The sequence below is a fragment of the Globicephala melas genome, chromosome 15 (assembly GCF_963455315.2).
Source record: "Globicephala melas chromosome 15, mGloMel1.2, whole genome shotgun sequence".
Classification (NCBI taxonomy): domain Eukaryota; kingdom Metazoa; phylum Chordata; class Mammalia; order Artiodactyla; family Delphinidae; genus Globicephala; species Globicephala melas.
Genome location: NC_083328.1, coordinates 176,084 through 237,031, shown reverse-complemented (window position 1 = coordinate 237,031; position 60,948 = coordinate 176,084). Strand labels below are relative to the sequence as shown.

General features: G+C 61.3%; 1 protein-coding gene and 1 long non-coding RNA gene across 3 annotated transcripts; one reads left to right on the top strand and one right to left on the bottom strand.

Annotated features, from left to right (window-relative positions):
• Positions 1-4,813: 4,813 nt before the first annotated feature.
• Positions 4,814-10,827, bottom strand: LOC115849605 (uncharacterized). Its single transcript, XR_009559099.1, has 4 exons — positions 9,050-10,827; positions 8,718-8,902; positions 5,843-5,999; positions 4,814-5,515 (listed from the first exon to the last, which is right to left on the bottom strand). It is a non-coding gene; the product is annotated as an uncharacterized lncRNA (long non-coding RNA).
• A 2,237-nt stretch (positions 10,828-13,064) lies between these two features.
• Positions 13,065-34,157, top strand: PDGFA (platelet derived growth factor subunit A). 2 transcript variants are annotated; one of them, XM_060285163.2, is made up of 7 exons: positions 13,065-13,403; positions 14,793-14,922; positions 16,340-16,436; positions 21,114-21,218; positions 23,974-24,161; positions 29,657-29,783; positions 32,188-34,157. In XM_060285163.2, exons 2-7 carry the CDS (start codon positions 14,860-14,862, stop codon positions 32,196-32,198), a joined length of 591 nt encoding a protein of 196 aa, XP_060141146.1. In that variant the 5' UTR covers positions 13,065-13,403; positions 14,793-14,859; the 3' UTR covers positions 32,199-34,157. The 2 variants fall into 2 exon arrangements, with proteins under 2 accessions (XP_060141146.1, XP_030706915.1); XM_030851055.3 differs by lacking the exon at positions 13,065-13,403 and adding an exon at positions 13,578-13,706.
• The last annotated feature ends 26,791 nt before the right edge of the window (positions 34,158-60,948 follow it).

Here is a 60,948-nt window from a genome sequence, read left to right as displayed (position 1 = left end):
CACCTCCTCCTTGAAGCCTTCTTGGATTCATCCCTGGCTCCCAGGATCAAGAGGAGCCACTGGGGAGCCTGGCTGCTTCTCCTCCTGACAGACCTGGGCTGGCCGGGAGCTGCAGGCCGTGCCCAGGCTGGTCCTCACACCGGCTGAGCGCCTAAGGGAGGGCCTGCCTGGGAGGGCCTGCCTGGGGTGTCCACTCTCGCCCACTGGCCTCCGTGGTTTCCTCGGGGCTGGGCGTTGCTGTCTGGAGCTTGACGAGCACTGGCTATTTTAGGGCCTCCCGTGACCCAGCTCATTTCTGCCACACCCTTTGGTGTCGGTGCTGACACCCTGTCTCCTCCTGCAGGTGGGTTAGCCCTCTACCCACGGGCCGGGCGGCAGGTAGGACAGGTGTGTGGGCTGCTCCTGCCTCAAACCCAGAGGTGGCAACGGGCGACCAGGGGATCAGAGCTGAGTGGGCGGGGGTCTTGGGGGGAAGCTTCTGAAAAGCCATCCTGGCTGCCTTGGCCAGGCCCCTGGTCACTCCTTCCCCTGGGTGTGGAAGAGGCAGGGCGCCCACTTCTCAGGCCGTGTGGTTTGTAGGCCCCTGAACTGCTTCTGAGAGGCCAAGGGGGTGCCCGGTGCTGGAGTCCCCCCACGTGCCGGTGCCAGTGGGCACCTCTGAGTCAAGGGGGGCCCTGGTGATCCCTGATTCCAGGTGGAGTAGGGCTGGTCGGAGTCACCAGTGGATGTTGTAGAAACGACGGTGGGGATTTCCCAGGACAGGCCGTCGGGGCGCCGCTCGCTCTGGAGGAAGAAGAACTGAGGCCTCCGGCCCACAGCCACGGAGGAGCCCCCACTTCCCGTCAGGCCGACAGACAGAACCACCAGCCGAGCCGCTCTGAGACCCAGACCTACGGGAGGGCGAGCTCCCCTCCCTGGGCCGTGCTTTCACTCTCTCGGTCTTGGGGTCCCTTGCTCCGTGGGAATAGGGAGCTACAGCAGATGTTATCCTCCCGGGAAACTGAGGCCCGGGGGTGACCTGACTTACACACCGAACACACTCAGAAGAATCGGGGCCCGGATTCGGGCTGGGTCCCTCGGTGCTGAGCTGCCCTCACACAGGACCCTGCAGCCGTGCTGGAGTTCCGGGGTCCTTGTCAGACACTCGGTGACATCTGGAGGCCTCTCCTTGGCCACGTCGGGCCCAGCGGCCTGGTCTCGTATCCGAAGGCCATGCGGCTCCCCGAGGTGTGTGGAAGAGCTGTGCGGGATCAGGAGGCCAGGCTGCCTTTGGAAAGCGGGTGGTCCTGAGTCCAGGGATCTCTCAGGAGACAGAGCAGGGCCGGGCCGGGACAGACCCCCAGGTCTGCTGATGGAAAGCGTTTCTGGGCTCCAAAGGCTGCCTCTCTCCATGGCGTGCACCTCCCTCTGCCCACATCAGCTTTGCCAGAGGGAACCTGGCGGGGAGGACAGACTTATTTATAAGCTGTTGTCTGTGGCAGAGCTGTGTCCTCATCACCAGGGGCTGGGCTCACCCCGGAGCCCGACCAGCACTTAATTCTACATGAGGATGGGCACTGTTTAAGCATCTCCTGGTGGGCTTCTCCGTCCTGGAGCGTATTAGGGTAACTTTGGAGCAGAAATGACCTGGGCGATTCACGTCTGAAAGGATCACTAATTAGCTGTGCAGACTGGGGGCGCTGGAGGAGGTGGGAGGGTGCACAGGATAAAGGGCAGGGGTGGGGCTGGGGCCAGCTCAGTGGCATGGACTGGGGACTGGTCAGGTTTCAGAGACATTTTGAGGGCTGAGTCGACGAGGTTTCCAACCAGCTCAGACGATCCGTGCAAGAGAGAGCTCCCGGTCGGCTCTGAGACGCCTGGTCCCCGCAGCGGGGGGCATGGTATCCCCGGGAACCCAGAGGTGGGTCTGGGGGTTTGTCTTGGTTGGGTCAAGGTTGACTCATCTGTGGGGCTCCCAAGAGGAGGAGGTGCTGGACTGAAGGGCCCTGAGGTTCAGGAGGGGGCTCTGGGCTGGAGATCCCACTGTGGAAGGGTCAGCGTGGAGGCAGCGTGGCAGCCCGTGAGGCTGGGGGGTGCTGCCCAAGCCGGGGGCGACAGGAAAGGCCCTGGACCCGCCAGTGTGCAGAGGTCGAGACTGGGCCTCTAGGGAGGACACTGCCCCCAGGACCGGCCTGGGGAAGTGGGTGCTGGTGTCCCGGGTGCAGAGGGATCCTTCGGGGCTACCGCTGTCCCCAAACCCAACAGGTGTGGCCCTGCTGCCCGTGGCTGCCCCGCCCAGGGCTCCTGTTGCAGGGCTGTCGGGGCAGTGCTGCTCGCCGAGCATCTGCTGTATACCAAGCATGGCGTCTCTGCAAACAGCACCCTGTGCAGCCCTTTCCGTCACCGGCGGTGGGACACCGGCTGCGTTCGGCCACACGCCCAGCTCTGTGCTCAACACGTCTCCGGCATCACTCTTAACATCTCGAATCTACTTCTGCTGTATTACCCACTCTGCCTTTGAGGCCAACAAGGCTCAGAGGGGGCAAGCACTTGCCACACGTCGCACAGCCGACAGGGGTGGAGCTGTCCTCGAACCCAGGACTCGCTCCCCGGGCCCTGGGCCTGGGCTCTGTCCTGCCTAGGATGTAACTGCCCCCGAGGTCCCACGGCGGGGGGCGCATGGAGGTGTCGAGAGGCTACAGGGCCTCCTCCACACCCCAGGGGTGCCCTCAGGTCACAGCAGGACGAGGATCAGACCACGTGGCGTACTTTGCTCTCTCTTGTTGAGAAAAACAGCTACAGACAAAGAGGCCTCCTCCAGCCGCCACAGGCCAGGCCCCAGCCACCTCCCCTCAAAAGGGCAGCCACGTGTCCAAAGGTGGAAGGAGGTGGTCCGCATCACTCCGAGCAGAGGTGTGAGCCCCAAATGCCAGCACCCCTCCCAGGGTGCTCCAGGGGGCCGGGTTCAGAGGTCGCCCAGCCGGGGCAGGGCAACGCCTCCCAGGGAGGCTGGGGGCAGGCGGGGGGTGTGTGGTCTCATCTACCTGGGGGCTAAGGGCGACCCAAGGAGTCCTGGGTACTTGGTCCAGCCTGGCCAGTGGGAGCATGTGTCCACACCCCTGGCTACAGTCAGCGTCCCAGACGGGGCCAGTGAGATGAAGCCCTGAGAATTGTGGGGCTGGGAGGTTTCAGTGGGTGCTGCCTTCCACTGCGGAGAAAGTGGGAGATGAGCCTCTTGATCCAGCCACACCTGAAGCTGCTCGCTCCTGGCCCAGCAGTCACCTTCTATCTCCTTGGGCATTTTGCGTTGGGTTCTTGTCATAAGAGTTCTGATCTACAGAATTGGAAGCGGGGGGCTGGCTGTGACTTCTCTTCCTGTCTGGAAACTCACATTCCGGGAAATGACAGGGAGTGGGGGGGGCCTCCTGTTGGGCCCCTGACCCAGGACTTCCCTGACAAGGACAAAGGGGGTCTCCTCGCCCACCCCCTCCCTTCTGAGTCGCCGGGCCAGGGTCTGATCGCCCTGTTTTTGCACGAGGCCGTTTACGGGCCTCGTCTGTGATCCGGAGCCCTACGTGTGCAGGGGAAGCTGTGTGCGGCTGGGTCCCGGTGTGGCAGCTGAGAGGGGTGGTATCTTCACGTCCCACACACCACGCACGTGTCCCCTGAGTGGAGGGGTCACAGTCGTGACATCGACTGGCCATGTCTGTCCTGTTCAGGCTGACGGAGGAGCGTCTTCTCGCAGCCACAAATAGTGCACAAGACTTGGGGGGGGCTTCCTCCGTTCTCACTGCCTCCTTCCTTGCTACCCTATTTCCCCCTCCCCCTCTCCCTCCTTCTCTCCTGCTGCCCTCCCTGTGCCCTCTCTCCCCGTCCCCTCCTCCCCTCCCCCCACGTCTTGGCCTCCCCTCTCCTCCCCAGGCCTCCCGGCCTCAGGGAAGCCGCCTTCCACTCCCCCAGTTGCTTCCCCTGGGGCGTGCCCAGTGGGCCAGGCCTGCGTGTGGAAGCCTCTTTTATAGGAAAGTCCTTTGCCCCAGACCTCACTTGGCCCCGGAGGGCAGGGGTGGGGATATCCCGGCTGCCCCAGCCAGAGGACACCTGCCCCCAGGAGCACTCGTTGAGCCACCCCGGCCCAGACCATCCCCGTCCCTCCCCCAGAGGCCAGCCCACCAGGCCAAGGGCGCTGCCGCAAGGCAGCCCTTCCCTCCCGCGCCAGGCCGGTGGGAATGTGGCCAGGCTGACGGCACGGCCACAGGAGAAGAGGCCACGATGCTCTCGGGGGTCTTTACATCACTTCTGCATTTTCTTTCCACAACAGCTCTAGAACCGAAGTATCATCGTCCTGTTTTCCCCGATGGGGAAACTGAGGCTTGGAGCTGTGATATGATTTGCCCCGTCACAGGGTCAGCAAGAGGCTGAAGCCAGGCTCAGCTGGCCCTTGGATGGCTGTCCAGGGCTGGCAGTTTGGATGAGGGGAGGGCTTCCTGGAGGAGGAGGGCCACCTGGCAATGCTGTCAGTTCAGAGGCAACTTGAGGCCCAGGTAGGGTGGGGACTTGCCAGCCCCCAGCCCAGAGCCATGGCTTCTGATTCCCACATGTCTCTTTTCAAATAGAAGCCACTGAGTTTCTTAGACAGAATATTAGTCATCGCAGGCCTGGACGCTGGATTAAAAAGAGCCAGACAAGCAGCCCCGCCCCCCACCAACCTCATGGACCATGCTGCATCTCTGCTAACGCTTAGAAAATCAGGGCTCCAGGAATCCCACTACTGGGCATATACCCTGAGAAAACCATAATTCCAAAAGAGTCATGTACCACAATGTTCATTGCAGCTCTATTTACAATAGCCAAGACATGGAAGCAACCTAAGTGTCCATCAACAGATGAATGGATAAAGAAGATGTGGCACATATATACAATGGAATATTACTCACCCATAAAAAGAAACGAAATTGAGTTATTTTTAGTGAGGTGGATGGACCTAGAGACTGTTGTACAGAATGAAGTAAGTCAGAAAGAGAAAAACAAATACGGTATGCTAACACATATATATGGAATCTAAAAAAACAAAAAAAGTTCTGAAGGACCTAGGGGTAAGACAGGAATAAAGATGCAGACGTAGAGAATGGACTTGAGGACACGGGGAGGGGGAAGGGTAAGCTGGGATGAAATGAGAGAGTGGCATGGACATCCATACACTACCAAATGTAAAATAGATAGCTAGCGGGAAGCAGCCGCAGAGCACAGGGAGATCAGCTCGGTGCTTTGTGACCACCTAGAGGGGTGGGATAGGGAGGGTGGGAGGGAGGGAGACGCAAGAGGGAGGGGATATATGTATACATATGGCTGATTCACTTTGTTATACAGCAGAAACACACCATTGTAAAGCAGTTATACTCCAATAAAGATGTTAAAAAGAAGAAAGAAAGAAAGAAAATCAGGGCGCTCAAAACCCGGCAGGAGAAAACAGGGGTGAGAGTACAGGACACATCATCGGAGCTTCCACGTGGCAGGAAACCATCCTCACAGCCGCCACCTGAAGGAAGGATGCCATTTCTAATCAGAGGGGAAGGGTTAAGAAAACACAGTCTGTTCACACCTGGGGTTTTAGGTTGTTTCCAACTTTTGCTTTTTCAAGTTGCACTGCCCTGAACCCTTTAGTCTGTGGCCGTTCTGTATGTGGGTCATTTTCTTAGGCTAGGTGCCCAGACGTGGGATTATGGGGTCAGGGACCATGGCCACTTTCACGGCTCCTGATCCAAGTGGCCGCCAGCTCTGACCGCGGCCAGCAGCCGCTGGGAAAGCAGCTCCCACGGCCCCTCCCCTCCCGCTCGGTGTCCCCCCGCCATGGGAAACAGCGGACCCTGGGCTGCGTTTTCATTGTTGGCCGGCAGTAGAGTGTCTCCATGAATTTGTCCCCATGTGTTGCTTTTGTGCATCTTCCCCGGTCTTCTGACGAGAGAACATGAGCAAAGACCCCGGCAGATGATGTGATTTAAAGATTTCCTGATACACTTGTTCTGTGCAGATGAAAATACACAGGGACAGTGGAAACATGATTATAACACGCAACTGAAGGATTCCCTTTGTTCAGGTTTTTAAATTTTTTACCTGTTTTCAACTTCTGTGCTGTCAAATCTGACAGTCATTTTTGAACTTTAAAAATGTGACACATAGGGCTTCCCTGGTGGCGCAGTGGTTAAGAGTCCGCCTGCAGATGCAGGGGACACGCGTTCGTGCCCCGGTCTGGGAAGATCCCACGTGCCCCGGAGCGGCTGGGCCCGTGAGCCATGGCCGCTGAGCCTGCGCGTCCGGAGCCTGTGCTTCGCAACGGGAGAGGCCACAACAGTGAGAGGCCCGCGTACCGCGCAAAAAAAAAAAAAAAAGTGACCCATAGCAAATGTGATTTGTTCTATGTCTTCTAGAGCTCTGAAAGTTCCCTGCCTTCTAGAAGTCTGATCAACTATGGGAAAACTAGAAAATACGAATTAGCAGTTTTTCATAACTTTCATTTTGAAAAATTTCAATCTTATAGAAAAGTGGTAACAATAGTACAATGAGTGTACAAGTGTACAATAGTACAACTTCACCTGAGTTAAGCACCCACTTGCTCTCCCCACCTGGGCTCTGCCATCCATCCACCTGCCATCTATCTGCCATCTACCACCCATCTCCCCACTAGGTATCTATGTATCTTCCATGTATGTATGTATACACATATGCATCTATCCATCCATCCACCCATCCATCCATCCATCCATCCATCCACCCACCCATCCATCCATCCATCCATCATCTGTCACTTCCACTCCCCACTCCCTGAACCATGTGAAAACAAGCTGCAACATCCTGGCTCTTCACTCCAGGTACCACAGGTCTCCCAAGGACAAGGAAGTCCTCCTGCATTACTGTGACACCATCACCACACCTAGTAGTTTGACTTGGATACAATAACGTATATTTCTCTGGTGGACCCAGTTATGTCCTGAGAGCTGCTTGCTGGTCTGGAAGGAGGAGCCAGTCCAGGACCGGGAGCCGAGCTGACCGTCCTGCCTTTTCAACCCCCGTCGGCCCCAACAACTCACTCCCCGTGTTCTCTTCCTGACAGTGATATTTCTGAAGCGTCAGGAGCAGGTGTCTGCTGGACCCTCTCTGAACCTGGGTGTGTCTCCCCCTCCTCAAGGCAACGGTGTTGGTGAGAACGCTGCAGGGGAGGGCGTGGACCTCCACCAAGACACACGTGGTTGAGTTTGTTCCAAAGCGTTTGTTTAACAACTTATCTTCTCAATCCATTGCAATGTATTTAGTGGCGAGGGGAAGTGAGGGTTTAGTCAGGCAGTTTCTCTAAACTGCCCCAGTGGCATTTAATAAATAACCCTTTCGATTCCTCTAGAACAGCCTTTTCTGGGCCCTTTGGTCTGAGAGCCACGCTGCTCTGATTATCCCAGCTCTATAGTATTGCACCTTCCTTCTCACACTCACAGCCCCTGGTCTTCTTCACTCTGGAAGTTTCTCTGCTCACCCCTCAGCCCCGCCTCTACAGGCCACTTTGATTCCTTGCTCCCTGTGAGCCGAGGTCACCTGTGTGCGGATCCACCAGCCCTGGTCTGACCCGTGCCTTCTGCTCCAGGGAGGTGCTGGCTGCCCCGACGTAGGAAGCCTTTGCCACCCAGTGAGCCCGTCTCTCTGGAGAACACCGTCTCACCGTCTTTCCTCCAGGAGGCCTGGAAAGCCAGTGAGGCGTGTCCCCCGACTTGCCGTGAGCCCCAGGCTCCGACCTCTGCCTGCGGGGCTGGGGGGGGCCGGGGGGGCGAGCCCTGTCAAATCTGAAGGCCAAGGGGGAATGTATGCCCCTCCCACCCCATCCACAGTCAGGACAGAGGGACAGGGCCTGCAGGTGGCCCCCAGGGAAGGAGATGTGGGTTAGCTATGGGTTCAAGCCAGGTGATCAGCCAGACGTGAACCCTTGGAATTGGTCATGAGTCCTAAAGACCCTGAGAGTTGGTGGTGGTGGGGGGAGCGGTTAGCTGCTTTGGCCTGGCAGGCTGGCAGGTGGCCGGTGGTCAGTAGAGCTTCTGTTTATGTCCCTACATGTTGTGTCCCCGCCCACAGCCTTCCAGTGGCCTCTGTCCCCCTAGAACAAATCCACATCCCTAACTTGGTCTTAAGGCCTGTGTGACCTGCTCACTGCCCACCTGTCTGTCCCAGCCCATGCCCTCCTACCACCCCCTCTTGTTGGTCCTCGACAAACCAAGCCGGTTCCTGCCTCAGGGCCTTTGCACGGGATGCTGTGACCTCTGCTTAGAATGCTCCATCCTGATCTTCTCATCACTGGCTCCTTTTCTTTCTTTCTTTTTTTTTTAAATGAAATAGCTCTTTTTATTTATTTATTTTTAATTAAATAAAGCCCATTGAGGTGTGTGGGCTTCTCATTGCAGTGGCTTCTCTTGTTGCAGAGCATGGGCTCTAGGTGTGTGGGCTTCAGTAGTTGCGGTGTGTGGCCTCAGTAGTTGTGGCACGCAAGCTCTAGGGTGCGTGGGCTTCAGTAGTTGTGGCGCGCGGGCTTAGCTGCTCTGGGGCATGTGGGATCTTCCCGGACCAGGGCTTGAACCCACGTCCCCTGCATTGGCAGGTGGATTCTTAACCACTGCGCCACCAGGGAAGCCCCGCACTGGCTCCTTTTCAAACAGGCCTTCCTGACAACCCCAGATTCCTGACCTGGAAGAGTGTACACTTACTTGTCACTTGTTTATTGCTCCCTGAAGAGACTGTGTGTTCCATGAGGGCATCGTGTTAGCGCTGCATCCCTGTGCCGCGCCCAGTGCCTGGCACAGAACATCTGTTGCGTGAGCGAGTGAGTATTTCCTCAAGTGGCCCTGTGAGTTGGCTGCTACCCAGAGGAGGCAGCTGAGGCTCCGAGGTGCTAAAGAGTTTGCTCAAGGTCATACGGCAGATGAGGCAACGGGGGTGGGCAGAGCAGACCCCCAGCTCTGCTGCTCTCCAGGTCCTTCAGGATTTTCAGGGCAGGACATGCGCCCCCGCCCCCGCCGCCCCCTACACTCACACTCACCTGCTTAGCTCCACCAAGTAGATATGAGCTCCGGGTGTCTAGACCAGCCTTGTCCAGTAGAAACGTCATTAAAGCCACAAACGGAATTTAAAATTTTCTAGTAGACACATTAAACAAAGGAAAAACAAACGGGTGAAATTAATTGCAATCATACAGTTTACTGAACTCAATATGTCAAAATCTTATCATTTTAACAGGTAATTAATGTCGAAATTATTGACGAGAGATTTTACGCTCTTCACTTTCACACCAAGTCCTGGACGCTGGGTGTGTTTTACACTAACAACAGCACATCACAGCTCAGACCGGCCATGTTTCAAATGCCCGATGGCCTTGCGTGGCTAGTGGCTCCTGTCCTGGACAGTCCAGATCTGGCGTCGGTTCCTGAAGCCCCCCCAGTGCTCCTTCCCTTAGGTCTTTATTCACAAAACAGCCACAAAACGACTGCGGGCTCATGTGCTATTTGAAACTCCATTGCTGTCTGTGTATTGAAAAAGGAAAATAAAAATGTCTAATAGAGAGTTAAAATCAGCATTGAGAGTGCCCTCCTGGGCTGCTGGCTGCCTCATCTCCCTTTCTGGGGAGGCTGGACTGGAAAGGCCTGATCCCGAGCCTGGGCCTGGGGCGGCCTGAGATGATGACTTAGTTAACACCCGCCCGGCACTTTTGATCTTCAAGGAGCGGTGCCCACTCAGCTGAGGCTGCTCCTGGATGAATTGCCCTGAACCAAGAAATCCTTGCCCAGAGATAAAGGGAAATGCGCTGTTTCGTCATTACAGATTGCTCTGAGATCTGCTCCGGCTCCCGGCAGAGGCCTGGGTCTGAACGCCCCGCGGGCCCCGCCTGCACCACCCAGACGAAAGCAGCTGGGCGGCTGTGCCCTTGCCTCAGGGCACCGGGCCCTGCGCGTGTGCGCAGGAGGCTCAATGGCGGGGGGCAGCCGGGCATGGTAAGGTTAGCGGCCCCCACTTTTCAGATGAGAGAACAGACTCAAGGCAGTGCGGGGACAAACCACCCCAAGGCCAAGGTCAAGGGGCAGAGGGCAGCTAGAGCACCTTGGGACTGGGGATCAGGTGGACGTGGGCTCCAGTCCTGATGCCTTCACTGTCAGGTGGCCACATCATCCGGCATGCCTGTCTGAGAAGTGCAGGACAAGCCGGCCCGAGGGTCCCCTCTGGAGCACAGGAAGAGCCCGTCCAGAGCTGCCACGGCCCAGGAGCGACCGCCTCAGACAGCGTTCTGCGGCTGTGGGCAAATGCCTGACTTCCTGGTATCTGTCAAATGGGAGGTGGGGCAGCTCTCCACTCCCAGGGGTCACTCAGGGACCGAGGTGCCCAGTAGATATTAGTCATGACTCCCACTGTGAAAAAAATGATGAGAGCAATAATGGAGCGCCGACTGGTGCCAGGTCCCAGGCAGGCACTGCACAGGGCAGAGCGGGAGTGGGGTGAGGGGGGCTTGTAGGGTGAAATGCTGGCTGCGTACCACCAAGTGCTGGGCTGGCTGACAGTTCCTTACTGAAGCCCCCCGCCCACCACCTCTGAGGAACGGCCAAGGCCCTTCCCTCTCCTCCCAGGGTGCGGGGGCCATGGGCGGTGCCGGAGGGAACCCAGCGAGGGGCAGACGGCCAGACAGTTACCCCAGCTGCGCCGGGAGCCCCCCTTTGCGCCTATTCGGAGCACCTGACTCACCTTAAATATAGGTCCGCGGCACGTCGGGGCGCGCCGGGGACGCCCGAGATAGTCCGGAAGCACCGGCTCCGGGGGCGACCGGACATCCCGGGCAGCCAGGTGCGCCTTCACCGCCCACCGGCACCTCCCCACCCCGACCCGAGGAGCTCCCCGCAGCGCCCCCTTCTTCCGCCAGGGGCCCTCTGGCTGGCCTGGGGGCGCCCGCAGCCTGCCCGGGTCACGTGTCCCGGGTGTGGGGTCCAAATTTTGCGTGTGTGTGTGTGTGTGTGTGTGTGTGTGTGTGTGTGGTGTGTGTGTGTGTGTGGCGAGGGCGGGGAGGGGGGCGCACGCGTGGGGGGGGGGCGCACGCGGGGCGGGGAACTGGCCGGGGGTCTGAGCCGGCCTCCCGCCCTGGGCGGGGATGCCCCGCGGAGCCTGCAGCGCCGCGCCCACGCGCTCAGCACAGCCGCCCACGCCTCCTCCGACTCCAATGTATATTTAGCCTCTTTATCAAATGTTTGCAGTGAACCGTGCGAACCGCCTAATAGCGGCTGGAAGTGAAACTCGATTCCCGGACAGAAAGGAGCATGTGACCGCGCCTGAGCTGCAAGGATCGCCGACAGGGGCAGGTGCTGGAGCCCCCACACGCCCGGCCTCCGGAGTGAGGTCCCCTCTCCCGCCGAGCATCCGAAACCGCCTTCCCACTTAGCCCCCTTCTCCAGAGATGAGGACGCCAGAGTCTGAAACGGGGAGGGGTGTCGGGGAGAGGTGCCAGGGCTGGGGAGTCCACGCGTGCGTGGGTTCTCATCCAAGTTGGTGACCTCTTGGTCAAGACAGTCCAAGGTCTAGGAAACAGCTTCTAGGGATCTATTTCTGCCAGTTTCTTCCGAGGACCCGGGGGGAGGGTGGGGCGGGCTGGGTTGGGGGTCCCTGTCCCACCCCAGGGCAGGCCTTGGTGCGCCAACGCGCGTCGTGCCCCGAGTCTCCCCCCAAAACGGCTGTCGCGCGGCTGCACAAGTTTGTGCCACCCTCGCGCAGCCGCTGTTGTCGTGGTCGCTATGACGACGCGCCGCGGTTTTATTTTTAATAGCGGCCAGCGATTAGAAGGATGCCTGCGCCGCCCCCCCGCAGATCTCCAGTCCCGGTGGTGGATGCACCCAGGCCTGCTCCTCTCCCCGCCTAGCTTTGGTTGGAGCTCCCGTAGAAGGCGCCCCCCACCCCCGTTTCCGCGTTCCCAGATCTCCTCCCCTCCGCCCCAAACTCGAACTGAGAGCCCCTGAATTGCCAGGCCGGGATGGGGCACAGAGGGAATCACCCTTCGAGGTTTGCTCAAAGGTGGCGGGACACCCAGGAACCAGCGAGCCTCTGTACAGAGGTTAGAGCCGGAAGGGCCCCTGCCCCCACCCCCCCTGCAATACAAGGTGACCTTTCCTCTTTCATTCCCACACCCACTATCAAACCGAGTCCTTTCACCCCAAAGAAGTGTCCTCGGGTCCCCTCTGCCTGCGAGGAATCCGAGGCTCAACCAGACGTGCTGCAGTCAGCAATCAGGATGAGTGAGCCACGGAGGGCTCTGCTTGGGGTGCAGCCTGAGTCCTGGCAGTGTGCTTTTGGCGGCCGTCCAGAAACCGTCCAGTGGTCTCCCTCCGAAGCAATGGAGGTCCACCTGGGTGGACAAGGGCTGGCTCTAACGCGCTTTTAAACGGTTCCAAGGTTTCCCTAGTTCTGCCTCGGTCATCCTTCATCCTGACCCCTGAAAGCGCGCTTGACGGGGGAGGTCGCAGGTGGGGCTACGGTAGACGAGGCAGGTGCGTTGGGGGGCTGCAGGTGTGTGGAGGCCAGTGGAAGAGCGCTGGTAGCCCCGGCCCACTGGGAATCGCAGGAGGGGCCCACCCCTCCCCCCAGGAATTCGGGGGAAGGCGAGCGCCCCCCAAGCGCCCACTGGACTCCGCCTTTGAAATGCCAGAGCCGGCCGAGCCGAGGATGAAAGACCGCCTGCGGGGCTGAGCCTTTACTGCCTTTGGCGGGAGGGCGGCCGCGGCGGGCAAGGGCCTAATCCACAGGATGGGGGCGTGGGGGTGGAGGGCTAGGGCAGGCGGAATTCTCCTTTGGCCGCCCACCGCTCCGCAGTCTCCTCGCCTCTAACGGCCTCGCCGTCTAGGTTCGGGGTCGCTTGGCACGTCACCCCTCTAGGCGATACCGGGGCTCGTCCGCCCCCTCGAGGGACCCGCCGCCGGGGTGCGATCCCTCCAGGTCTAGGCAGGCGGAATCTACCCAGCCCGGCGCATCGCCGTTTGGTGGCGGGGGAGCCGTCCGGCCCAGTTCAGGCCTCGGCCTCCTTCGCGTCTCTCCCCCGCATCGCTCTGTGCGGCGCCGCGGCCGGAGGTGGCGCTCTGTGCGCCCAGCGGATCCCGGCGCGGGAGGCTCAGACTCCCGGGTGCCTCATGAGCGGCTCTTTTCTTTTCCTTGCCTTCCAACCCCTCGAGTTCCCGGCTCAGGCCGCCGCCCGGCTTTCCACGAGGCAGCAGGGACTTGGAGGATGAGGGGTCCCAGGGTGGGGACGAGGCACGCTGCAGCCCCCTCCTCCGACCTGGGCGCTCTCCCCTCGTGGACTGTGGGTGGAGGCTCCACAGTCAGACGCCCCAGTCATCGGATTCTGGGCGGGGGCGCGTGGCAGCCGCCAGGTGAGTGCCCCAGACGCACCCCTAAACCCGCCCCACCTCTCACCAGAGACTCACTCCCCCTCCTTTTATGGAGAGGGGGAGGCAGGGGCCCATGATCCAAACCGTGGAAAGAAGCCGGAGCGCCGGGGCGGGGGGCGGGAGGCGGGGGCCGGCTCGCTTTTGCCCTTTTTGGCGTAGCAGTTCTGGGCGCTGCCCTCTGCCGCCGCTGGGGCCCGAGAGAGGCGAGCCGGCGACGGCGGCACTTCTGCGGCGGCCTCCTCCCCTCCCCGTCCGGTGCTGCAGGATTGCAGCTGGCACTGGAGGGTGGGCAAGCTCGAGGGAGGGGGTGCGCGGGGAGCCCCGGCGGCTGTGCTCGGGGCCGGGAGCGGGGCCTTGATGGATTTTACTGCCTGCGTGAGCGCGTGTGTGCTCACTGCGGCGGCGGCGGCGGCGGCCGGGCCCTGCCCGGCCCGTGCGGCCCCCGCACGCTTCCGAGGTGCGGGTCGCGGGCCCGGAATCCGGGGGAGGCGAGGGGGAGGGGGCGGGGGAGGGGCGCGGCGGCGGCGGCGCTATAACCCCCTCCCCGCCGCCGGCCGGCTCCACACGCGCGCCCTGCGGAGCCCGCACAACTCCGGCGAGCCGGGCCTGCCCGCGCCCCTCCTCCTCTCCTGCCGCCGCCAGCGGCGGCGGCGGCGGCGGCTCGGCCTTGCGCCCGCCCTCAGGCCCGCGCGGCGAGGCCCCGGGCGGGCGGCGGCTGCCAGGCGGAGCGGCCGCGGGCTCTGCCCGGCTCGGGCCGGCGGAGGGCGGAGCGCGGCGCCGGAGCCGAGGGCGCGCCGCTGAGGGGCGCACGCAGGCCGCCGGGCCGCGCCGTGCTGGGCCGTGCCGTGCCCGGCCGGGCGGCGGCGGCTAGAGGAGGCCGGAGGCGAGCGCGGGGCCGGCGGCGGGCGCGCAGGGCCGCCCGCAGCCCGCAGGGAGAGCGCGAGCCCGCGCCGGGCCTGGCCGGGTGTCCAGACAGGTGATGGGTGGTGCGGCGGCAGCGGCTCCAGCCTCGCTCCGGGGTCCCTTTCGGGGCTGACGCCCGCAAATATGCAGAATTACCGGCCTGGTCGCTCCTAGAGCCAGCGCCGGGGAGCGAGCGCGGCGGCGGCCAGCACCGGGAACGCACCAAGGAAGAGGCCCAGCCCCCGCCCTCCGCCCCTTCCGTCCCCACCCCCTACCCGGCGGCCCAGGAGGCTCCCGGCGCGGCGGGCGCGGCGAGCGCGCACTCCCTGCTCCTCCTCCTCGGTGGCGCTGCCTGCCTCTCCGCACTCGCTGCTCGCGCCTGGCGCGCTCCGTCGGCTCCCTGCTCTCCGCGCCACCCTCCTCCGGGCCGCGCTCCCTGAGGGATGGTACTGAATCTCGCCGCCACAGGAGCCCGGCTGGAGCGCCCGCCCCGCGGCCTCGCCACCCCGCCGAGCCGCCAGCGCCTCGGGACGCGATGAGGACCTGGGCTTGTTTGCTGCTCCTCGGCTGCGGATACCTCGCCAGTGCCCTGGCCGAGGTGGGTGCCACCCCCGCGCCCTGTCCTCTCTCCGACTCCCCCTGCGCACGCCCCCTGCGGCCGCTCGCGGGCCGAGGAGCCCGGGCTCTGGGGCTCTGCAGAGCGCATTTTGATTTCTGCTAGCGTGGTCGATTTTTAAATTTTCCCAACTGGGTTCTATTTTCTGCCATGCCTAAGTGTGTCTGGTGAGTTTCCAGCGTGTTGCGTCGCTCTGCCGTGGAGGGACGGAGTGGCGGCTGGGTGGACGAGTGGGGAGAAACTTCGGGGGGCGCGGGCTCCTTTCCGAGGAGGGAAATCCGGGGCGCGGCGGACAATGCAGCATCGGGGTGCGGGGAGCGCGGAAGGGGGTGTGTGTGTGAGCCAGCGGAGTCAGGGAAGGTAGAAGAGCCGCCGACAAACAGGTAGGGGCGGTTGCGGCGGGAGCCCCCGGCAGGCAGGGTGGGCAGCGCGGAGCCGCAGACCCAGGTTCCCGGTCCCCATGCCCGGAGGGGCGGCTGGGCCAGCGCAGTCCCGCCCGCCCGGGGCCTGCTTACAGGTGGCTGAGCGAGGCGAGCCGGGGCCGGGCCAGGCGCCCTCGCCCTCCCACCGCCCGCATCCCCACCCTCAGCCCCCAATCTCGAATTCCGAATCCCCGGGAGCTCTGCTGTGATGAATGACTTTCTACGCCCCGTCGTGGGAACTTAGTGCTTGAGACCCCCCAGCTACCCGCGACTCGCTTTAAAAAGCAGGAAGGAGCGGGGTTGGCGGGGGGTGGGGTGGGGGGGGTGGGGAGGCCGAGTGGTGGGGGTGGTCTGGGCTGGGACCCGGAGCTGTGAGAGGTAGATATTAACCCTTAAGTTCCCTGGCAGCCCCTCCCAGCCGCGGCTGGATTTGGGGCGTCTTAGTCGGCGCTAGGGCCGCGGCTGGGCCGGAGCCCGGGGTGGGGCGAGTGTGTGTGTGTGTGTGCGTGCGCGTGTGTGCTGACGAGAGACCCTCTCCCCCGCAGGTTCGGCTCGGGATTCTGGGTGTGAAATTTAAGCCCCAGGGTGGATTAAAGTGTTAGGGCTGCCGTGACTTTCGTCGCCCATCCGTGACGCATTTCAACTTGATCTTCCTAGATGTTGATTTCACTGTTAGATCAGCAACTCCCTGGGCCCCTCTCTGCCCCAGACCTCTTGTAACCGACACCCCGGGGCGGAGGGGCCGAGTGGTTTTTTTAATTTAATGGTGGGGAGCGCTTTCTTTTTGCAAGGGCAGACATGGCTGGGGACGGAGAAATGGGGGTCTCACCCAGCCGCACCCCGGCCTCAGGCTCCAGGGCCCGGGCTCGGGCGGCCTGCGTGCGAGGCGCCCGCGCGCGCTGGGGCGGGGCAACCTCGGTCCGGGGACCAGGCGCTCTGGGCGGCCCGGGGCGCTGACCGTGTTGCTCTGCTTGCAGGAAGCCGAGATCCCCCGCGAGGTCATTGAGAGGCTGGCGCACAGTCAGATACACAGCATCCGGGACCTCCAGCGACTCCTGGAGATAGACTCCGTAGGTAAATCGCGCCCCTTCCCTCGGCGCGCTGGGAGGGCGCGGGCGGCGGGCAGGCGGGCAGGCGGTATGTGCGCCCCGCGCCGCCTCCCGCGTCCGGGCCGGGCCAGGCGCCGAGCAGGAGCGCACCGAAAGGTCAGAATCCAATCCCGGGCCATAAAAGCCCAGGCGGATGAGTCAGGAGTTTCTCTTCCAATCACCACTTTCTCCCGGCGGCAGCCGAGGGCTGCTCGCTCGCCCAGGGATTGTTTTTGCACTTAAGGAAAATGCCCAGTGTGTCACAGAAAGTTCAGCCGCATAGAGGGCGCCGGCGCCCCGGCCAGGTGTGCGGCCCAGGCCCCGGGCGCCGGTCGGGTAGGCGTGCACCGGTGCCCCCCGGCTGGGCCCCTCTGTCATCCCCGCGAACTTGCCCCGCTCCTGACGTGGGGCTGGGCCTTTGTGGTTGTAGGAGGCCCTTGTCTTTCTGTTTTCATGAGCCAATAAAAAGGCGCGCCTTGGACACATCTGCTGTTTGGGGACTATTTTGGGGCTCTCCCACAGGCTCTGGAGCTGAGCCACTTTAGAAAACAGTTTCTTCGACAAGAGGACCCTGAAGCTCCTTTGAGTGGCAGTGGCAGGGTACTGGCCCCAGGTGGGCAAAGGTGGTGAGGGGCCCAGGTTGGCTGGGCCGGGAGCCCGATGATGTTGGGTGGTTGCGCTTGGGTGTGGACCAGAGGGAGGCCCTTCCTAGAGGACAAGGATTCTGGCCCACGTTTTTGTGGCAGGAGCTCCAGTGTGAGTTAGCTGGGGAGATGCTCAAATCGGAGAGCTTACTGTTGACGGGATTAAAAGAGTTCCCCAATGAACTTGTCAGATGGAGCCGCTGAAGCCAGTAGGAGTCGGTTGGAAGAATTTTACGTGAAATGAAGATTTTTCTCTCACTGCAAACTACTCTGAAAGAGGGGGGCGGCGGGGGAATTAAGTAAAATCACATGGTCTAGTCGTTTGGAAATTTGTACCTAATTATGGTGGTGGAGAGGCCTGAACTATTTTCATTTCATGCCAAAACCATTTTCCAGCGAGGGCGACGGTTTCTGTAGTTTCTTGACCCAGGAAATCCTTTGGGTGATCCTTATCAGGAAGGGGGTAGAATTTCACTTGGAGATCAGAGTTGGGCCAGGGGGGGATTTTGATCTGGCCCCTTGATGTGTAACCCTGGGGGGAAGGATTTGGCTTTGGTGAGCCGAGGAGAACACTTGCCTGCGTTCTGCTGCTCCCTGATGGACTGGGGAAAGTGGGGAGACTGGCTCCCAGAGAGGTTTTTTTCTGGCTGGCAGAAGAGAGGCCTGGGAAAGGCTGGGCCTCCTTGCAGGACCAGCTTTGGGTTGCCATTGGGAAATGGGCCATTCACTTTCTGCTGGGGCCATTCTTATTCTGGTCTCCGCAGCCCCGCCTCTCCCCCACCCCCCACCCATGAATGCTTTTAGCATTGCAGCTCTGGGGTCACGCTGATAGCGTTCTTGACCTGGGGGCTTCTGGGTCCACCGCCTCCTTGGAGGGTCCAAACAGAAAACGTAAGGGTGCACCAGCCGGTTCTCCGGGCTGGCTTCAAATTGCCCCCTTATAAAAGCCCCCGGGAGCCCGGCTCCCTCCTGCCCCAGGGGGTGGAGAGAGTGGATCACCTCCCCCCCACCCCCCACCCCCGGCCCGTCAGAAGATCTGGGGTCTGAGAGTGGGACTCCTAGTGCCTGGGAAACGTCGGGGGTGAGAACATTGGAGGGGCCTCAGGGTCTCCCTTGCTCAGCAGCCATGCCCCTCTGGGACCCTTTGACCCTTTGTGATGCACACCCCAAAGCGGGTCTCCTCCATCCTGGTCAGCCCCCCTTTCACGGATATGGAAGCTCTGACCTGAGCTGTTTGCTTCTGTAGCTTGTTTTGGGGGGTTGGCGGGGGGTGTCTCCTCCCCGACTTCTGTTTCCGTTCAACGTGAAGAGTAGAAACGGAGCTGGCTGCTAGGAAAGAAAGGTTGCAAACAGCTGTGGGGTCATTTCTTGGAGGATTAAGCTGCCCTCCAGGCCCAGCACTCCCCACCAGGTCCGGTCAGAGGCCGGTCTGGGGTCAGTGAGGAGGGGGCTGGGTGCGGAGGAGACCCGTTGTTCTGGGTGTCCTTACTCTTCTTTGAAACTCTGAAGGGGGCTCTTCCAGGCTGATGCCCAGGAAGCAGGAAAGAGGCTCCTTTAACAGAGTGGCTCCTCCCAAGTGGGCTGGGCTGTGTGATTGGCAGGTGGGGCGTGGCCTCCTCCCTGTAGCCGGACCTTGTTCCCATTTTACAGGTGAGGAGCTGCGCTGGAGGCCCCGAGGCGGTGGATTCCTGTGCCAGCGCCTGCGAGTTGCAAGCGTGCACGAGGACCGGGCAGTTGGTTTTTCACGTGTGGCCTTTGGGTGGAGAGACCAGCATGTGGTCTTCTAATGGCCAGTAGCGTGAAGTTTGTGGCCTGTGTGTCGGGTGTGCTGAGAGCAGGCCATTCAGCGGAGCTGTGGCGGGAGCTGGGAGCTTTGTTCTCTGAGCAGCCTGGCCCAGCGCCCGTGGTCATTGAGTAACCGATACATAAATATCCCGTCTCGGCCATTAACGCTCCTCCAGGACTGATGGCTGGAGGACGGCTCCCCATCCTTTGGACGTGTGTGCATAACAGGCAAAAGGGAAAGCCGTTGATTAACTGTTCTGAGAGCAGTTTTAGGGCATGATTCACGCGTGGGCTTCTCTTGGGAGTCCCCACTAGTTGCATCTCGACCTGCGTAAATCAGAGGGCTGCCTCCGCGTCAGCGGGTCCGAGCTGGGCTTCCAGACCACCCATCTCGATGGGGCAGTGGCTGAGCTTGTCTGACCGGGAGCTCTTTCTACTCCTGACTGAGATCGAGTCCCTGGTTCAGGTTTCAGGACAGTCGATGGACTGGGAGGAGGCTGTGTCTTCTCTGCTCATTTTGGGGGGCGAGAGGCCTGGGCGGAAGGCGGTCTGGGTCTGGCCACGGGCCCCTGGGGTCTCCTGCTGGCCGCTGGCCTTGCTTGTCCTTCCGCGTCTCAGGCCTCAGTTTCCTCCGCGGTGAAGAAGCGGCACACCTACTGCACACGGGGTGCCTTGACATCCCAGCAGGCGGCTGTCGCCTGGCTAGAGTGAGGCGCGGGGGTGCAGCCCGGGTTGCTGCCGTTCCATTTTCTCTTAGAAGCTCAGGATGGACCAGCTGCTTCTGGGTTTGGCGATGGCAAGATGGCCACCACCAGGACATGACTCATAATGTCACTTTTTCATGAAAAAATGTTTCTTGTAACAGTTGGTTGATGGGAAATTCTTACTGCATGAGTAGTTCTGTTCTGATCTTATTTTGGGTCTCAAAAAAAATTAGTGGCAGTGGAACATTGAGTCATTTTGAGGGAAGAGCTGGGTTCTCCTGGACGCCGGCATTCAAGGCAGGCATGTCTTCTGCATTCCCACCGCGTTTGCCCCGTTTGTGCTCCGTTTCCGATGAGTGCAGGTTCCAGACTTGTGGGTGTGTGGACAGTCACCAAGGCCTACGTGGGCCGGGCACCGAGGAGTGGGCCTCTGGTCTGAGCTGGTGGCCAGGATACCACTGGAGCTTCTTGGGGTGGGGGGGTGGCAAGAGGGGGAATCTTTGTGCAGCTGCTGACTATTGGGGTGCACCTTCTCGGGACCTGTTGCCCCTGGGTATCTATGGGGGAGGCAGTGACAGAAAGGAGAAGTGGGACGATCCCCCAGTGGGTCTGGAGGCCAGGGTGGGGAGGTCAAGTGGGACCCACTTCATCCAGGTGCAGGTGCTGTCCTTGGGCTGGGTCAGGCCAGATGGCAGGTGGCAGGACTGTGTCTCTTGCACCCCCTTTCTGGGGGCCTTGGGGACAGAGAGGGTGGTGGTGTGCGTACCGAGGGGACTGTGGCCAGTCCGGGGGACTAGGCCCAGCTGTGACCTTGGCTCTGAGGCCGCTGCTCTGCAGGCCTTAGATACTTGGATGGCAAAGCACTTTCGTTCCTGAAAGCTGTGTCCCCCCGACAGGCACCCAGACTCCTGACTCCCCACTCCCGGTTCTCGTGTCCTCCTCCTCCTCGCAGTGGGCTAAGTTCAGGGACCAGTGGGGTCTGGCTGAGGCCCAGTCTGGCCTTGCTTCCGACGCCCCTCGACGGCCAGGATGCTCATCGAGGGTTGGTCTAAGTGAGGGCAGTGGGGGAGGAGACACGTGCAGTGCACAAGTCGCGGCAGCAGCCCCTGCTGGTCCTCGGTCCAGCCCGCTGTCCAGCCCGCTGTCCAAGGTCCCCTGTCCAGCTGGCAGCAGCAGGCCTGTCGGCTCTGGTCTCCTGGGCAGGGAGGGCTGGCCTCGGGTGCCTCCTTACCTGGTTCAGCCCTCACCTGCGCTTCCTTGAGGAGGAGCCGTGGGGCAGGCCGGCTGCAGCCCCTTCCCCACTGGCCTGCGGCTTCGGCTTCGTGGTGACGTGTGTCGGGGACCTCGTGTCAGCTGCGTGGGGCTGGGTGGGACGTTGCTGGCAGTTGGGAGTCTCATCCTGTGCACATCCTGAAGCCCCCTTGTGGGTGTGGAGGGACCCCGTCTGGTTTGGGGAGGGACGTGCTGCTGGACAGACCCTGGGTGCGCAGGTGTGGGCGGCCGGTCGCTAGCTCCTGTTTCTACCTGCAGGGGCCGAGGAGCCTCTGGAGACCAGCCTGAGAGCCCACGGGGGCCATGGCGCCAAGCATGCGCTGGAGAAGCGGCCTGTGCCCATTCGGAGGAAAAGGAGCATCGGTGAGCCCCAGGACTGCTGGGCCGGTGGGGGGCTGCGGGAGGGGCTCTGGGGCCTGCCCTCTCCCCCATTCCCCCAACCGTGGCCTCGGGGGATCCGTCCCTTCTCTTCTCTGTAAGACAAAGGCACAGCCTGCTCAGGGTCCCGTGCGCGTCCCTCCTCCCTGCTCATTGCTGCAGGCCTGGCCTGGGCCGAGAGTTTCCAGGAGGGGGGAGCCGTCATAAATTCCTGAAGTGCCCGGTCTTGTTGGGGCCTGCGCTGCAGACAGCCTCGCTGGAAGACGGGTCGTGTTTAATTTCCAGCTCGTAACGTGCAGCACACTGTGCTCCCAGCTGCGCCGCAGAGCAGTGGGTACAGCCGTGCTGGGCCTGGTGGGCCCTTCCCAGGGCCCCAAGCCCACTCAGACCTGGCCCCCCGGCCCCCATGCAGGGTTTGTTCCCTTTCGCAGAGCAACCCCGGGTCTGCCTGGTCCCTTTAGGAGTGATTAGCTGGTGGGGGTCTCCTGGGGCCTCAGGCTCAGCCTTGAGGGAAGATCTTGCCCCAGGGGCGCAGCTGGAGGGCGTGTGACCACCGACTCCCTTGCCACCTGTGGGTCCCGACTGCTGCCCATCCCCCGTGTGACCTTGGGCATGTGACTCCCTCTGTCCGAGCTTTATTTCCTCCAAGAATATGGATTTTATAGCTTTTACTTCTGGGCGTGGTGTGTGGGTAAATGATCCCTAGCTGAGGCCAGCGGGCCCTCCCCAGGTGGCGTTTGCCGTTGTGAACGTGTGTTCCCATCTCCACGGCCAGGTGCTCTGCTAGGGCTGTTGTGAACATGTGTTCCCAGCTCCACGGCCAGGTGCTCTGCTAGGGCTGTTGTGAACGTGTGTTCCCATCTCCACGGCCAGGTGCTCTGGTAGGGCTGTTGTGAACGTGTATTCCCAGCTCCACGGCCAGGTGCTCTGGTAGGGCTGTTGTGAACGTGTGTTCCCTTCTCCACGGCCAGGTGCTCTGCTAGGGCTGTTGTGAACGTGTGTTCCCTTCTCCACGGCCAGGTGCTCTGGTAGGGCTGTTGTGAACGTGTGTTCCCATCTCCACGGCCAGGTGCTCTGCTAGGGCTGTTGTGAACGTGTGTTCCCATCTCCGAGGCCAGGTGCTCTGCTAGGGCTGTTGTGAACGTGTATTCCCAGCTCCACGGCCAGGTGCTCTGCTAGGGCTGTTGTGAACGTGTGTTCCCAGCTCCGAGGCCAGGTGCTCTGGTAGGGCTGTTGTGAACGTGTGTTCCCATCTCCACGGCCAGGTGCTCTGGTAGGGCCGTTGTGAACGTGTATTCCCAGCTCCACGGCCAGGTGCTCTGCTAGGGCTGTTGTGAACGTGTGTTCCCATCTCCACGGCCAGGTGCTCTGCTAGGGCTGTTGTGAACGTGTGTTCCCATCTCCGAGGCCAGGTGCTCTGCTAGGGCTGTTGTGAACGTGTGTTCCCATCTCCACGGCCAGGTGCTCTGCTAGGGCTGTTGTGAACGTGTATTCCCAGCTCCACGGCCAGGTGCTCTGCTAGGGCTGTTGTGAACGTGTATTCCCATCTCCAAGGCCAGGTGCTCTGGTAGGGCTGTTGTGAACGTGTGTTCCCATCTCCATGGCCAGGTGCTCTGCTAGGCCTGTTGTGAACGTGTGTTCCCTTCTCTAAGGCCAGGTGCTCTGGTAGGGCCGTTGTGAACGTGTGTTCCCATCTCCAAGGCCAGGTGCTCTGGTAGGGCCGTTGTGAACGTGTGTTCCCATCTCCACGGCCAGGTGCTCTGCTAGGGCCGTTGTGAACGTGTGTTCCCATCTCCACGGCCAGGTGCTCTGCTAGGGCCGTTGTGAACGTGTGTTCCCATCTCCACGGCCAGGTGCTCTGCTAGGGCCGTTGTGAACGTGTGTTCCCATCTCCAAGGCCAGGTGCTCTGGTAGGGCTGTTGTGAACGTGTGTTCCCAGCTCCGAGGCCAGGTGCTCTGCTAGGGCTGTTGTGAACGTGTGTTCCCAGCTCCGAGGCCAGGTGCTCTGCTAGGGCTGTTGTGAACGTGTGTTTCCTTCTCCACGGCCAGGTGCTCTGCTAGGGCTGTTGTGAACGTGTGTTCCCAGCTCCACGGCCAGGTGCTCTGCTCGGGCTGCAGGATCCTCGATGGGTACCTGTTCTGCTGCAGATGAAAGGGGTGCCTGTGAGCAGAGCTAGGGCTAGACTGAAGGTCCCTGTCCCTGGCTCCACCTCTGGCCCTGCCTGGCTGGACTCCCCAGGCCCCTGTAGCCGGTGGGCGCTGAGTGGAGCCCCTTCCCCCACTGGGTCGGCCAGACCCCCAGCACCCAGCCCTCTTGATTTGGTGGCTTGTCCCTAGAGGCCACTGAGGATGCACATGCAGGAGGAGGGGGCCCTCAGGAGGTGGGGGCATCTGAGACACCGCCCCCCCGCCCCCCTGCCCCCTGGCACTGGGGTGAAGGCGGCTGTCCCTGCTCTGTGCTGGCTGCAGGGGTTGTGTGAGCCCCCGGGGTGTTGGGGGATTTTCAGCCCTCCGCCCCCAGGGTGGGCTCCCCACAGCCCCCTTCCCCAGGGTCTCCCCTCCTGGCCAGTCAGGTGCACCCGTTGGGGGCTGGGGTCTTTCTGCCTCTGCTGGACCGGGGGCTGTGTGGCAGGCCCTGTCGGAGGAAGCTGTGGGCCATGGGGATGCTCCTGCCTGGGCCCCTGGGCGCTGCCGCAGCCCTGGGGCTTCCAGAACATTCACCGGGCTCTTGCCTCTGCAGAGGAAGCCACCCCCGCAGTCTGCAAGACCAGGACGGTCATTTACGAGATACCTCGGAGCCAGGTGGACCCCACGTCTGCCAACTTTCTGATCTGGCCCCCGTGCGTGGAGGTGAAGCGCTGTACCGGCTGCTGCAACACCAGCAGTGTCAAGTGCCAACCGTCCCGCGTCCACCACCGGAGTGTCAAGGTGAGCTCGCGTGCCCCGGCCCCAGGGGCGGCCCCATGCTGCTGAGCCGGAGGACGCTCCCGTTTCTCTGACAGGCGCGCCGAGGCCGGGGGTGGAGCCGGGGCTTGGGTCGTGGTCGGTCACGCGAAGCAAGTTTGGATCTCGTGTCGCAGTTGCCTCACTAACGGGTCTCGCGAGGCGTCCGGCGACCTAGCTGGGAGCTGCCTGACGTCTCCTCCAGGCCCTGGAGAGGCCTCACGAGCACTTCAGTGTGGGCTGTGGTGCACGGCAAGGGGCTGGTGGGCCCCTCAGGGCCTCACCCTGCTGGAGACGGGAAGGGAGCGCTGGGGTGGGACCTGGTGGGGGGAGGCTGGGGGTCGGGTGGGCTCAGGCGAGGGGCCAGGCGCTCTGCCTGCCATGCTGGACCTCCGTCCCTGTCTGACATCTGGGAGGGCGCCCCCGCTCCACTGGACGTGTGTGTCAGTGGAGTGCTAGCCAGAAGGGTCCTTCTGGGGGTGCTGAGGCGCTGGGGGTCAGGCCGCACCCCTGTTGCGGGGGGTGTACTCTTACTTGGAGACCCACAGGCCCCATGGCTTGGGTTGGATGTCCTCGCCGCCCTCCTGGGGCCCCTGGGAGCCAGCACATGGCCAGTGCTTGCCATGAAGCCCTCTCCCAGGCAGGGGGCTGGCTGTGATGACCTCTGAGGGCAGCACCGGGGGCATGCACAGAGGTCAGGCTCACATGGCACGTCCAGGAGCTCCTCCGCTGAGTCCTGGGGAAGATTCTGCTTCCTCGGGTCACTGGGCAGCCAGACTGGGGCCTGGCTTTTGGCCCGGTGGCTGGAAGCCTTTCCCGGCCTTGGCCTGCTCCCCTCCGGCTGCACTTGTCTCTCGTGTGGAATGGGTCTGAGGCGCTGGGACTCAGGCTCTGGGACTGTGGAACTCCCGTGGGGGCAGCTGGCCTTGCTATTTGGAGGCAAGGGTCCCTGCTTCTGGGTGTCAGTCTTTCTCTTTTCCAAAGGGCAGGTTGGAGGGAGGCTTCTAGACTGTCTCCTGGCTTCTCCGAAGTGTGGCTGAGGCTGGAGAATTCTGGGGGGGTTCCTGTCTAGAGGAGGGGCTGCCCCCCCCCCCCCGCCTGCCGGAAGCTGGCTCTGGGTGGGTCATGATCCCACGTGACCCTGGGGGCGTGGACTTGGCACCTTCCACGAGGAGCAGCCCCGCCCCCTCTCAGCTGGGCCTCCAGTGGCAGGGGGTCCATCTTTCCCGGAAGGAGGCCTTCGCTTGTGGGGTGCAGTAGAATTCATTTCTCCACTAGGAGTGATTTCAGATCCCCTGTGAGTCAGTGAGTCTAGGCCTGTCAAGCCGGCCGCTGGCCCCCGAGTGAGGTGCGGGGTTAAGGACGCTGTAGCCGGCACGTGGGAAGCACTTTAGACTTGTAACTGGGACTTCACTTGACCTTGGGGACTTGGTCCTCTGCGTGCTTTGGGTGTTGAGTAAGCAAATTCCGCGCCTGCTGCCCCACGGTCTCAGGCAGACGCTGCCCTTGGGGCTGAGTTGCCCCTGGAGTGCTTGCCTGGGGCGCCGGCTTCCGCCTCAGGGCTCCAGACTCGGGCGGTAGGGCCCCCAGCCCAGCACTGCATCCCCACTGCCCCCGCTGATTCCTCTTCCTCAGTTAAAGGAGGAAACTGAGGTCTAACCGCCCTGCCTGTGGGGTCTCTGCCGCCAGCCCGGCCAGCCCGCCTCTGCTTCCTTGGGTCTGGGGGTCCTCGCTTGTGGCGTGTTGGAGGGGTCTTATGAGCCCCAAGAAGCTGGGTAACTGAGGTCTTTCTCTCTTGGGCATGGGGGTGGGGTGCCCAAGATTAGACTGTCCTGCAGGTGGGCTTTGGGGCCTGTCCTTAGGGCATGAGACAGGGGCTTGGAGGCACAGGGGAGCGGGAAGGGAGTGGGGCTCTCTGCTCGGGGGCTCCAGCCTTTGGGGATCCCCCAGTGCTCCCACCCCGGCTTCCCGCAGTGTGAGGACCACGGCGTGTCCGGTCCTGGGATGGGCATTAACCCCGCCTCTCTGCCCTGGTCCACCCTGAGGGCGGGTAGGTGTGCAGAGCTCCTCGGGGATCCTAGCGGCACAGTGGGTGAGGATGGGTGGTCCACCTGCGCTTGGGCACAGGCCCGGGGCTCCCCCATGGGCCTCCGTCTGCCCAGAGGGCTCAGTCCTGCAGCCAGGGGCCAGGCAGCCTGGCTCCACGTCGGAGGCCCTGCCCCCCTCAGACCCGGTCCCCTTCCTCCGTCTCCTTCTTCAGGGAAGGCATCCCCTCCCTGCCCACCCATCCGAAGGTTGGCAGGAAAACATCCAGCCCCAGACACTGGGGGTTCTGGCAGAGAGGAGACAGAGGCCAGTGGGAACAGGAGGCCCCTTGTGGGGGCTGGCCTGGCCCCCCAGCCTGTCCAGGAGCCCTTCCTGTTCCGTTCGGGGTTGAGGCCGAGCAGGGAGGGGGCCCCTGGGAACCCCAGGCTGGGTGCGGTGTGATGACTGCTGGGGGTCGGTAGGGATGACGCCCTCCGGGTCGTGCACGGTCAGAGGCGCCTCTTATTGGAGGGAGATAACGGTGAGGTCGGGAGTGGTTGCCCTCCTGAGGCCCAGGTGGCCGAACGGCGCAAGGTGTCCTCAGCTGAAGGCAGCCCCCAGGCCCTGGGTCAGGACACGCCCCCCAGCTCCCCACCGTGACCTCCGTGAGGCGTTTTGTGCCCACAGCTCGCTGGTGGCCTTGGCCCTCCAGGGCCTGCCCTCGGGGTGGCATCTGGAGCGGGCCCCGGCACGCCTGCAGACCCTCCAGCGTTGCCAGGTGGGCAGGGGTCCCGGGGGCCGACTTCCCTGCCCTCTGCTCAGCGTGGTCAGCGCTTGGGGTCTTCTCCGCAGTGCAGACCCCGGGCCGGGCTGGCAGTGGCTCGGGGTGAAGGAGCAGCTCTGAGCAGCCATGTCCCCACCTGCGGGCGGGCCTCCAGCCTCTCACACGGTGGAGGTGTCGGGCTCCATTTGCTTTCAGGGCAGCCCGTGGGCCAGGCCTCCAGAAGCCTGGACCCAGCTCTGTGGTCATGCCCAGGGTGGTCGTCTGCAGCTCTGCTTTGCTAGACCTCAGGCTTCTGGAAAGTGGGTCTGGCGTGTCCACCTGGGATGTCCAGTAAGGGGTCTCTGCACCCAGTATTGGACTGGGGGGTCGCTTTGGGTGGGAGGTCCCAGCTGGGGCCCCATGAGCCATTGCTGTTTGGGGAGCTAGTTTGGGGCTTTGGGGGGAAAGCAGGGGCAGTGGCAGTGAGTCTCAGGTAAAGGGCCCCAGAGTCCCTCCCCTCTGGTGGGTAGGGATGCCCTACCCTTGCCCGGGGGGAGCCCTAGCGGTCAGGGAGGCCAGCGCCTTGGAAGGTGAGCATGCTTCTAGGCCCTGGAGCTGGGTCGCTTTCTCTGTGCCATTGTGGCCCCTAAGCCGGGCCTGGAGGAGGACCACCGCCTGTGAGCCAGGTCGAGGTCTGTCGGCCGTGACCCCAGGAGTCGGCCGTGGAGCCCCAGAGCCCTCACCCAGTAGACTCAGGGTGTCCCCCCGGCTAAGCGGTGAGCCCAGGGCCTCTGCCGGTTCCAAGTCCAGGCCTCCTTCTGGGGAAACAAGCCCTGTTCATGCTGCCCCAGTTTCCCTGTCTGTAAAGCGAGCCGCTGCTGTGCCCTCTCAGGGTAGGCCTGGCACGTGGGGTTCAGCAGATACTGGTGTTTATTCTGGGTGGCACTCTGATAATCTGGGGGGTCCCCTGCAGGGCATGGCTCTCCCTGGCCCTCCTGGGGGCGTCCTGCCTCATAGCAGCCCAGCTCGGGGGGCCAGTGAGCGGCAGGAACTCAAGGCCCTGCTTGGAAGGGTGACGGCATTGTTGGATGGCGTCTCCTGTGGGTCTGCTCCGGGAACATGCGGGTGGGGTGTTCGTGACACAGCAGCTCCGTGGTGGGGAATCTGAATGTCAGGTTTTTCAGGTGCAGCCCAGGCTCCCAAGACAAACAGCGGGAAGGAGGGGGGGATGTGGGGCCCCAGTAGGCTCCAGTATGGGTCTGGGGCCCGAGGCAGTGGGATGGGGTCCCAAGGGTGTCAGCGTCTTGATCTGTGGCCTTGGCTATTGTGCAGGACGCTTTTGAGAATTTAATGCTCACAGCGTGTTCTTGGGGGAGAAAATGTAGCCATTTCCTGGCCAGACAGAGGTGCCTGACCGGCCTGGAACCCTTGCACGCCCAGAAGCAGGTGCCACCGAAAATTCCTGTTTGTTTTTCTTTGATAAGAAAAATAAGACTTTTCTCTAAAGACTTGAGCAGCTGGTGTCATGTGCCCTTCACCAAGGGGCCCACGGGGGACAGCGCCGCTGGACCGTGCACGGGTCCCATGGCCGGTCTGTCTGGTGGGTGGCAAGCCCGCCCCCGTGCCTGGGGCCCTGGGTCCTCGTACCTTCCCCGCAGAGGAAACCGGGGAGGTGCCCAGAAGGTGTAGCCACGTGGCCATGCCGGGCCTGGACGGGGGTCCCCCATCTTCTGGCCTCCAGGCCCTTTGTGAAGGACTGTCCCTGGGCTGGGGGCTTCTGCTCGTGGCCCGGGGTCCCGTTCACGTTGGCCAGCTCTGGACCACGAGCCAGGCTCCCCCGGGGCCTCCACGTGCCCAGGGTGAATGCTGGGTGGGCTCTGCTCCCTTCCTGCCTGTCTCCCCGGGAGAACGGCGAGGGGTGGAGTGGGTGTCCCTGAGGGCCATCCCGGGAACTGGGACCCGGGCAAGGCTGCAGGGCTGGGCCCGGCCCCACGTCAGGTGGCCGAGGGGTTCTCGTCTGGAGTCTATGGCAGGCCAGAATGTGCGTCCAGACCGACAGCCTCCCTGTGAGCCCCGAGGGCTGCGCGCTCCTCCGCGGGCCTCGGGGGGACAGGAGGGAGGGCGACACCCGAGCCGCAGACCACGAGCAGTAGCCCTGCTCCTCAGCTGCTGATAGGCAAGTACACGTTGTCCCAGATGTCCCTAAAACGTGGGCGCAAACACCTTCCTTCACCCAGAGCTCCCACCTTGAGTGCATCCCTTCGGGCCTTCTCCTGGCGTGTGTGAGCCCTTTAGGTTTATTTTAAGTTAAAATAGGACCAGGGACTTCCCTGGTGGTCCCGTAGCCAAGACTCTAGGCTCCCAATGCAGGGGGCCTGGGTTCGATCCCTGGTCAGGGAACTAGATCCCACGTGCCGCAACTAAGAGTTCACATGCTGCAACTAAAAGATCCTGCGTGCTGTAGCTAAGACGCGGGCGCAGCCAAATAAATAAATAAATATTAAAAAAAAAGTGGGACCAAACCGCAAATGCCGCACCGGAGCTTGCTGTTTCCTCCCCGAAAACCCTGCTTTTCCCACTGGGAGGAGCCCAGAGGTCAGCAGTCGGGCTGCTCGCACCCCGGGTGGGGCCCGGCACCTCCCCACCCCCAGGGCTGCGTGCGCTTGTCCACAGCAGGCCGCTGTCTCGGCAGGTGGCCAAGGTGGAGTACGTCAGGAAGAAGCCAAAGTTAAAAGAGGTGCAGGTGCGGCTGGAGGAGCACCTGGAATGCACGTGCGCGAGCGCCAGCCCGAGCCCCGGCCACCGGGAAGAGGAGGCGGGTAAGGGGCGCCGTCCTGCTGCTGCAGCGGAGGGTCCGCAGCCTGGCTTCTGCGGCCGCGTCCGGCGGGCTCGGTGGGTGGGCGGGTGGGTGGGGGAGGCGGGATCGGGGGCTGTAGCCAAGGCCCGTTTACTAAGCTGCCCTTGTGGCCTGGGACCTGCTGCGGAGGGAGGGAGGTCTGGCCACTGTGCGGGTCCAGTCACCCGCCCAGCTGGTGGGGGGCGCGGGTGAGATGCGGCCGAGGAAGGGCCCTGTCCCCGGCGGGTGGTGGGCGCTGGCCGCGGCGTTGCCAGTCAGGGTCCTGGCCTCCCCCGGGGCAGACTTCGCCCAGAGCAGCCCGGCGTCATGACCGCCGTGTTGGGCCAGCTTGAGGGGACCAGGAAGTGTCTCCGTGCCAGCGCTGTCGAGTTGTTTTACAGAAAGACAAACACCCCAGGTACTTACGGCTTCAGTTTCCACCCCACAGCCCTCCCTTAGGCCCTCTCACCCTCCCTGCCCTTCTGTCAACAGGAAGGCGTAGGGAGTCAGGTAAAAAACGGAAAAGAAAAAGGTTAAAACCCACCTAACGCGGTCCACCAGGTAGGAGCCGGCCACCGGCCATGCCGCAGTCCTGGGGTGGGAGGCGCAGCGACTGATCACTCGGCGAATCACCCCGAAGGCGAGGACGCGCCCTGATTGGCCTTGATCCGTCCGCGAGCTTCTGCTGTCTGGCTGGGCTGCGGGTCTCCGCGTTCCCATCCCCAACCCCTCCCCTCCCGCTGCTCGGGACACCTGGCCCATGGCTCCCTCCTGCTCCGGGGCCCCTGCTCTGGCTTTGGTCCTTGTTGATTGGGGAGGCAAAGGCATCACACAAGCGGAGTGATCTGGGTTCCCTGAGCAGCAGTGGGGTAGCTCTGACGTTTACTCGCTGGGATCACCTCGGACAGGTTACCCACCTCCTTTGACAGATGAAAAAACTGAGGCTTAGAGGGATTACAGATGAAGATTGTTGAAGGCTGAGTAGATCCTGTCTGAAAATGCTTTGTAAACGTACAGGGCTGTTTGCTACTGTGTTGGCAGTTGTGTTTGGCTGCTAATAACATGCCAGAAACAAGGGTTGAGATAAGGTAGGGAGACCAGAGCATGTATGGCAGTCTCAGGGACCCACTTCTTTCCAGGACTAGTGGTGTCCATCCTCAGAGTTGCCTCATGACCCGAGATGGCTGCCAAAGCTCCAGAAAGCACGTTACACTCCAGGCCTGGAAGAAAGATTATGGTGGGGACTGGGGACAATGGTGAAAGGACCCAGTGACTTTTGCTTTGATCTCATTGGCCACCCCTCTGCTGTAAGGGGGCCTGGGAAAGGTGGTCTTTCAGAGGGGCTTCCCAGGAGAAAGTGGCTGTGGGCAACCATGGAGGAGGCAGTTTTAAGCCTTCCTGGTCCTTCGTGTTGGCCTGTCTGGCTCTGCAGAGCCTGGTCCTTGCTTCTGGGCATGTGGGAGCCCGTGGCATCCAAAACAAATAGTTGTGAGAGGAATTCTTGGAGACAGGTGCCCGGGAGCCCAGGCTCCAGCTAAGTGATGTGTGACTGCAGAACGCTGCCAGGTCAGGAGTTTCTGAGGCCCGTAGGTCACGTCCCTTCAGGAGGATCCTCTGGGGAGGAAAGGTCCACGTGGACAGATCTTGAAGCAGCCCCAAAACGACTGCTCAGCCTTGGCTTTTGGGTCCCCAGGGTGTGGTGCAGGGGCTGGTTTTATACCTGCCTGTGCTGCCAAGTTTATGACCACTGGGCTTAGCCTCCATGGGCTAGCTGATGATTGATACCCCAAAGGGAGGGGCAGGCGTCCCTGCCTCCCTGCTAGCGTTCAGGCTGTGGGCATGTGGTGGTACAAGTGTTGGGATGAGCAACAGACAGGCGACGTAGGGTGGGGAAGAGCTGCTCTTAGCTCAGCTCAGTGTAGCTCTGCCTGGTCACAGAGACCCCTCTGTCTTGCTGGTGGCATCCATCCTCAGGGTTGCCTCATGGCCCAAGATGGCTGCAGGATCTCCAGAAATCACATCAAGCTGTAGGCTGGAAGAAAGAAGAAGGTGAGGAGACAGGCATAAGAACCTTTCTGGGCCTCAGTTTTCCCTATCTGTACAATGGGAGAATGGGGTTTGCTATGAAGCTGTGTACTGTGAGATCCCAAGAGCCTAGTCCCAATTCTGGTCAGGATGTTACAGAAAGGGTAATGAGGCATATTTGATTTGAAAATTTTCATAAAAGCTCTGAATCCTACGACTTGCCACGAGGCGTGTGTGTGTGTGTGTGTGCGCGCGCGTGTGCGCACACCCCTGATTGGCTTAAATGTTTCACACAATCGACGTCACTCAGCGGTGTGTGTGCTCGTGGCCTCTCAGCGTCTGTCTCTCCCCTCTGCCTGCAGATGTGAGGTGAGGATCAGCCAGCAGCCCTTTTCCGGGACACGGATGTACATGGCGTGTTACATTCCTGAACCTACTATGTACGGTGCTTATTGCCAGCGTGGTCTTTGTTCTCCTCCGTGAAAACTGTCTCCATGCACACTCTGGAGAACAAAGAGACAGTATACGTTGTTTATGTGACATCAAAGCAAGTATTGTAGCACTCGGTGAAACAATAAGAAGCTTCCTTGTCAAAAAAAAGAGAGCAAACAAAACCACGAAACATGACAAACAAAACTCACTCACAAAAATATCTAAACATTTGCCGGAATGGAGGGACGCCCCGAGGGATGGAAGTGACAGACGTCTCGGCAGACTGGATCTCTTTCCAGGGTGGTCACAGGTGCTTTGGCCAAGGACACAGAGCCTGCTTTCTGAAGGCTGCGATCGGATGCCGCCGGGCTCTGCAGGGGCACGCAGGAGCCAGGAATGTCTCGGAAACCACATCTCCTTGCTGTAGTGTTTAAGTCTATACAGAAACCTTCCTGAGAGCCTTAAGTGGATTTTTTTTACACCATAAAGTGATTATTAAGCTTTCCTTTCTACTCTTTGCCTAGCTTTTTTTTTTTTTTTAATTATCTCTTGGATGACCTTTACACCGATAACACCAGGCTGCCGTAACAGTCAGGACGGTGGGACGCTACCTTTCCTAGCAGGATGCAAACAAATGAGATGTATTAAAATAAACATGGTATACCCACCTGTGCATCATTTCCTAAATGTTTCTGCCTCCACGTGTTTCTTCCTTGCCCCATTTTACTCACTTTTTAATTTAAGCCATTTCGAGAGAACTGCGTGAACCAATCACATGCCGTCCCCAGGCCTCTTGCCCTGAGTCCCTCCCACCTGCTGCGGCCAGGCCTGGGGATGTGGCTTTCCGGAGTGGCTGCCCAGGGTTGCTCCCTGCTGCTGCCGCTGGTGTTTGGACAGAACCTAAACTCTTTATTTTTCGTAAGATGTTACGCTTTACGTGTATTCAACAGAAATTATGTGTGTGTGTTGTTTTTTTGATTTTGTTTTTTTGTAAAGGTGAAGTTTGTATTTTTGTCTAATATTACCAGTTTGATATACCTGAGAGCCTGCCATGTTTTTTTTTGAACCAAAAGGAAAAAACAAACCCACCAACAAAATGCATACATGTGAAAAACATTTGTGGCCACGTTTTTCTAGTTGCGTAGCCGAGTCCATGCCCTGTCTGTCACGTGGCCCATGGCCCGGGGCCCGGGTGCTGGAGCTCCCGGGTGATGACTGGGAGATGACAGCGTCCTGGGCTGGCCGGTGATCCCAGGCCTGCCCGTGGGATTCCAGAAGCTACGGGAACCGGCCAAAGGAGCTGTCCTGCTGGCGCACGTGGCCTCACGGAGGCGGAGCCGTGCATCCCCTCAGACGCCGAGTGGACGAGGAAGACCTGACCCCACAGAGCGCGTTGACCGCGGTGTCTGCGCGTGTACCAGTGGACCCGGTCAGCCTTACGTCGCCCGCGGCCTACTGCTCCTGTCCTCATTGCCTCAGGGCTCCTGAGGCCGTCAGGATCCCTTTGCTGCCGTGGGATCATCTCTGGTGATAGTGTCCCCGGGGTTCAGCTGTTCATGGAGATTCTGTAAAGGAGCGTCTTCAGCGCATCTGCAGGGTGTGGTCTCGGCTGCAGCGTGACGCCTTTCAGCGAGAGCGCGTGGGGGTGGGGTTGGGCGCAGGTGGCGTGGCCCCGGCCCCCCACAGGGGAGCGCCCCCTGTGCAGGTGCTGTGAGGGGTGCCCGCTGCCTCCAGCCCCGTGGCTGGCGCCCTGGGGCTGCGCCGTGCTCGACGCTGTGCTGCGGATACGTGTCTGATGCTAGATGTATAAACGTGCTCTGTGTATTTACGTCCCGTGAGATGCTGAGAACACTGCTCAGTTTTTCTTTCTTTGTGCAAAACCATCTGATGGATGGTCTGTCCATTAAAGCGATGGCGCAGAAAGGCCTCGTGTGCTTTTGGGGAGGAGGGATGTCCCAGAAGGGGAGGAGGGCCTTGGCGGTGGTGCTGGAGGATGTTGGTGGGGGGGCTGTCACTGTGTCACACAGAACGGAGGGTCTCGGGCCAGCTCCCCATTCCCAGATGATGGCAGAAGGCCCTGCGGCCTCAGCTCTGGTGGCTGCCTGGCGCCCGTCCAGTCCGAGGACTCCTGAGGGCCCCAGGCGAGCCTACCTGCGCCCCATCAACCACTGAGGGGTTCAGGTGGCCCCCTCGGCTGGTTCGGCTCCCTTGTCCCATGTGTGTGTGGGTGGAATTCCACTGGAAGCACTAGATAGTGGGGAGGAGAGGTTCCCCTAAGGAATCGGGGCGCCATTCAAAGATGTGGCTATACAGTGGGGTGCTGGGTGGAGCCTTAACCTGGGCCCCCAAAGCAGAGCCCAAGAAGGGCTGGGGGGCAGAAAGCTTATTGGAGGGGGAATCCAGGAGTGAAATTGTGCAGCGGGGAGTTGGACTTCATCTGGGGGGCCTGTCAGAGCTGTCTGCCCAGGCTGTGCACACGATGCCTGGCCTCCTGCAAGGTCCCTCCTGTGGCCTTGCCAGAGGTGGGCAGGAGGTCGGGGGATGCCTGCGTGGGGCTGAGTTGGAGAGCTGGGAGGATGCCTTGGACACAGGGCTGTCTGTGGCAGCCCCAACAAAACCACGAGTGCAGGGCTGTGCCCGCAACTCGGGGACGTGTCCCAGACCCTCCGCGGCCACCTGTCACCCGCACTTTGTAGCGCGCCCACCTCTGTGCCACCCCAGCCCCCTGCCCTCCGAAGAAGCGGCACCCCACCCTTCCCCACCCCCGTCCTCTCTGAGAGTGAAGTATGAAGCCTGGGGGGCCTTGGGCCCTGCCTGGCTGGGAAGTACCCCCGGCCTCTCCTCTGTGCCCTCTGCAGGCCTCATGACCCCCCACCCAGGCCTCGCCACTCTGTTCATTCCATGGGGTACAAATTGCTCCTGAGTCTTGGGGCACAGACTGGGCGGGGCAGCCCAGGTGAAGGAGGAGCCAGTGTTTCTGGGGCTCGGTGGACAGCCGTCATCCCGTGGGGCCCCTGGCCTGGGAAGCAGAGTGAATGCCCTGAGCGCCCCCAGGCTGGGGAGGGCTATTTATCAAGAGGTCTGTCTTCAGACCCTTCCCGGGCACTCGTGGCGGGCAGCTGGAGGTGGGGTGTGGGAACAGGCTCTGCTGGGCTCTTGCCTGCCTGGGACCACCTGGCAGTGTGACCCTCGGTGTCTCACCAGGTGATCTTGGGCGACCTTGCCATGTGACTTTGGCAGGTCACTTCCCCACTCTTGGCTGGACGGCCGTACTGGTCTCTGCGGTGAAGGGAAGGGCTTGGCCCAGAGCAGACCCTCCAGAAGGAGCCGTGGAGCCCTCTACACGGAGGAGGGGCAAGGGAGGAGCTGGTCCTCAGGCCAGGGGAGCAGCCCACTGGGCCCCCTCCTGGTGCTTCCCTAACGAGAGGGGCTGAGAGCCCCCTTCAGCCCACCGGGCCTCCTCCTGGTCCTTCCCTAACGGGAGGGGCTGAGAGCCTCCTTCCTCACCCACCTGCTGCGAGGCCGTGAGACAGAGCTTCACCTGAGCAGAGCCTGCAGAGCAGATGACGGGCCAGGAGGCTTCCCTACCGCCCTGTAGGGCTGAGCCCCCTCCAGGCCTCAGGCCACCTGCTCTGCTCACGGCTCCTTCCTGGGTCTTTCTCCTCACCAGCCTGGGACCCTGGGAGGCAGGGCTGGGGTCTGAGTCTTTTCTGGGCCCCTGAGCGCCCCTAAAGTGGGCAGTAGGCTGTTTGCTCAGAGCCCATCCCTATGTCCTTGGGGCCCTGGACCTCAGGTCAGTCACGGCTACACTGAGGGAGGAGCCCTGGGTCACCCCTGGGGTGGAGGCCAGGTCCCAGCCCGGCCTTGGGGATGTCAGCAGCGGGCAGGAGCTGGCCGTCACCCCGCGGCCCCCACAGCCCCATGGCCGGCTGGAATCCACCCCCGGCCCCTTCGGGGCCGGGGATGCAAAGCCTGTGGCTTCTGCAGAATAAAGCAGCGACTGTTCCGGCCGGGCCCTTCAGCTGCCAGAAATGTGGAGCGTTCACTGGCCTCCGGCCTGCCGAGCGGGGGCGGCCGCCTGGGAGGACTGCGCACCAGACGCCGGCCCTGTGCGCGCCGGCTGAGGCCCCTGCCCGGCGCACTCTGGTGGTGAAGCACCCCCAGCCCCCCGGCCCTGCGGCCCTCGCAGGCACCTGTCTCTGCCAGGCCGGCCACCGTGGGGCTCCACCAGGTGCTGCCCTGCCTGGAAGTCCCCTGTGGCTCTGGTGTGTAGGGCGTAAGGACAGATGGAAACTCTTCTCTAGGCGGGGGACACACTGCAGGGCCCAGGCTTGGAGGGGGAGCCGCTGCCAGATAGCTCTCCCAAGGGGCCTGGCCCCCATCACCCTCACCTGGGGACCCTGGGCCCTCATCCTGACCGTCTGGGGACGAGGAACCCAGAGTGTGCAGCGGGCAGGCCCCCGCCGAGCCCCCGCCTGGCGGTCAGTCCTCCTCCGCACTTCCAGGCTCCGGGTGGCCATGCCCTCTGCAGGCTGTGGAGGCCCAGCGGGGCGCCCGGCAGAGAGGCTGGCTCGGAGCCCCCTCCCGGCTCTTCCTGCTGCGCCTCTGAGATTGCTGGGCTCACGGGCCGTGCGCGGGCCTGGTGGGTGTCATCCTGTGGCAGCTCGGGGTGCCTGGCGCCTTCCTTGGGTGTCTTGAGTGGGGGGCCTCTCTCGGGGCTGGCTAGGCACAGGTGCTGGGACACTGGCCCTTTCTTTCTGTCTCGCTGCCCCCAGGTCCTTCCCAGTCCGTGTTCCGTCCTGCAGGCCCTCAGGAAGGGTGGGTGGGTATCCCCGTCACAGCCTCCAGACCCCGCCAGGCCCCAGGTGTCCTTGGATGCTCATGGAGAGGTTGTGGGCCTTCCCTACAGCTGCATTTCTGGAGAGAAAGAGGCAGCTGCAGGCTTGCCAGGACCTGTGTTCCCAGAGGGGCGCTGCCCCCTGGAGCGGGAGGCCTGCCGCCTCGTCAGGACAGAGGCTCAGCTCAGCACCACAGCCCGCCTGCGAACTCTCCCTGACCCCAGAGCCACCGTCCCTTCCTCTGCCAGTCCGTGGCCCTCCGCCCTGTCCCCCCCCCCCCGCAGCACAGCTGGCATCAGGAGGCCGGGTCACCCACCCAGACTGCCTCCGGGGTGGGTGGACGGGCGGAAAAACCAAACCCCGAATTTTAGATGCCAAGGGCAGTGGCTGTGGCTGCTGGGTCTCTAGAGGTTCCTTCGTTCGTTTGTTCATTCGCTCATTCATTCATTTCTGTCCCAGCAGAGTGTACACCGGGGCAGCGCCCTGAGGTGTCAGAGAGGGAGGTCAGTGACCTCACACAGGGCCCCTCTCTGTTTGGCGCTGCTGTCAGCGGAGTTGTTTTCTTAACTTAATTTTGGATTGTTCATTGCTGGTGAGTATTGATCAATATGCAGTTGTTTTTTTTTTTTTTTTGCGGTACGCGGGCCTCTCACTGCTGTGGCCTCTCCCGTTGCGGAGCACGGGCTCCGGACGCGCAGGCTCAGCGGCCATGGCTCACGGGCCCAGCCGCTCCGCGGCATGTGGGATCCTCCCGGACCGGGGCACGAACCCGCGTGCCCTGCATCGGCAGGCGGACTCTCGACCACTGCGCCACCAGGGAAGCCCCTGCAGTTGGTTTTTATGTGTCGATCCTGCAGCCTCGCTGCTTTGTTTCTAGCCCTAATGTTTGTGTGGGTCTTGGCATTTTCTATGTACAAGATCGTGTCACCTTCAAACAGGAGTAGCTGACTGCTTGCTTCTTAATCTGGATGTTTTATTTCCTTTTCTTGCTGGATTGCCCTGGTGAGAAGCTCCGGTACAGTGGGGAGAAGTGGGGGGGGCAGACATTGTTATCTTGCTCCTGATCTTAGGGGGAAGGTTTTAAGTTTTTCTCCATTAAATGTGGTGCAAGCCGTGGGTTCCGTCCAGGGTGAGGAAGTTCCCTTCTGTTTCTAGTTTGCTTAGTGTTTATCATGAAAGGGTGTTGGATTTTTTCTGGGTGATGCTTTTTCCACATCAGTTGAGATGATCATATGTTTTTCTTTATCCTATTAATATAGTGCATATATATATGTAAAACGTTGACTGATTTTGGTATGTTGAACCAGACTTGCATTCCTGGGATAAATCCACCTGGTCATGGGGTATAATCATTATTTTTATACGTTGTTGGATTTGGTTTGCTAATATTTTGTTGAAGATTTTTATGTCTCTACATAAAGATAGTGGTCTGTGTTTTCTTGTAATGTCTTTGGTTTTAGTATCAACACATAAAAATAATGACTCTATGAGAGTGGGTTCCTTCCTCTTATATTTTTTGGAAGAGTTTGTGAAGCACTGGTGTTAATTCTTTCTAAAAATATTTGGTAGAATTCACTAGTGAATCCGTCTGGGCCTGGCCTTCTCTTGTAGAAAGATTTTGATCATGAATCCAACCTCTTTCCTTGTTATAGACCTCCATTTTCCTTGGAGTCATTTCTTTTTGAGTCAGTTTTGGTAATTTTTCCATTTCATCTAGGTTGTCTAATTCTTAGCACACAATTGTCTAGAGCGTTCCCTTATCATTCTTTTTATTTCTGTAAGGTGAGTAGTAATGTTCCCTTTTTTCATTTCTGAGTTTAGTAATTTAAGTCTTCTTTTCTTGGTCAGTGTAGCTGAAGTTTCATCAGTTTTGTTGATCTTTTCACAGACACAATTTTTGCCTCTGTTAATAACCTCAGTTTTATTCCCTCTAGTCTTGATGGTTTCATTCCTCTGCTTGTTCGGGTTGACTTTGCTGTGGTCCCAGCTTCTTATGGAAGATGAAGTTATTGATTTGAGGTCTCTCTCTTTTTCTGTAACATAGGGGTCTGCAGTTGTAAATTTCCCTTTAAGCACTGCATTAGCTGCATCTCCAAAGTTTTGGTGTGTGTGTGTTTTCATTTCCATTCACCTCAAAGTGTTTTCTAGTTTCCCTTGAATACTCCTTGTATGTACTTCTATCTATGTTTTCTCTCTGCTCATGAGAAGAGCACCTCCCCAGGTTACTAAATAGTCTTCAAAACCATGACTTCTGGGCTTCCCTGGTGGCGCAGTGGTTGAGAGTCCGCCTGCCGATGCAGGGCACGCGGGTTCGTGCCCCGGTCCGGGAGGATCCCACATGCCGCGGAGCGGCTGGGCCCGTGAGCCATGGCCACTGAGCCTGCACGTCCGGAGCCTGTGCTCCGCAACGGGAGAGGCCACAACAGTGAGAGGCCCGCGTACCGCAAAACAACAACAACAACAACAAAAACCCCATGATTTCTGCTGGCTTCCCAGGAGTCCACCTGGCTGGCTGAGACCGCCGTCTCACGGGTCCTTCTGTGGCCTGCTCCCTGCAGCCTCTGGCTTCTGGGTGCAAAATCTTTCTAGAAGTGGAAGCACACATTTGAAGGTCCGTCACATCTTGCAATCCCCCCAGCAGCGCGTGGGCAGTCCAGCACCCTTCTCACGGAGGCCATGCGGGCCGCACAAGCACATAGAGACAGACCCTCCTGCAGAGGAAGGAGGCGCCAGGCTGTGCGTCCAGCAGTGGTGAGACGTTCCGTGACCCATCATTGCCCCAGGACGGCCCCCATTCGGCCTCAGCGGGAAGCACCCCAGCCGGCCTAGACGGTGTTGTGCATCCCAGCAGCTCTGCCTTCTAGGTTGAAACTTTTGCCTTTGTCGAGGGGCTTGAATAAATAGTGTCACAGTTCATCACGAGGCAGAGAGCCCCAGGCTGAGAGCAGGTGTGGGGAGGCTGTACCGGGGGCAGGCACAGGCCTGGCCGCTTGACCCTGGGTAAGGCGTTCCCTCTCTGGGCCTGAGCCCCAGCCCTGGAGGGCCCCCTGGGGGATTGTCCTGTGCTGATGGGGCTGTGTTTGCAGAGTATTTGTAGGTTAAGGAGGGCTTTCTCAGGGCGTCCCCCTGGGCATCTTAAGGGTCTCCCAGGCCAGGTTTTCTCAGTGAAGTAGAGCCTCCTAGATGGGGAAATGGGGACAGGGACCACATGCTGGGGAGCAAACTGCAAAGACATCACCTGCCAGAGCAGGCCCTCCCCTCCCCCCTCCTTCCTCCCTCCCCCTCTTCTCTCCCCCCTCCGCCCCCCTTCATTTTTTTGGAGCCCGTCAGTGCCTGGGGCTGCACTGGGATTGCAGCTACCTTGGGAAGGCCCTGGGGGCAGAGGGCTCTGTTTACCTAGTGCTGGTGGCGGGCGGTTGGGCAAACAGCCCTCGGCTCCAGGCCTGCCTGTCGGCCTGGGTGGTGTCCAGGGGCCCCTCGGCCTGCATACTTTGCTCCCCCCTGACCGACCTGCGGTGACCCTGAACAAAGGAAATCCCTAAAGCTAACTTCCACGGGCTGCATGTGGGGACTGGTCAGGGGCTCCTCGGAAGTCACACCCTCTCCCGCTCCGGCTCCTTAGAGAGGGTGTGAGGAATGTGCTGAGACCCCAGGGTGAGCCAGCTGGGTCCAGGGCCAGAGAGGGAAAGTGACCTGTCTGAGGAAGCACAGCACAGGTTCCCCCTGTGGCTGCAGGACCCCTGGGAACCAACCATCTCCAGGGCCCCAGGCCTCCCCTGAGAACACCTGGTGGCTGGGGGCCCCAGCACTGCCAGGGGGAGGAGGGGACAGTGGGGGGACAGACCCGCTTTCCGAGGTGGCTGGGCTCCTGTCCAAATTCACAGCAGCCTGAGAAACACCCTCCGGAAAAAAGCAGCCCAATCGGCATCTCGCGTGTTTGAAAAATTCTGGCATTTTCCCCCTCAAAATCTGTCCTAGTTATGCTTGAGATCTCCTGACCCCAGAATACTTTTATTTATGACAGAAAATTCATCTCCATGGCAACGCCTTAGGAAGCTGCAGGCTCGAGATTATACTTCCCAAGCAATGAAGACAGTAAATGGATTTCTCACAAAACAGCAAACAGTGACTCCATCCCGCGCCAGCCGCTGGGCAGTCTGGGGGGCACTGGGGGAGGGTCTGGGGGGACCTGAGGGGTGAGGGAGGAAGCCTTGCACAGAGCAGCCAGCTCACCCTCCATCCTGAGCAAACACAGCCCAGGGCTGCCTGAGGCCTAATGGCAGGCCTCCCCGACCCCAGGCGCCAGGCCCTCCCAGCCACCTGCGAGGTGACATACGTGCCTCGTCTTCCTCGCCTGACCAGTGGGCACGGGATGGGAAGGCTGCCCTCAGACGCTCGCTCTGCAGCCCTTCTATGCACCTGTGCTTTCTATGCACCTGTGCTCTCAGGCCAGCCCAAATTCCACAGCGAGGGGGAAAGCGCGGGTGTGTGCCAGCGGGGAGACGGTTCCTCTTGTCAGGCGTGGGCTGGGTGTCCCTTGAGGGAACCTCAGTGAGACATCAGAGTGGAGCTGCCTGTCTGGTTCCGCAGGTCTCTCATCCAGCGATTAATCCTTCCGTCCTCATCTACCCATTCATTCTGCCAAACACCACCCACCTACACACACCCATCCACCCACCCACCCAACGGATAGTTCTTGAGCTCCTACCAGGGCCTGTCGCCATGCTGGGCACCAGGGCTCTTTGCCTTCGTGGAACTGACCATTAGGGGCAGAGTCAGGCCTGGCATTACTCTCTCTCTCACACGCACACACACACAATTATAGGCTGCAGTGGGGGCTTGGAGGAGAAGGCAGCGCTGGCTGTGCGGTTGGGTCCTGAAGCTGTGTGGGGTGCTTTATATTTTAACGCTCACAGCCACCCCCGGGACTGGGGCCACAACAACCTCTATTTTGCAGAAGGGTTCTGTATGGAACTGGCCTCAGATCCCGTAAGTGGAGGCATCAGAATCTGAGCCTGAGCCAGGTGGTGTTTGAACACTCAGGGTCTCCTTTCTCCCCGGAACTCGGGGAGGGCTGCTAAGGGCACCCAGGGTGGAGAGCAGGGGCCGTGGGTGAGGCAGGGGGAGGAGGGTCCCAGGCAGAAGGGCCTGCTGTGGGCAGCCCTGTCTCAGTCTGGGGACTGAGTGGGGGGGGGGCTACCCACCGTCCCTTGGCCCCTCCTCTGTCCCGCATCCCCCAGAACACCTGTTACCAAGCTCTGCTAATGTGGAGAGATTAGGGGAGGTGAGCCTTTGGTTTCCAAACATTAGAACAAAAGTTAGGCAAAGCCATTCTTCAGAGACGCTGCTGTGGTGAGGCCAGACGCTCCTGGGCCTTCCTGCTTCTCCTGGAGGCTGGGCCTCTGCCGGGCGCTGCCTCCCTCCTGGTCCAGGATGTGAGAGGCTTAGCCTGGACGTGGCGCAGCTCCACGCAGGCTCTCGGGACACTGTGGCCGGGGTGGGTCTCTGGGAAGCCACCCGTGTCTGAGGACAGAAGGAAGGTGGCTGTGGAGAGGAGACACTTTCTTCGCAGGCTCCTCCCAGCGTCAGCCAGCCTGACATTCCTGCCCCTGGGCTCCGTCCTGGGCCCGGCCGTCTTGTCCTCGGCTGGGCCTGCGGCCTCTTTCCTGCTAAAGGCAGTGACCTCGGGGTAGGGGCTGAGTGCCTGGCACCCCCTGCCCCCCGCCTCCCTCCGCAGTGCCTGGGACTGGCCTGCAGCCAGGGGTCAGAGCAGAGAACGGTCCGGCCTGGTGTGTGGGTGGGTCCAGGGCTCCGAGGGGACGGCGCCTGCCACTCACAGCCTGGGGCTTCGCAGGATGCAGGCCGACGTGGGAGGAAGGGGCGACCTGGAGGGTCAGGAGCCCCACCGGCCCCAGTCTTGCCAGGGCCACGGGGCAGGCTCTGGATGCCCACCACTGCCTCAGCCCACCTCTGGGCCAGCGTTCCTGGTGGTCCCGGCTCCCAGGTCAGTCCTCGGTCGGCCGCCCGAAGTCCTCGGTCATATATTGTTTTCTACCCACTACCATTCATTAGTGGAAGACCAGCCTCAAAATGCTGCAGTGCGCCTAGGACACACGGCAGGCAGGGTAGAAAATGAATGCGAAGATCCCTTCCCATTCCGCTGTAAATTCATTAAAGGAGGCTCTCCTAAAGGCAATGGCTTTAATGCAGCAAGGCTTGCTACCTTCCGGAAGAGGTTATTCCAAAAGCACAAAGCAAAGCAAGAGAATTCGAGAAGGTGACTTGGGTCCTCGGCTCCCGCCTCCCCCCCAGCAGTCTGGTGCCTCTCCAGGCTCCTCGGGCCACCTGGCTGACAGTGCTCCCAAATCGGTGCTTCCCAGGTCTAGAGGGAGGGAACCGCGGCCGGATCATCTGCCCCGCGCCCCTCCGTGTCCAGGGCTGGGCGTGTTGGAAGCCTAGAGCCCACGGCCCGGGGCCTCCCTGCTTTGAACCAAGCCAGGAGCCGCAGCAGGCTTCCCACTGAGCCCAGCCCTGGACAGCCCTTTCACGTGGGCATCCGAAGGTGCTCCACAAACAGCAGAAACGGAAGGCCCAGGAGACGTGGGGGGCAGAGGCTTCTGGGGGACCCCTCCTAGTGGGGCTCACAAGGTCCCTGGGCTGGGCCCCAGGGCTGCTCCCAGCTCACTCGTATCAAGGCCTCTACTTTCTAGGAGGGGAAGGGGCGTCCAGCCAGCCTTGCTGCCCTGCTGGCTGGGGGGCCCGTCCTGCTCCCAGCACTTGCCTCGGCCCCCAGGTGCCCTGCCCTCTCCCCTGGCGGCTGACGGGCCGCAGGGCTGGCTTTCTGGAGACAAAGAAACCCTGGCATCCTCGGAAAATGGTACCTGGTGTCGGCTTCTCTGCCGGGGCCGCTTGGGTGGGGGCACCCCACACACAGAAAGGGCACAGGCCCGCTCCCAGAGCCTCCAGACCCTCCAGCTCACAGGGTTGGAGGCGGCGCTGGTGGGGGGGAGTCAGCTCTGGTCATGCCCTGCCCTGCGAGCTGAGCGTCGGGCACACAGCCGTGCGGTTGTCACCCTTATCAAGAAGCGAGGAATTGCGGGGCTTCCCTGGTGGCGCAGTGGTTAAGAATCTCCCTGCCGATGCAGGGGACACGGGTTCCAGCCCTGGTCCAGGAAGATCCCACATGCCGCGGAGCAGCTAAGCCCGGGCGCCACAACTACAGAGCCTGCGCTCTAGAGCCCGTGCTCCACAACAAGAGAAGCCACCACAATGAGAAGCCCGCGCACCGCAATGAAGAGTAGCCCCCGCTCGCCTCAACTAGAGGAAGCCTGCGCGCAGCAACGAAGACCCAACGCAGCCAGAAAAATAAAATAAATAAATTAATTAATTAATTTAAAAAAAGAAGTGAGGAATCGGGCTTGGGGACCTCCAGGTCAGGACCAGGTGGAGGCCTGGGACAGAGCTCCTGGCCATGGTGAGAGAGAAAGCTGCCCGCCCAGACTGGGCCAGGCCGCTTCGCACGCCCCTGTGTGGTCGCCCGGCCCCTGGTCAGTGCGCCCCTCTGGAAAGGCTTTCAGAGCCCGGTCCAGACACATGGGAGCTGTCCAGACACCCCCGGTCGCCTCACCAAGGAGGACGTATGGGTGGCAAATAAGCCCAGAGAAAGGTGTTCGACCCCATTAGCCATCAGAAGAGCTAGATAAGAGATACCGACAGGACCAAATGCTCCCCCCGCCAACGTTGTAAAAACTCTTGGACACCCTGGTCCTTCCCACAGCCCCAAGGGTGATGTCCACCTGGGAGGACCTGTGTGACTCAGAAGGCCAGCAAAGGCTTCCCGCCTTGGGAGGAGATCCAGACGCTGAGCCAGATGAATTGAAGGAAACCCACCAGGCAGGTCTGGGTCAGAGTCACAGAACGCTGGTGCCGAGCAGACTCGTTTACAGACGAGAGAAGTGGGAAGTGGGGGGGTGGTGAGGCCAGAGCAGGTCAACACCTCGGGACCTGGATCCTCCGCCTGGATGTGTCCCCTTGTCCCCATCTCTCTCTGCCCAGGACAGGACACCCTTGGGGCATAACTTCCCATGTCCTCTGTGTCCGCTGCCAGGCTGTCCACGTGGCTGCCCTTGCCTGATGTCCTGACCACGGTGGGAGTCTGTGGTCTCTGCCTGTAAAGTCTCATTTCTCAAACTCACAGGCCCTCAGGTGAAACAGCCCCATCTTAGGAGGAAAACCCAATTTATTTTTGCACAGGTTTGGGAGAACGGATTCCAAAGATATGAATAATTCATCTCTCATAGCTTGCTCTGCTCCTCCGACATTTCGAGGTCAGGAGAAACAGCTGAATTAATTAATTTTGTGTTTTAGTAAAAACAACAACAGTGCTTCAGTCTTTTCCCCCCATCATGCAAAATGCTTTACCAAAGGGGAGGGTTTGCTCGGCACCGGGGGGACAGTGCTCAGGCCAGCTGGGGGAAGGCAGGCACCCCCGCCGAGACCAGCTCCTCGGAGGGCAGCAGTGACCCCTGTGAGCTGGCCAGAGCAGACAAGACTCCACGGACACAGTCGCTGGTGTCCTTTTTCTTACAAACCCCAGCGAGTTGGTGTCATTCTCCTGGAAGAGCCAGGGTGAGGCTTAAAATGCTTCCTGCTGCCATCGGAGGCCTTGGGGTCTGAGCCCTGAACACTCCTGCTTCTGTGGGAAACGACCACTGTGCGTGGTGGTCTGCCACCGAGTGGTATGGGGTCACGGGTGTGTTAGGAGGACCTGAGACCCAGTGTCGGTGGTGGGCTGGGCTGTGGCAGCTTGAGGAGGAAGACTGATGCTGTGTGGGCTTGCCCTTCCACCCCCATTCGCCCTCCTGTCCCTGTCTGCCACTGAGTGGAGGGACATCTGAGGGACTGAGGGAGGCAATGCCCTGGTCACTTGGAGCCTGGGTCCCTGAATGAGCACGCAGGCTGCTGCCCACCGACCAGAACATCCCAGTAGGGCTTAGGAGAGTGAGAAGCAGGCTCTTCCCGTGTCAGGCCCTGGAGAAAACCCACCTTGTCCCAGATTTTCCCTGCACACCCTGGGGTTGCCCTGGAAGGACGGAACCCACAGTTTGGGGTCCAGAGCCTGTGCTCTACTGAAAAGAGAGTTTCTTTAGAAAAATGAGTTAATTTTTTTCTTATTACAGAAGGAATAAATGTTCACTTTACATAAAGAAAAAAGACAAACTTCCTGTAATAATTTTGGCAATGGGACTTTAGAGAATACTGCTGAGGTTTCCTGGGAACATCTTCTTGGCTCTTAAAAAACGGGCACAAGGGGCTTCCCTGGTGGCGCAGTTGTTGGGAGTCTGCCTGCCGATGCAGGAGACACGGGTTCGTGCCCCGGGCCGGGAAGATCCCACATGCCGCGGAGCCGCTGGGCCCGTGAGCCATGGCCGCTGAGCCTGCGCGTCCGGAGCCTGTGCTCTGCAATGGGAGAGGCCACAACAGTGAGAGGCCCACGTACCGCAAAAACAAAACAAGAAAAAGGGCACAAGGCAAGTGTGTCTTTAGAGGTTGGTGGATAAGGATGTGATGTCCGGAGCTATGGCAGTCATCTTGCAACCATGAGAGCCAGTTCTGAGGAGTAGGGCCAAGTGAGGATGGCAGAGCAGAGAAGAGGAGGGACCTCAAGTCCTGTGATGCCACATAAGCTTTATGCACCAACTCAAACTTCCTGTCACGTGACATAATATATTTTAAAGCCACTTCAAGTTGCTTCTTTGGTACTTGCAGCCAGAACATCCTAACTGGTTTAGGACATGTGTGTACTTGTGTATTAAGATTTCCCTTCTTAACATTAAAAGCGGGTCAAAGGATTGCTCCTTGGGCAGAGGAGAGGCTGGGAAAAGGCAGTTTTAGGAGAGGAAGTGACAGAATGAGGGGCCAGAGGAGCTGTGGCCAGACCTGAGCCCCCAGGCCAGCCAGTGCCCTTGGAGTGGTAACCCCTCCTCGTCACCAAGGGACAGTGCAGGGGGTGGGCCGCCCAGCCGCTCTCCGGCTGCATGGCGCCCAGCTCCTGGAGTTCCTCCCACGCTTTCTCCATGAGCTGTGCAAGCCCTGGGTGAGCACAAGGCCCTGGGGTCAGCCCTCCGGCTGCCGGACTCTTTCCCACAGAACCCCGAGAAGGGACTGAGTAAGCAGAGCTATTTTTATGTCTTCAGTCATCAGAGTTGCTATCTTAGTTTATAAGACAGTTTACGCTCCTTAGAAACTCGAGCTGCCCAGGAGCCCCTGGGGAGCTGCCAGGACAGAGTTTGCCCCTGGCCCTCTGCCTCCTTCCCCCTGGCCTGGGCGGGCCATGCGAGGAGGGCCACCACCTGCTCCCGGCAGCCGCCTTCCGGGAGCTTCCTGGGCAGCTAGCACCTCCTCCATCAGCTCCCTTCCAAACCTAGCCCCTGGTGACTCTGGGACGGAGGGGGCGGCAGAAGCACCCACCTTGCTGGGCAAAAGCCTCTGTGGAAGGGGTCCCCCAGGGACGCTGGACGAGGCCCCAGCTGCCCTCCTCTGACACACACCCCTTGCCCAGGGCCGCACTGGAGATCCTGCCCATCAACTTACCTGGCCCCCTGGCCAACCTGGAAGGGAGCCTCCCCTCCCCCATCATAGACACAGGGCTCTGACCGGGTCACCCAGCAGAGCCAGGCCTTTGAACCCAGGTAACCTCCCTGGATCTGCACCTTTTCTGCTTGGGGTGGATGGTGTGACCTAGGACATTCAGAGATCTGGAATCAGCCCATGTGTCCCCTCTGTCACTCATTCATTCATGAGCAAGTATTCGTTGAGCCCCACCACGGGCCAGGCTCTGGGTGTGCAGGGGTGACAGGTCAGGTGCTGACCTCGGCGCTTATGACCTGGAGGTGGAGACAGATGGCTACTCAGTAGAACTGCACAGATGGTGGCCCGAAGCAGAGGGAGCTGCAGTCTGGCGGGCTGAGGGGCACGCTGGGTTGAGGAATGTCCCCCCAGAATTCACGTCCACTTGGGACCAGTGGCTGTGGCCTTATTCGGAAATAAGGACCTTGCAGATGTCATTAGTTAAGTCAAGGCCATACTGGCGTGGGTGGCCTGGAATCGATGGCTGGTGTCCTCACAAGAAGAGGGAAACGCGGACACAGGCCTGGGGCAAGGGACCCTGTGGTGATGGTGGTGGAGGTCGGGGCTGCTCTACACGACAAGGGGCGTCACGGGTGCCGGCGCCGCCAGAAGCTGGAGAGAGGCCTGCACCAGGCCTCCCCAGAGCCTCCAGGAGGAGACAGCCGACGCAGCGCCCGGACCCTCAGCTCTGGACCCACGGGGTCCTGCCTTCTCACCGCGAGCCTAGCTCTGCCCACAAGAACTTTCCACCATGACGGACGTGCTCACCCATGTGACAGGGCCCAATATGGCAGCCACTGAACATGTGTGTCCGTGGCCACCTGAAACGTGGCCTGTGTGACCAAGGGACTAAGTGTCTAAAGTGTCACTTTGATTTGTTTCCATGTAAGTGGCAACATGTGACTGGTGCGGCCATGTTGCAAGCAGCCCTGTGAGGCCGCCCAGCCCCAGGGAGAGTCCTGCCCAGTGGGACAGGCCCACGGAGGGCCTGCCTGTGCCCTGAGCTTGGCCAAGGGGCTCCGTGGGTTGGGGGCGTCTGGGGGACTGTTTTGTGGCACTTGTACCGTATGGGGCTCATATTCCTGTCTTCTCTCTGCCAGTCAGAGCTGTCCCAGCCCGGCCTTCCCGACATCGTCTGGCTCCAGGGCCGGGGAGCACCCAGAGCAGGGCGTCCTCGAGAGCTCTGCCCAAGTGCCCTGGCTTTCCAGTTTTTCTTTCTTGAATTTACAAGACTCTAGGGGTTTGCCGAAACCACTGTCTTTGCTTTGCGAGCTGCCCCAGAGCCAAGTGAGCATTCGCTTCCCAGGGTTAACGGAATTGCTTTAAATATAGACTCTAGCAGCAGTCCTGACTGGGCAATAAAATGTTTTATTGGTGGTAGTCATTCTTCGGCAGGGCGGTCCGTCAGCTCAGACTTCCAGCAAGGGTTATGTAATTGCGAGTCCGGGGTCCTGGGAGCAGGAGTGCCGCGGTGCGGGCTCCGAGAGACCCAGGATGCGTCGCACACGTCACGCGATTACCTTAAAGGTGACACCTTTGGGTTCGTCAGGAAGAACGAAGAGCCTCTAGATACATGAGGATTACGTAGGGCTTTGAAAACATGATCTCAGAATGATTTTTAGTTGGTCTTTCGGTGGACACACATCATCTGGGGACGGGTCTTGGCTGTGGGGCCGAGAGCAGAGGGGCAAGGGCTCTGCAGTCAGAGTCTGAAGACCCACGTTGGAGTGTAGGGTCGCCACTTGCCTGGGGACTCAGATACTAGAACATTCACCTGTATCTTAGTAATAAAGCAGATGGGCTCAGAGGGGGTATTAATGGTGATGATGGAGGTGATGGAGGTGATGATGGGGTTTTGGTGGTGGTGGAGGAGCTGGTGATGGAGCGATGGTGCTGATGAAGGTGGTGGTACAGGCAGTGATGATGGATGTGATGGCGGTAGGGTTGCTGACGGCTGGTGATGTTGGAGGGGATGAGGTAATGGAGGTGGTGGTGGCAGCAGTGGCGGTGGTCCTGGTGGACGGGCAGTGGTGACGGAGATGGAGGCGGTGGTGAGGAGGACACAGGCTAAGGTCGTGGTGTTGCCCCAGACTTTCCTTGTTTTCAGTGTCAGTGAGGTCCCGGGGACCTGCCTGGTCTGCTGGGCCTCCTACATTTTTTCTCTCGCATCACAAGGCTGGAAAGCCTAGGGTCAGATCTTGGTGTGTCTCCATGTTTAGAGCCACCATGAGGCCCCCACTCCCACTTGGCCTGCAGGGACGGCCGCCCAGCCCCACAGGACGGAGAGAAGACACATCCACTCCCAGACGTGCGTCTGTCTCCTGTCTTACAGCAGCGGCCCCTGAACTTTTTGGCACCAGGGACTGGTCTCGTGGAAGACAATTTTTCCACGGATGGGGGTGGGGAGGGGGGAAATGGTTCAGGCAGTAATGAGAGCGACGGGGAGCCGCAGACGAAGCTTCGCTCACTTGCCCGCCGCTCACCTCCTGCTGAGCGGCCCGGTTCCTAACAGGCCGCGGGCTGCTACTGGTCCGTGGCCCGGGGGCCAGGGACCCCTGTTTTACGGGATTCAAGCTCAGTTGAAGGGGCCAGGGTGCGGGAGGGACACCCCTCAAGCGTTTACCTGTCTTTCACAGCAGTTGATTGAGGTGTGATCGACACATGGCAAATCCGTGAATTGTGTATACAGCTCTGACTTACACAAGCACCCCTGGGTGACTGCCTCCCAGATCTGCCCCACGGCGTCTCCCAACACCCAGAACATTTTCGCAGCCCCTAGGACCAATCCCCGCCTGCGGGGAGCCCTGCTCTGACTCCCGTCCCTGTAGATCAGCTTTCCTCTCCTGGACGTCACGGAGGCAGAACCTTCCAGGGCCCTCCTGGTTTGAGATGCCGTCACCACGTGCTCGTGACCCCCGCCCACCCCTGTGCCAGGTCATGTGCGGCTCCACTGAGCCCAAGTCTGTTTATGCATCGCCTTGACGCACATTTGGGTCTGACCCGGTTTGGGACCGTCGTGCTCAGCCGACGCGAGCAGGCTTGCCTGCCTTTGTTCACAGGCCTTGTCCCTCTGGCCTCCTCCGCCTCTGTGGCTCTGAGGGCCGCTCTGGGTCAGATCGTGTGAGGACCACGGTCCCCCGGCGGGGGTCTCCCGGTCCGATTTCTCGCACACACTTTCCACGGCCTCCAAAAGCCCGCAGGTATCTGCTCTCAGGAAATGGCCAGGAGTCCAGCATTCTGGAAGCAGAGCGGGCGGCCTAGAGATGGGCGTGGAGACACGTGTTCACAGCCAGCAGCGCACAGCTGTTTCCTCTTGTGGCTTCCCAGCCTCCGATGATTTGTTTTATTAGAGGCGAGTTGTGTTTGCTACCGACCCACAGCCCCGGCGGCCCTGGGGAGGCCGGCGCCCAGCACTGACCCTGGCCCCCCAGCCTTCCCCCTGGCCTGTTCCTGCTGTGCACGCACTGGGGAGGGGGGCGCCGGGCCTGGGGCCCAGCATGGTCGGTGGGCTCAGGGCTCTGGGGAGAGCAGGCCTGCCTGGCCTCGCCGCTTGGAGGCCCGCCGGCAGGTGTGCACTGGCCAGTCCTTGGTGGAGCTCCATCTGCTGGCCTCCCCCGCACAGCTGGGCTTCGAGGTGGACCAGCCCCAGGCCAGTGACCCCCATCAGCTCCGCAGGAGTAGCAGAGCAGGCAGGGCCCAGACAGCCGCCCACAGGGGAGTTCTGTTCTGAGCACCCCTGCGGGGCCTCGGCAAATCCCGTAATGACCCCAGGCTGCCGCGCCCTCACCTGTCACAGGGCCAGCCGCTGCTGCCCTCAGGGTGCATGTAAAGGGCCTGGGGTGTGACCAGCCTGCCACCTTGTATGCATTCCATACGCACTTGTGTCCTTTCCGCCTCGAGTTAAACCAGCTGCTGGTCACAGCCGCCAGCCGGGGGGCGGGGGAGGCCCATCACAGGGACGGAGGCAAACGGCCAGTCCCGCCTGCCAAGGTCTGGGCAGCCACGGGGGACGCCCCTCCCCGAGGGCCTGACCTTGGATGGTCGCGCCGTGGGGCTTGGTGGCTGGTGTGGGTTTCTGAAGAGGATGTTTCCTGGTCCCCCTGCACCGGCCCACGAGCAGCCCCACGCTGAGGTTTCCCAGGGCAGATGGGCTGCAAGGTGGGCTGTCTCGGCTGGGAGGGGCTCCAACAAATTAGCATGGTTTGCTCTGACCTTGGGGCCGAATTTGGCCAGTATTTAACTCAGAAGTGGGCTTTTAAAAGTTTGCCTGAAGCATCTGCCTTAATGGCCACATCTCGCGGGAGTGGACGGCGCTCAGCGAGCTGGATTTGGTTTGGGTTTGGCCTCTGCCTGGGGGGTGGGGGGGATGCCCTCTCCTGGAGCTGGGGTCCTGGGGGAGCGGGCGCCACCTGCCCGCCCGCTGGCGCTGCACCCACAAGGGCCTCTATCCCTGGTCGCCCCGCCCCCTCCCCCGCCCCGGCCCCGGCTGCTCTGCACCTGCTTTATGGGAAACCGTGGAAGGAGATTTTCTCAGGATTCTGGGTTGGGGGGTTTGGGGTGGGGCTGGGGAGGAGCCTCCCATGACATAGTAAAACCTCCAAATGGAAAGACTTATTGAAAAATATTGCAGGATCCTCCGCCGTTATATCACGAACTTAGCACGTGTTGCAGGGCCGTCCAGTCTCCAGGCCGTCCTGGCTGCGCCTGTGACTTTTATTAACGGCAGGCTGGCCGGCCCCTGGGCCCCAGCATGGAAAATCTTCCCGCTTGTCTGGGTTTGCAGCTTGTGCTGGAGGGAGCCCAGCCCTGCGGCCAGATGCACACGCCCTTGCTGTGCACTGGGCCCCACGTTGTCCCCAGTGTTCTCCCAGGTCCCTGCAGCGGGGCTGCCCTGGGGGCGGGGTCTGTCCCCAAGGGCCGGGTCCACCCCCAGGGGCCGGGGCTGCAGGGTGCTCTCTGCCCTTCCTGAAGCCCCCGTGGGCCTGGCTCGGGCCTGGCTCGGGCGCTGCTGGGCCAGAACCGCTGGGTGACCTGGGCTCTCCCGTCCGCTCTGGGCATCTTGTCGAATCTTCCTCACACCATGAGGACAAGCTCGGGCAAGGTCAAACCACTGGACGAGGTCGCTCTTTGGTGGTCAGGGGTTTCAAATCCCATAGACACCCCGGGAAGAGCAGTAGCTTCTCTGTGTTAAAGATGCAGCCGTGCCTTTTCTGGGCGCGTCATTCAAACTCCAGCGTGAGGCCAACCCCAGGAGATGCGTGGGTCCCCCTGTGCTGGCCCAGATGGGATGGTTCCCGGACAGGGGCCTGGCTGGGCTTTCCCCAGGGTCCTGGGAGAACACACTTTGGAAACTGCAGTTGGCTGGTAGAGTTCCAGCCCAGGACTTGGGCCTTAATCGGGGGAGGAGGCCCCTGCTGGGGTTTCTCATGGGCGCCGAGCTCTCCAGCCTCTGGGCAGCTCCCAGGCCTTGTCGTGCTGAGAGTGGGAAGTGGGGGTCTTTCACCCCCACCCCAGGGGTACAGCTGGGTGCCTGCTTCTGGGGACAAAGAGATATGAACCTATTAGGGAAGGTTCCTTCTGGGCAGGCCCAGCCCGGGGGCTGGGGGCTGGGGGCTGGGAGCTGGCAGGAGGGGGGTCTCCGGGGGGGGTGGGCACCACGTGCAGCTACCACCGTCGACGGAGTGGCCGTGAGCCCCAGAGCTGTGGAGCCTCTTCCCCAGGCGCCTGGCTTCCCGTCCAGTGCCAGCCTGGATCCCAGCCAGTTTAGGCCGAAGAGACATCCGGCAAGGATCGCTTATTGAGGGAGGCCCCCAGACTCCTGAACAAGCCCTAGACACCCTAGGGTGCTGTGGGCTACAGACTGGGGCTCTTACAGTCACCTCGGAGGGGTACATTCCGGCCTCTTCACCAGAACCTGCTTTCCTGCGCCTGCTTCCCCGGGGAAGCATGGGGGGCTGGGAAGCCCCTGCCTCGTGTCAGGGACCCTGCTCTCATAGGGCGACATTCTGCAAACTTGGGGAGGGTGTCTATGAACAAACAACTTTCTGTGCGCTCTGCTGACTTTCTGGAACAAGCCCTGCCAGCCTCTCCCGGGAGCCGCTCGGGTCTGTCTGCTGAGGTGCGGGGTGCTGGGTATCCAAGCACTGGACCCTGGGCCATCTGCACCCTGGGGGCCCCTTTCTGCTGAGCCCCCTCCTTGAGCAGAGAGGCTGTGCTTTCAAGGTTCCCAGGTAGAAGCTCATCCTTGGCAGGTAGCGGTGCCCACACCCTGCCTCTGGCTCTGCCTCCTGCCTTACAGGGTCTCCAGCGCCAGCCCTCTTTGGGCATGCAGTAGGCGCCGCGTGTGTGCCACTGAGCTTCGGCACATGGCTGGGGGTTGCACAGCCAGGATTGGACCCCAGTCTCCCCACCACTCTGGGTCGGCTGCCCTCCAAGCTTCCAGGGGCCTATTGGCAGGATGCTTGATTGAGGGCAAGGCTGGTTCCAAAGTTGGAGCTGGCAGGACAAGGACCGTCCTGTCCCCTGCCAGGGTCAGCGCAGGGCCAGGCAGCGGCAGAGGCCGGAGGTGGCCCAAGAAGGAAATGGCTGAAATTTGCAGCCAGGGCAGGAAATGGACTAATTGTGGAGGAGGAGTTGGAATGCCAGCTGGAATGCCGCCCCCTTGGTGCCGCAGCCCCCCCCCCCGCCCCTCCCGCCGGAGATCTGGGCCCAGAGGCAGGAAGTGACTGGTGTCTTGGCCAGAGGAGCTCTTGCCCCCTGGGGTGGGTGCCCTCCCCGTGCCCCCTCCGGTTCCTAGCCAGAGGCCATCTAGGAGGAGGGTTGGGAATAGACGGAAGGGCCTCAGGGTGGTGGAGGGGTCGCAGGATGGCGGAGGGGCCGCAGGGTGGCGGAGGGGCCGGGAGCTGAACCAGGTCCTGCCTCTGCCGCTCGGCTCGCCGGGGCTCCCTCTCAGCTCCCTCCACCTGGGGCGTCGGCCCCACCAACCTCTTTGGCCCCAGTGCACTTGGCACTTAGCACGCTCTGGCACGAGTCACACTTTCGCACACACTCTTCTCCACCTGGAAGGCTTCTCCCCAGTGGAGAGCTTCTATCCAGTCTTCAGGACCCAGCTTTGGCGGCAGCTCCGAGATCAAGCTGTGCCGACAGCCCCCAGCCCACAGATGCCGCGCCCCCCCCCCCCCCCGCTCTCCTACGGCCTCACAGTCCAGCCCCCTGTACCGGGGGCGGCCCCGCGCACTTCTCTGTCTCCCACACGGGACGGTGGCTCCACCACGCCGCAGCACTAGGTGGAGCACACAGTTGGCACCCAGTGTTTGCTGGGCTTGGAAACGTAGCCCTTGTGGTTTCAGTTGCCTGAGAGACGGCCTTGGGATCAGGAGCGAGTTTTCCCTTTCTTGGGCTGCGGGGGCTGCGTGGACTCAGCCTTCAACCAACGTGGCCACTGTTCTCGCCATCAATCACCGTCCTCTCTGCAGCCCGGCGTGGTCAGACACGGCCTCCGAAGTCAGCAGGCCTGGGTCTGCTCCACCACCCACGGGCTCTACTTCAGCTCCCGGAGCCTCAGTTTTCTCCTCCGTCAAGTGGGCAGAATGGCACACCCACCCGGGAGGGACGTGGGGGTCCCAGTGATGGAAGGCTATGCCCAGCACCGGATGGGCGCTTACACCCCCCAGAAGGAGGACAGGAGAGAAGGGCCCAGCGACTGTGATCCAGGCTGGGAGGGCCCCCCTCCCCAATTCCTTTGCCTAGCATTCCCGCCCTGAGACAGGCACCCCGCAAAGGAGGACACAGCAGCCTCCTCCCGCCAGACCCTCATCTCCTGGGGGAGCTGCTGCCCCTCCTGAGGGTGTTGTGGGCATAGGGGCTGCGTGTGGCTGGGGGCTTGGCTTGCCCTTGGAGGCTGGTGAGGCCAGTGGTCATGAGGCAGCTGTGGAAGCAGCTCGGGTCTCGTGGGTCAGGCGTGTGGGAAGCAAGGGTGGGGTGCGGGTAGGTCCCCTCCTCTCTCTCCCAGGCCCCGACGTTCCTGGGCTGGACTCGCCCTGGCCCCTCCGGGGTCGTCAGCTTGGACCCCTCGTCCCCGGGACGCCCCCCGTCTCTCACGCTAGGGCTCTTCTCTTCATGCCCACTCCGGCCCTGCGCTGCGTACCAGGTCCCCACCCCTTCCTCCCAAGCAGCCCGGGGGCTCTCAGTTGGCTTCAAAGAAGAATTTCTCATGGGGGTGGGGGGTGACCGAGAGAAGCAACCTTCTTAGGAGGCTTTTATCGTTGGGGGCTGTGGGCTTCTGGGGGCTTTGCTGGGAGTCCAGGCCAGGGCTGAGTCTTCCTGGCCCACCTCCAGGATCTTTGCCCAAAGGGGCAGGTCCGAGTGGCCCAGGGAGGGAGCCACACACCTCAGCTGCCCCCGACCTCCCCCGTCCCCTCTCTCATCCACCTTCCAGGGCAATGTGGTGGCACCTGGAGGGAGAGGCCTGGGTCCCAGAGGGACAGGAGTGCTGGCTGCGGCCACCATGGACAAGGGGGCTGCACTTCGTGCTCCCCAGATTCTGAAAATCCCTCCCATTCAGAGCCCCCGCCTCAGAGCAAGGAGGTGGGGGGCGTCTTTGGAAAGAGCTGCGACTTGTGATGTTAAGTGTAACCCCCTTGACCCCTGAACACAGCCCCGTGTGTACACGTGTGTTTCTTCCGGGCCCTCCAGAGCCGTTGCAGGGCAGGCAGAGCTCCATGAAGACCCCCACTTGAGGGCAGGTGGGGAGCTGAGGCTCGCAGACCTGCAGGACGCCAAGTGGCCACGCAGCATCAGGTGGCCACCCTCTGGGGACGGCCCTGGCCAGGCCCCTGTCCCTGGTGCCTGGCCGGGAGGCCTTGCTCAGAGTTTGGACCTGTCTCACCGCTTCCCGAAATTTGCCCCTGGAGATCGGATACGAGCTAAGGAAACATTTATTTTAAATGTAAGCTGATCGTGGTGGAAGCCCTGGCCGGGCCCGCTGACTGCAGCCTGTGGATCGTGGGGCCGACGATATAAATAGGGCACAGTTGCTGTCGCTCTTAACCCGGCGGCGGGGGGGGGGGGGGGTTGCTGCCGAGGGCTGTGTGCAGGGAGACTGGTGGGGCCAGGCCTGCGGCCCGGATGGCCTGCTGCAGGGTCCGACCCCACGCTGGTGAGTGCCTCTCCCACCTCATCTCGCCAGTGGGAGGGAGCCTCCTGCAGCCCCTCGGGCAGGCAGAGGCCCCTGGACCCCCCATGTGCCCCCGAGGGCTGGCACTGTCCTGTTCCCCCCCTCACCCCGGTCCTTGACCCCGGCCTCTGCGCCACACGTGAGCCTGAGCCTGAGAACGTCCCGCCGTCTTGTGCATCTCCAGTGGGACCCCGCCGCATGGCCTCACCTTCCTGGAAGCGGGGTGTCAGCATGCCCCGCCCACTGCCAGCTCCCACCCCCGGATGCCTGACATCCTGTGCAGGATTCTGAGCGACTCCGCACCGCCCCCCTGCACTACCCCGTCGTCGGAAACAAAGGCGGAGAATGCTGAGGGGCCCCTGGGACGTGTGACAGCGTCTGGCCGGGCTCCAGGAGTCACCCACAGGCATGCCGGGGAGCTGGCGGGTGGCCAGGGGTGTCCCGCCAGCAGCCCTGTGGGTGTGTGGGGGGAAGCCCATGGAACAGGCCCCTTCCTGGGAGCCCGGCCCAGACCCTGGAGCAGGAAGCCAGCCCTGTCCGTCCATCCGTACGTCCACTGTGCCGGCCTGGGGGTGGAGACCGGGGCCAGGAACGCCAGAAGGAGGGTTGGCACTTCCTCATGCAAATCCCCCTAGAGACAGGGAAACTGAGGCTCAGAGAGGGGCTGCCCTCGCCTCTGACCCCTGGAGCCCAGCACAGCGCGTCCAAGAGGGAGCGGCTGACCTCAGGAAGGGCGCGTTCGGGACACTTCACGCCAGCTTTGCTCTGAGTTAGCATGCATAGTATTCCTACTTTATTGGTATGGAAACCAGCGTCAGAGGTAGTTGATCGTGGGCAGTGGTGGGCCAGGGCTCAGGACCCGCTCAGGGCAGGAGGAGGCATGTCCAGAGCTCGAGGCAGGGCCAACACCGCCCGGAGGCTCCACCTCTGAATTCCCATTTCAGCGGGTGCTGAGGGCCCCAGAGCTGAATCTGAGACCGACAGAGCCTCTGGCCAGGGGCCCCAGGTGGAGGGCACGGCCCATGGCCTCCTCCTGCAGCCCCAGCTGGCGGGATGCCAGGCGCCTTGATGCCCCACGAGCCCCTCCGGTGCGGCTCTGAGGCTCGGCCCAGGGCAGCGGCTTCTCCTGGACCCTGCGGCCCGGAAGCTGCGAGGAGAGGCTGGCCATGGCTTGGGTGGAAGGAAGCCGCAGTGGCTCCTGGTCTGAGTCCCCGAGGTCCAAGGCGTCCTTCTGCACCACTGAGCGTCTGTGTGGCCCAGCGATTAGCTCAGATCTGGGGGTCTGGGGATGAGTTGCAGCTAGGCTCCCCGACCTGCCTCAGAATCCCGCTCGCCAGTTGGTGGCGGGGCCACTGGGAACCCAAGATCTGCCACCAGGGGCTCAGGAGATGGGGCGGAGGGCGACGTCAGGGCCACTGTCCGAGGGTGCCGGGGTTTGGGGGTGGATATTGGGAGGGGGCACGTCGACCCCCCACCTTTCTTCTTCACCCAAGAGCCTGAGGACGGCTCGCCTCTGGGGCTGAAGGTGCAGGGCAAGCATCGTCTTACTCTCGTTGTGTCTGTCAGGCCTCCCAGAAACACCTGCCGTGATGGTGGAAACCAAGACACCATGCGGAGACCCCATGTGGGCCTGGGTCCTGGCCTCCACAACCAACTCACAAGAGAAACAACACTGACACTGAAATAAAAGTGTGACTTAAATAAGTGGGGCCTGACGTGGGGATTCAGAGTCCTGATCCTGGCATTTCCTCACCAGTCACGTGACCTGGGAACAATGCTGACCTCTCTGTTTTCGGTCTCTGTCTGGAGAATGGGTGACTGTAGACCCCACCTCCAGGGTCTGACGTGAGCATTGACGGGTTAGGAGATGTAGCAGTATACAGTAAGCACTCAATAAATAGACGTTATCTTTGGGCACGACACACACATATATGTTTGCTGGAATTAAAGCAGGTCCTTCCTTGGCCCTCGACGTTTTCCACGTGCCTGTGGCCTTTCTCTGCGGCTTTGGTTGGACACCGACGAAGGGACATGGGACACAGGCTAGGTGGCGGCTGTGGTCCCCGTGCAGGCCAGAGGACAGGGACGTCCCCGCCCCTGCTGGTCCTCCAGCAGGACACGGTGCCCACCGACAGCACACGGCCCTTCACCGAGGGCGCGAAGCTGTCCACTGTTGTCCGCCCTGTGCATCTTCATGGACGTGGTGGGACCAGCCTCCTGGCACCTCCTCTGAGGGACAGGCCACCCCTGGGCCCTCGGGCATTTCCTCCAGCCCCTGTATACCCACCGGGTGCTTGTTCCAGAGCCCTGAGCGTCACGGGGAGGAGCTACACTGTGATCCCCCAGGCTGGCAGGGACCACCTCCCCTAAGACCCCGGGGCCCAAACGCAGCCTCCCCACAGGCAGTGGGCAGGGCCCTGCCCTGCCGGGCCTGCTCCCCTCTCTCTGGAATGTTCCACAGTCCACTTGGAAAGGAAATGGGCAGCAGCTTCAGGCCCACAGAGAAAGGATGGTGCCCAGGGCACCGTCCAGGCATTTCTGAGGCCCCTCCCTGTTCCCTGAGTCCACAGGGACCTGGCAGTGCCTGGGCCTCCCTCCTGAGGGTCAGAGAGGAGCCGGGTCTTTGCTTCTTTTGCGTGGTCCCTCTGCGGTCAGCGAGGGGCTCCAGCCAGGTCCGTGGGAGGAACAGGGAGAGGATGGGGTGGCAGGCAGAGGCCAGCAGCTATGGCTGTGACCCCAGGAGGTGACCCAGGCCTCACAGCCCTTCGGGCGGAGTTTCAGAATCAGCCCCGTTTCACAGGCTGCAGACTGCCGACTGCAGCCACGCGCCCATGGCCAGAGCTGGGTCTTCCTGCCCCTCCCCACCAGGCCCTGTGACCTTGGTCAAGTCCTTGAGGTCTGCACTCGGTTCGTCTCCCATGGGGCAGCAGCCCTGCCCTCCCCCTGGGGGTCTTGCGTTCAGCTTGGGCCTCACCCAGTGGCGCCATGGTGCTGACTGGCGAGTGTCCTGGGGCTGACCCCAGACGGCCGGGATTTGCCCCCTCATGTTCCAGAGGCCACAGGGCCGCATCAGTGTCAGTGGGGCTGGCAGGGCCAGCAGGCCCGGTGGTGCTGGCGGGGCAGGAGCCCCCTAAGGCCCCAGGGAGAGTCACTTCCTGTCCCTTCCTGCCTCGTTGGTTCCTCCTTCCTTCACCCCCTGAGCAGATGTTTCTCCCGTGACTCCTGGGGACCAGGCATTGGAGGAGCCATGACCCTGCTGGTCTTCTGGAAGCTTCTTCAAGTCCCTTCGAGCTTCAAAGGCCTGGGAGCTGGGTGACCTCTGTCCTCAGCCGGGCGTGGTTTCCGGGCATTCCTGAGGTGGCAGGCAGCTCTTTGGGGCTATTTTGGGATCGCCACAAACTTCACTCTTCTCCTGTGAACGGGGACTTTTCATCGGACTTGGCTAAGATGGGGATGACGTCACTCCCAAATTACAGGGGCTCTGCTGGGTGGGGCGGGGTGAGGGCAAAGGGTGTGACCCCCTAGCACCCTGCCAGGTGACCCAAGGCCTGTCACCTGTGGGTAGGCTTGAGCTCCCCTCCCAAGAGGCCACACGGCCACGTGGTGCACAGTGTGCGTCTGGAAAAATCCCCACGCTGGGTAAGACATCTGTTTGTTTCTTTAGGACGGGGTAGCTGGATGTGAACCTTCCAGGGAAGTGACTAAACGCCTTTGTCTTTCCCAGGGAGGCTGGCCTCTGCTGCAGCCCAGAAGGGCGGGGGTTAAGCGGTCCTCCTTTCCCACCCACCCATGGTTAGCAGGTCCCATCCCAGCCCCAGAGCCCGAGTAACCCAAGCTCTCATTCGGCCTCTGACAAGCTTCGAGGAGCCCCTGCCCGGCAGCCCCTGAGACCCCGGCCACCTCCCCCAGGGGCAGAACAAAGCACCAGCTCCAGGGGCCCCATTCACCCAGTAGGAGCGGCAGAGCGCAGCTGGGAGTTGAAGAGAGGTGGAGTGTCCCCAGCTTCCTTCCCATGTCGGCGGGGGGGGGGGGGTGGGCGTGGACAGAGA

Bases quoted from the DNA above. Each gene is read 5' to 3' on its own strand.
- PDGFA (XM_060285163.2), top strand. From the start codon at position 14,860: ATGAGGACCTGGGCTTGTTTGCTGCTCCTCGGCTGCGGATACCTCGCC. The intron at 14,923-16,339 runs GTGGGTGCCACC...CTCTGCTTGCAG, and splicing joins TCGCCAGTGCCCTGGCCGAG to GAAGCCGAGATCCCCCGCGA. The intron at 21,219-23,973 runs GTGAGCCCCAGG...TTGCCTCTGCAG, and splicing joins TCGGAGGAAAAGGAGCATCG to AGGAAGCCACCCCCGCAGTC.